Here is a 65,227-nt window from a genome sequence, read left to right on the forward strand (position 1 = left end):
GACATGTGGGAATGTGCATTTGGTCCTCTGAGATCTCCACTGACGTGTTTTATTTTGTCAAACTCAAACACAACTTGCTTGAGGGCCCCGCAGTGATAATCTAACGCTAAAGTCTCTGTATGTTCCACCTCTAAAGCATACACTCCCTTGCAAACGACTGTCTTGGCCTATAGTTTTCCATAAATGTGCTAGGTGCAGGTGCAGAGTGAGAAACAGAGCTTTTAATGGATGGAGAATGAAGGCTTCAACAGTTAATGCAACATCTGGTGATAACAGAACACCAGGTGGCAACCTCCGGGTCTGAAAAGTGAAGCCAATTCTAAAGTGCCTTGAATTTGCATTCTCTCTAATGGCTATCAGGGGGCGACTCCTCTGTTTGCAAAAAGAAGACTGATTGTATAAAGAGAAAATGACTCTACTTCTCTCTTGATTTATTACCTCAGTAAACATTGTAAACATGAGTTTATGGTCTCAATCTCTAGTTTCAAGTCTTCTTCAATACAGCATGATGTTCATTTAGTAAATTATCGTCCATATAGGGTCAAATAGACTATAAAGAGGAGTATGCTTTAGGGCGGGGCTACCATGTGATTTTCTCTGAAACGTTGCAGCTAATGTTGTATACCTTCAATAAACTGTAGTGGATGTAATCATCGTGACGTCACTCATTGGTTTGTGGACCGCCGTTATGGAGCCTCGAGTTCAGCGATTTTGTCGTCGCCATGTTGTTGTTTTTTGCAACTGAAAGTGACCATATTTGGAATACGTAGAAGTGACGTAGAGACTCCGTATAAGGCTCTGGTAGCTGCAGCGACCTGTCAATCACAATAAGCCCACCCTGAAGCGTACTCTGCTTTATGGTGTATTTGACTCCAAATAGACCATAATTTACTAAATGAACATCATGCTGTATTGAAGAAGACTTGAAACTAGAGATTGAGACCATGAACTCATGTTTACAATGTTTACTGAGGTAATAAATCAGGTGAGCAGTAGAGTCATTTTCTCAAAGACTTCTATACAATATGACGAATTTCTGCAACTGGAGGAGTTGCCCCCTGCTGGTCAGTAGAGAGAATGCAAGTTTTAAGACACTTCTACATTGGCTTCAATCGGCAGAAACAAAGGCTGCCGTCTGGTCTCAACAACTATTGGATGGAATGCCACAAGATTTGGCTCAGACATTTATGTATCAGGATGCATTCTAATAACCTTGGTAAACTTTTGTGTCTAACTTTGTCACCATGTAAAGATTTTGATTTGCCCACTAATTTGATGTATGACCAAATATCTGCAAAACTAATGACATTCCCATCAAGCTGTTATTTGTGTGTTAATGCTAATTCGCAAATATTAGATTTTCATTCATATTATTATATTGAAAACAATGACAAGGAAACACATTGCAACATTGATGTTTCTGGCAGAAGAGGATCCATGTTTATCTTGTGGAACGCCATAAATGTACACATAGCCATGTGATTTTCCGATATGCGATAAATGAAAAAAAAGTAATATTAATATACTATTGCAACTTTGAAACATTGCATTTACAAAAACTTCCTTCCTCTTCCTTTGTTGCTGATTTTGTCCTGCACCTATAGAAATAGAACAGGATATTGAACTGTTTTCTTCGGTCATTAAGAGTTGTACAAGAGAAAATGGAGATTGTTAGTTAGTCATGGTGACTTTAAACATCAGTGGGGGCCATTAGGTGTTGTCAGGAAAAGAGTAAACGCAGCTCCGGAGACAGACGGCTGGCGAGTTAGCTAGCTAGCTTGTCCTTCTCTGGATTGGTAGTGAGGCGGTATGACCTTAAAACCTTTTGGACCCTAGACCGAGACCTAGAGCTACCCCTGGCATTCAGCCCACTGTTCTTCTCATTTTCTGTAACCAGTGTAGCATTACAGTTACACTAAATGTTAGCATTAAAGTGTGAATTCCACCACTGGTTACTGAAGATGAGCCAACCTGGCTAGCCAGCTTACTAATTCTACAACACTTTAATGCTACACTGGTTACAGGGTGTGACAAGAGTGTGTCAGTGCAGCATTGTGTTGTTAAATTTTACTAATTCACTGCAAAACCTCACAACTTGCTGTATGTCGGGTTAGTTAATAAGGAAGTTAGCCCCGCTGCAAATGTCGCATTTGCAACGGTACACATAAAAATGGCCGCTGCTCTGATCATCTGACAACGTTGATTTGAATATATGACCTGTACCCAACTGGATGTGCACACCATTCACCTTTGTTGCATGCGTGATCATTTCCATGCTAAAGCCACTTATTTTTCATGTTTATTAAGAAAGACGTCATTGGTATAGAAACAAAAATCTATTTCACACGTAAAACACCAAATTCATATAAACTATAGGCAGATGTGGTCCACAGTATCTCACGTGTAATAGCATAACAGATGCAGTGGTGAAATTGAATGAAAACACTGCATTTACTCATGTACAATTTTACCTTCCTTGAGTGTTTCAGTTTTATTCTTCTACTTCACTACATTCAGAGACAATATTGTTATTTTTACTGCACTACAGGCATGGGTTACGTTCAGGTTTTACATACAAAACGATTAAATAAGTTACAGCAGTTTTAGCACCATATTGCATTCGCTAATCAGGAGCTAATATAATACGACCAGAAGTATTTTTGATTTCAGGATTTCAGGATTTCAGGATTGGCTTCATCTCGCACAGTGAACGCGCATCCTCTCACATTGGGGGAAACGTATATGATCTCACGCGTGTCTGTCACGAAAACGCCTCATCAGCGGAGACGCGCTTTGATCCCCGTTTTCTACAATTACTACTGCTACTGCTGTGCTCGCGCGTACGAGAACGCGCTCCGTCGCTGTCATCAGTACAATCAGCATCTTCCGGTGGGGGGGGCGCAGGGAAACGGGAGGAGGAGGACGGAGAGAGAGAGAGAGAGGTGGAGAGAGGGAGAGAGCGGAGACACACTGGATACGGCTACGACAAAAAAGAAAAAGAAACATGCTGATGATGGAGTCGAGGCGGTGGAGGATGTCGGATTTACGAGAAAGGACTGTTGAAATTTGACAGAGGGCTCCCGCTGAAAACCTGTTCTCGGTTTTTTTTTCTTTTTTTTTTCTTCTCCCACCCTCTTTCGTTTCCCCCCCCCCCACCCCCCACCCCACACACACACATGCTGCGCGGACGCTGAAGGCGAGCAGAGGGGAAAAAAAGGGGGGAAGCACCCCTGCGGATGCCTCGGTAACGGTAACAACGGGCTCCACGGCCGGCGCGTCCTCATCCCACGGATGGTAAATATAAAAGGACACCCTGGAGACGGACCTGGACTGATGGATGAGGAAGGACCGCAGCTTTAACCCCCCCTCAACCACCAACCCACCCGCCCACTGTGAAATAAAAGAAAAATCCTGTCTGGATGGATTTTTTAAATATATTTTTTTGTTCTCAATCATTCATGGTGTAGCCCCGAGGAGACGCGCCTCAGACGGCAATGTTGAATCACTGGTCTCGGTCAATTATTCATTAGTGGTATAGGTAGGCTATGTTTTTTTTTTGTTTTTTTTTATTGCTTCAATGTAGCATTTTCCCCTCACTTATTTTATTTTTTTTTACAATGTTTAACCTCGTGATATCACGCACATATTTGCAGGTTGCGTTTTAACCGTGTGGTTATGTAGGCCTGTTTCAAAAGCCTTTAACAGCCACATAGGAGGTAGCCAAAGTGTGTGTGTGGAGGAAATTTAGGGCGCTTTGATATCTGGAGAACTAAAAAAAATCGGGGTAGTGAGAGGGGGCATTTTTAAAAGATTTTTCCTGTAAGAGTCTAAAAAAAGGAGGAGGACTGGGGGGTGGAAAGAGAGATACGAGGAGAAAAAAGAAAGAAGAAAAAAAAAAAAACCAAATATGTTGCCTTCCCAAGAAGCCTCCAAGATCTACCATGACAACTACATGCGCAACTCCCGCGCCATCGGCGTGCTGTGGGCCATCTTCACCATCTGCTTCGCCATCGTCAACGTGGTGGTGTTCATCCAGCCCTACTGGATCGGTGACAGCGTCAGCACGCCGCAGACCGGCTACTTCGGTCTCTTTCACTACTGCGTGGGCGCCGGGCCGTCGCCCAGCCGGGAGCTCACCTGCGCGGGCAGCTTCGCCGACTTCGCCTCCATCCCGTCCGGCGCCTTCAAGGCGGCCGCGGTGTTCGTGCTGCTCTCCATGGTGCTGATCCTCGGCTGCATCGCCTGCATGGCGCTTTTCTTCTTCTGTAACACCTCCACCGTTTACAAGACCTGCGCCTGGATGCAGCTGCTGTGCGGTAGGGCAAACCTTGTCACTTAGCCTACATTTAAAAAAAAAAAATCAAGACCTTTGATGAGTGGGGAAACCCCATCCTAAACTCAGATGACCCTTCTGGTTTAATTGCACGAACCGCCAGCTTGCAGCACATACAGGGGTGTTGGTGTTGTATCACAATTTGACATCTTTTATGAATGCATTTTTTTATATGAGTGCATTCTACTTTCCGATAACCGGATTGATCAGACCATCTGTTTACCCACAGTTCACTGCTGCATTGACACCTTGTTCAGTCCCTGATCCACCAAAATCTGTAGGTCTCTAGAAGCTCAAATACATATAATATTCTTATTCCAGACTATACATAGAATTATTGCAAACCCCCCCCCCCCGTCCGCGTGAGAGACTAACTGGTGTGACATCATCAAAACATCATCACGGACTTCTGAGGTCAGTGTGCCAGAGTGGCACCGGCTCGCGCTCCTGTAGAAATGTCGTATCGCGTGAGAGTTCTCGCGGGTGGACGTGAGATTAAAAAAGGTGTTTGTGCGGCAGGTTTGCTATTGGCGTGAAAAACACGCTTCGGTTTAAACTGGCGCAGGCTACGTTCTGTTGCGGTTAATTAGGATGTTTTTTAATGGATGCAAATGTCATTCGTTCATCCATTCGCAGCTCGCCGTGCACGAGGCGGTGTGATGTGATGCCGTTTGAGGCTTACGTCGCTGTTTGATATGGAGTGAATCCAGGTCGATTGGATTACATATACATTTTTATTTTTTTAGGACGGTGATGTTTTTGTCTTCTGCTCTCGTGGGCAGATTACAGTGCTACCTTCACGGACAATACAACTTTAGCGATGGCGACAAGTGTAACTTTGACACGTTTAGGTTTGTGGAGGTGCCAGAGCTGTAGGACCCGTATGGAGGTGGTGTTGTGTGAGAAACATGAGATAACATGATAGGGAATGGTTAGTCACTAACAGTACCAATATTTAGTTGAGTTTATTTTGCACAATTCAAAAAAATACACAAACACAACAAAGAAAAATAATGTCACTGTGCAGGGAGATGCAGAAAAGCCACGGGGCTTACTTGAAGCCTCCACCATACAATATTATAATTTCACAATATTATCGAGAACACAAAATGAATATACATGAGATATGACTATGTAATATTGATGACAAAGTATTTAAACAAGATAGGATGTATAATAACAATAACAATACATTATCAACAACAACCAAAAATATTATATGGGTCAAATTCAGGTTTCATTTGATTACTAATAGTCCATCTACAAACGTTATTGTGTACTGTAAAGGGGGGAAACTAACACGTATTTTAAAAAATAAATCAATAAAATAAGTTGATTACTCGATAAATAATCAATTAAATCAACAAGCAAATATAAAATATGTATATCACAAGTACCCAGAGCCCATGGTGACATAATATCTTGTTTTCAAAGATGATCAGTTCACAGAGAACCAGCAAATATTGACATTTGGAATCAGATCCTATTTTTTTGTTGCCATTTTTGCTTGAAGAATTACTTGACGAATCAATTTAGAAATAATCATTGCAGATGATTGACGATCAACTAACTAATTGATTGTTCAACTAATTACTTCAGCTCTTCTTTCTTGACTTTTTTAAGTTTTATTCCACTTTCAGGATAAAGACTCTGATGCTCATATTGACTGATTATCCTAAATAACCCGCACAGGAACATTCTTGTCTGATTTATTGCTACTGTCTTTTTTGAAATGACACTGATCCCCAGTTATCTGTTCGAACATCTCGTGGCCGAGAGAGTAAACTGACCACGTCAGCAGGACTTAACCTCTGATCAGCCAGAGCAGCACCTACCACGATCTCTCTCATATGCACAGTTCTAGTGAGCCTCCTGTATGTATCCGACTCCTTCATAAGCCAATCAATTTGATAAATAGGCCAGGCAGAATAGCGTGGGAGTCAGTTTTCTGTATGGAAACAGTCAGCATACTAAATGAGAGGGAGGGAGAGAGGAAGGGAGAGACAGAGAGGGTAAGAGAGAGAGAGAGAGAGAGAGAGAGAGAGAGAGAGAGAGAGAGAGAGAGAGAGAGAGAGTGAGAGGGAGATCAGCACTTTTTTTCCTCCTGTATTGTTCCTTTCCTCATCCTCATCTGCCCACTCCGTGCTCTGTTCTGCCGAGTGTGTCGAAAGGGTTTTGGTGCTCTACAATCAGCATGAATTAGACAGAATAGCGGAGGTACAGTTTTTTTTTCTATAAATCTTCATGACTTCACAGGAATTGAACCCAGGTCTTTCCACAAACCATTAATCAAATGAGACACTGAGTAAAAAAAAGCAGCGGTGGATCCTTTACAGAGGTAGCAAAAGTAGCAAAGCTGCAGCATAAAATGCCCCCATTACAAATAAAACTCCCGCATGTAATGGGGTATTCCCACCAAGCGCAAAGCGAACATTTTTGCGTGGAACGATTACATACAAAGTCGCGGCAATCATGCGAATAGACACAACAAAACTACTTGATTATGTTTAGTAAAAACTTATGATTTGGCTGAAAATGTGTAGGTTTTGTTATGTAACTTCAGTTATGTAGGTAACGTTTAAAAGTAACATTGAAAGAAGTCAAAGCTGTTTTTTTAGTTTCATACAGGACACAAACAGCTGTCTACTGGGTGAAAGTCCTGTGTTTGTTTGACCCACCCACCCCGTCCTCTTCCCTACACAGACCTCCACAGATTATCATTCAAAAAGTATTTGTGATACATCAAAAACAAACGTAATGCGACAAGAAAATATGTTTCCCAGACAATACAGTTTTGTTGTATATGGTAACGTAACATTGGGCTGTTGTAGCTGTTCAAGGCGAAGCTACTTTTAACTGTTAAAATGTACAAAGACTATTCGAGTGACTCAAAACACCAAAAACAATGGCAGGAAACTTCCCAACTGGCTTGATATTTATTTGGATAAACTTACCACATACTGGGAATCTAAATGGTAATTTTCTTGCATGAGAAAATATTACAAATTATTTTAAAATGATATTATGATATATTAACACTTTTATTAATAGTACTCAAAACTTTCTCTGAGCTGAAGGAAAACTATTAACTATTAGTAGTGAAACTAGTAATACTGTATACACAGTAAAAGTTAGGGTTGGGGTTAGGTACTTCAAATTTGTACTTCTTAGTGAAGAGTGAAACGTGAAGCTTTTCACTATCTGCTGGATAGTTTTAAGAATATGAATTCATACAATTTTAATTTTGATATTTCATCAGTAAAATCTGAATCTGCTTTGTAACCAGTAACATCTCTCTGTCAGGTAAATGTAGTACTACCATGTTTTTCTCTGAAGTAGAAGTACACATTAAGTAATATACAGTTGAGTTGCATAATTTTGTAAGTTTTTTTATATACAGGGTAAGTCCCTGTACATCAAAAATTATGAACAGTAACTTAATTCAATATATTGTTGTCTATCCGTCTGTGTGTCCTTCGCGTATCTCAAGAACCGTTCATCCGATCTACTTCAAACTTGGTGCATGTGTTGCTGGGGGCCCAAAGACATGCTGTGTCAAATATGGTGCAATATGGACGCGCAAAACGTTCAATATTAATAAACTAACTAGCAATAAGTGACAGCGCTCTTCGCAGCAGAGGGGGCGGGGCTTCAGAGCGGCGGCTCATTGACTGCAGTTCCCTTTTGCTGCTGGATGCTGAACATGCTAACGTTACAACCGAACGCTTCTTCACTTACCCTGAGGTCACTACTGATGAGCGCTTTTCGGCAACGCTGCAAGGACACTTCCCGGGGCCAAAGAAATCGGCCCGCTTCAATTGGGGATGCACTTCGAACGGCCCAGCACTTGGATCAGGCGCGCCAAACAGTCGGCCCATTCCCAGCACGCCGTTGACCATGCCCATCAAAGAGTCTGCACTAGTAGATTAGAATAAGAGTGTATCTGTTGCTTCTGATGATGTAAATTTCACTCTTATTGTCAGGGTTCTCAACAAAAACATCTTGCATGGGAAACATCTCAACTAAATAACTTAATTTCAATCTCAGTATATATTAAACAAACTGTATTGCCTTCTACATGACTAGATCTTCACAATAGCATAAATTAAATCTTGGAAAAGTAACTGTATGTCTTCTAGATTTGGACATTTTTGACTTCCCACATATTCACAGTGCTGACTGAAATAAAATATACCTCCATTCTTTTTTTCTAAATCTAAATTGATATTTGCCTTCCTTTTAATCTGGGTGTACATGTCCGAGTTTGTGAAATTTAACTACTGTCTTTCCAGTGGATTCCAGTGTGGTGGAGGTAAAGTGTCTAATGGGCTTGGCAGACAGCCTAATGCTGCTCGCCACCTTGGAGATGATAGTTTAATCATCCACTCTGCCCTGCTGGGCGTCGCGGCAGGTCTCCTGGCATCGTGCAGCGCCAGAGTATACCACAGCAAATACAGCAAGGGCCAATTTGGACCGGCGGTGGCTGAGATACAGACCAAATGGACTGAGAGTGTCAATTAGGGAGCCCTTCAGGACCCCGATCGCGATGGTTAGCATGCTACTGCAACAGGAAGGTGAAACCAAAATGTTCACCCAATGAAAATGTCCTCATCCATTTACCCTCGTGTCAGCTTTACAGTAAAGTTTTAACGTCCACATAGGACAGCGGTTTTACTCTTGTAGCTACATGTCAGAATTCTAAGTGAATGGTTCTCTCAAATTAGGGAAACTCAGCAACAAGTACGCTAAAAAAATCAATATTGTGGTCAACTAATGGGACTTATTGGTTTATTCAAATGAAAGATTGAAACCGAGGCCAAAACACTGGGGCACAGACCTATTGGCAGAGCAAAGTGACACAGTGTGTCTTGGCTTCCATGAGCTGAAAATGGGCCAAAGTTGGCCCATAAGGTTAATGCACTTGAAAAAAGGACTATACGATGGCACTCATAACTCTTTGCAATAAAGAGTGTGCATATTTACTAAAAGGCCTAAAAGAAGCAATATTGTGCTTAGACATTGGACATTTAAGCAAAACCAAGCCAATGAAAGAGTCTGGAAAAAAAATGAATAAGCCACTAGCAGAAACTCGTGCACGCATGCTGCACTGCTCCTGCACTGCTCCTGCACTGCTCCTGCACTGCTGTTAGAAATACAAGAGGCATTGATTGCAAAATTGCTGCAGCAAAGGCCTGTATCACAAAGCTAGATTTGCAGGTTGTATGGCGTACTAACTGGACAGGGTTTGAACTTCTTTCTCATGCTCTCTTTTAACCATTTTATCAACATATCTTCACAAAACACTTCGTATGATATCCTATGAAAAGTTTTTCCTCATTTTTCATGCGTTTTTCCTACGAAAGCCGGCAAAACGTGTCAACTTTGTGCTCGTTACATGCATACGGTCTTTTCAATACAAACTTCCGTCTTCACAGGAAACTCAGTTAGGTTTAGGCAACAAAACCACTTGTTTAGGTTTTGGAATTGATCATAGTTTGGGTTAAAATGACCAGGAAGTGCCATTACTGAAGTAGGCAAGTTTTGTGACAAAAACATCAATGTTGACTTCCCGCTTCACACATGGACGAACTGAATGAAAGATCGCTGGTTGTTGGACCCATCTACCTTCCCTCATGCAGTGTGTGATTTAGCGGTCTTTATTACTTCCTCATTCAAGATTACAGTTTAATAGAAGGAGGATTAAAAGTGAAAAACAAAACAAATTGTAAACAATAATAAGAGTCAGCGGGGCAAGGAACAAACCAAATGTGGCTAAAAGCGGGAATGGTTCGGGTTATTGGCGAATCGACAGAAACCTACTAAGAGGTGACTTTCCTCATACCTTCCCCAAGTTATGTCACACCTCCATGGGAAATTGAATAATGGGCTCTTTTTACACTTCGAATCTTGACTAAGCAGAATTTTCCCTCCCAGGAAAAGAACAAGTGGAGGGCTAGATTTCCCAAAAGCACCCAAGGTCTGTGAAAAGCTTCGCCGCTCGCATCTTTGCTTGGATTTAGATTAATTCAGTGAAAAGAAAAAAATGCTCCTGGGAAAACTGCTAGAGCTTTACTTTTAATTCGCTCTTTTGAACAAAATTAATTTAGTGTAAGAAACCAGATTTTCACAGAGACAGAGAGATCTATTTTGTGTCTATATGTTGTTCACTTCGCCCATCTTCTCTATCTCCTGCCCCGTCTCTTCTCCCGTATCGTTTCCTTCCATCCCTCCAGCAGAACTGAGGTACCACAGGAAAGCTCAGTGAACCACAAGCCATTGCAGTTTGATGACTCTCTATTTATCCGCCATCAGCTCATGCCTCCATCTCTCCTTAACGTCTTTCCCTGTCTGTTGCAATATTAAACAGAACTAAGCAGGACATGGGCCGTGGCTCAGGGGAGGAGCTGTCCTGGGAGAAACGACCTGTCAGAGAATGGTTGGTTTGAGTGTGTGTGTGTGTGTGTGTGTGTGTGTGTGTGTGTGTGTGTGTGTGTGTGTGTGTGTGTGTGTGTGTGTGTGTGTGTGTATAAAAGCAATAGAGAAAAAAAGATGGAAATAGTAACTTGGAGGAATAGAGAGCGTGAATGAAAAACCATCCAATGCTAAAAGGATTGGACATCATGTTTGGCATTATATTATTAAAGCTATTAAATCATTCATTGTTTGGGCCACTTTTGGGGTAGCGGATCAATCTGAAAACACATGACCTTATGAAATGAACAAAACAGTCCCCTATAGACACCACTCGCACCACACAAATATGAACATTATCATTTGTGCGGAACAGTTTTTTGTGGCCACCTGACAAAGTTCACTCTCTTTTAGCTCTATTTTTGGTCTCCACCAACTCCTGAGGGGATACATCTGTATCTTCAGCTGCGAAATTGCTCCATTACATTCACTGACTAGTTGCAAAAAAAAGCGGCAGGTAGTGAGTGCACTGCTGCCTGCTGCGTCCAGAAATGGGGTTGATGAGAGCAGAGTTGGGGGGTCACAAAATCAAAAGAAGGAGCCAGAAGCTCTGTAGAGCTCAGGTGGACTGTGGGTAATAATTTTGACTGGAGCTGTCATTGCGAGCAAAACTTTTCACATTATACATAGCAATTTGATTAATTGTTTTGATAAGAATAGTAATTTAGTAGTAGCATAGTAATTAATCTGTGGCTAAGAGCTTGTCATGCAATTTGGTTAGCTGTTACCAATAGTGGGTTTAATGGGGGGAGGTCGGGGGAGTTGACCAGCCCTGGGTTTCACACTACTGTGACATGAAATATATTAAACAACAGTTTTAATTGTTTAGATTGATTCATTTGACAAAATTGAGTCACAAGTGGCAGAATTCTGTAAATGACACATATCCGTGTCCCATTTTAAATCTTTTCATGGATTCTATGCTACAGTCTATACAACTGCAAAAATATGTTTTAATAAAATCAGGTGGACAGACTCTCTAAGACACAAAGGTATTGGTAACACTTTATAATAACTACACACTATGAAGCATTAGTTAAGTATGAGTTACTTAATTCATCATTTGTAAAGCATTGTTCCTACATTAACACTCATTAGTATACAATTCACAACAACAGTTATACATGTTTTATTCTTGATTAATAAGCTTGTCTATTATGTGTTTCGTGATTATGTTTTCATACTTTATAAATGATAGATTCAGGTAGTTACTAGTCGTTAGTTAAGTATTTTGTGTGACCTCATCTAAAGTGAGGACTATCTGTGCCTTACAAAGCATTTATAAATGGCATTGCCGCTTGTTTCTCGGTGGTAAAGTAGCAGTAAAGGCCAGTAACACGGTGCGTGGTGATCCTGACGTGGATGCTTTATGAATAGTCTCTGAAAATGACTCCGCTACCAGCAACATTTGTAATTCTACCATGTTAGCTTTTCTTAAGATCTGTGCCTCCACAAATCTTAAGAAAAGCGTATTAATGAACAGACAATGATATATTCCTTAAGAACAGACTATAGTTAATTAGTGGCAACATATCTGTGAATCAGCATAGTGACACTTAATGTCGGCGATCAACTCTATATCATCTGTCGATGTAACTAATCATGCCTTATAATTCCCTATAATATGTATTTGTTAAATTTTTTTGATTCCTTTAAGTGGCCTACTCACTTGTCTGCACTCATCACATTCAGTGCACATTTACATTAATATTCATATCCATATGTCACATTATTAGCCAACGGCTCCACACTAGATGCTAGATGCCTCCAGAGCAGCTCCGTCTCCAACAAATGCAGAACGGAAAATTTGCTTAAATCTTACTTCTGACACTTCGTTGCACCCTGGACTCTCGTCAAAAGTCACTTCTTACTACATCTGCAGATACAGATGAATGGTTTAGTTTTGGCAACTAAAACATTTTGTTAAGATCAAGGGAAGATCGTAGTTACAGTTAACTAATTCTTTGTGTGACATTGATGTAAGTGACAGGGTGCAAGTGTCAGTGTTCTGCATGAAAGCAACACATCCATCCATCTCCCTGACCATCACACGTTTAGCTTTTCGCCTCGCTACATAAAGGGAAAACTACATCCTGCTTTGGTACAGAACGTCGGCATTGATCGAAGATCTTGTGTGTGTTGTGTTGAATGGTCCAATATGAAAACAATTCCTGTAGATGCAGGTCTATTATTACCAGAACAAAACTGAATTACATTTACTCACGCACTGTACTTATTGTACAGTACTTATGTAATATGAGGTACTTTATTTGAGTATTTCCATTTAATGCTATTTCATACCTTTACATTTCTAAGGGAAATATTGTGTTCTTTTACTCCACAACATTTACTTGGCAACATCAGTTACTAGTTACCTTGCAGAGTCAAAAACAAAATACAACTCAATCAATTAAAATATGATGCATTATTATGGATTAAGCTACCCAGCAGTGTATAATATAGTTCAAATGAGCCCAATATTTATCACATAAAAGTGAACACATAGATGCATCAATAATTCTTATGCATTGTCCTTTTATGTAGTATTCTGAAATGGGCTATTCTGCAGAAAGAGTACTTTTGCATTTGGTACCTAGTATATTTTGATGCTAAAACGTATGGACTTTTACTTGCAGCAGAGTATTTTTACAATGTGGTATTAGTGTTTTTACCCTGTACAACGATGCCATGTTGCTGGAGACCCAGGCCGTATCGCTGGGCCCGCTGGAGGGAAGGGAGGCACGGGAGAACCAGAACCAGGACTGAGCGGCACATCTCCAGTAAAACAAAAGGTTTTCTAAAGGAGTCTGGTGCTCAGAAACCGCTACTGCTTTTGTCCACAGGGAGCCGCCAAAATCAAGACAAAATGAAAGTTCCTTGTAGTAGCTTTAAGTCATAGACTGTATATAAAAAGTGGACATAGTCATCGCGACACCACCCATTAGATTATGAATTGCCGTTATAAAGAGTTGAGTTCAACGATTTTGTCGACGCCATCTTGGCTTTTTTACAACCATTGAACGAAAGTTACCATATTTGGAATGCGGAGAAGTGACGTAGAGACGTTGTATACGGCTCTGGTAGCATCAGCGACCTGTCAATCACAGTCGCCCCCTGTTGGTCAGTAGAGAGAATGCATGTTTTAAGACACTTACGCATTGGCTTCAGTTACTTCAGGTTGCCACCTGCTTTTAGTAAAGGATCTGAATACCTCCTCCCCCACTGATAAATACTTGATAACCCCAAACATAATGACTCCCTTTTTGCAGACAGTTTTGTTGTTTAGTTTGCAGACTAACAAATCCTTATGAACTTCTTCATTTTGAAAAGGAGAAACACAGTGTTTGATAAATAAGCAACGTTCTCTGTTCTTGCTCTTTGTCACTCTCTCACTCGTTCACACGTGTACACACGGACCACCCGCCTTGTCCATTGTTGTTCTTAAAAGCAGTGTGAAGTATACTGTATGTGTCTTACTTCAACGGGAAAGCGGCAGAGCAATCGAACAAGAGCGCGTGTGTGTGTGTGTGAGAAAGTGAAGGAAACACAGCGAGTGAATGGGTTTGTGTGTGCATAATGTATGAATGCTTCCGTGTGTGTGTGTGTGTGTGTGTGTGTGGCCACGCATGTGTGTGTTCACATGATCAAGCAAGACAGCGGGTAAATGTGTATGTGACAGTGTGAGATTTGAATTATTAATGAGAATGTTTGGAGCTAGTGGGGGTTTTTTTTTGGGGGGGGGGGGTTCCCGCACTACCAAATGTGGAAAGAGGGCATACATGTGTTTTGTCGTTCGTCCATGTGTACATGCTCCGAACGTGCGGTAGCGCCGTTGCACACATATGGACCAGGAGCTAAATAGACGCTGCAGTGGTCGAGTTAAATATAGAACTACGGAGAGAGAGAGAGAGAGAGAGAGAGAGAGAGAGAGAGAGAGAGCCAGAGAGAGAAGAGGTTCCCCGAGGGATATCCCTGCCTCTCTCTCCTCTCTCTCCCTCTCTGAGATTTCTGGCCGGCTTTTCCCAACCAAAACGTACATGTTTTAATTATCAGCCGCTTAATAAATAATTCCAAAGTCACCGGGGTGTTTCTAAAAATACCCTGACAGCTGAATAATGGATTCCTTTGACCCTTCTCTGCGTTGTCACTCACTGTGTGTGTGTGTGTGTGTGTGTGTGTGTGTGTGTGTAAGAAAAGAAGCAGAAGAAAGAACGAGAAAGCCCCTGAAGCATGTTGATGAGATGTAGAAGTATGAGTGGAGAATTTCTCCACTATACATCATCCATGCTCCTCATTAATATGTAAACGTTACAGAGTAACGTACTGTATGTGCCTCAATTTTAACAAAAAGATGGATTGTTCATTCTCTTTCAGGAGTTTTAGAATGTTAAACAAGCTATTTTCTTTTGAAGATGATGATGATGATTTGCAGCTTATACAGCTTCATCATAAACAGTGGATAAGCTTTATATTGGAGGTACTTTGCGGATTGTTTTCAAAGGCGATCGGCGGCAGCGTTTGTCGTCTTGCTTTAGGACACAAATGAACAGATAGCCCATCCCCACAGATTTCTTCCGTGGGGATCGAACCTGTCCGCATTCTCACATGCCAGCTGACCATTTGGCTCACCCAAATAACAAATCTAGTTATGAATTAGATGGATTGGCCAGAGGGTATACCGATCTTTGATCCCTCAGTATCTCACAGAACTGCTTTGCGTGGCTCAATAAAAAAACGATGCTTTGGACTTGATGAGATGAGATGACACATTATATGGTTATGTGCAAACCACTGCAGGCCTGCCAGTCCTCTCTCCATAGCCGGGAGTCGTGCCAGCGAGCTTCCTCCTCAGTCGGTGAAGAACGCTGGGATGAGTGAGGAGATGATCAAGGAAGAGAAAGGGGAGAACGGAAAGGCTGGGTTTTCAATACCAAGAAATTAGTTTGGCATTACGTTTAATAATTTTTAGGCAATGGCAACAATTTGGTATAAAATTGAAAGGGTTTATCAGAAGCTCAGCTTACATTCCTAAACTATAATTATATTCATATTCAAACAAAAAAAGCACACAGATAATTAACACTAGGTAGAAGGAGTGAAGGAGTGTAAAGATAGATTGAAAGAGGGGAAAAGAAGGGTGAAAGATCTGTGCCAAGTGGGCCGGTGAACCCTGGCGGGACCAAGATCCTTGTAAAGTGCCCCTTCAGCATTACACCATCACTCACACACACTCACACACACACACACACACACACACACACACACACACACACACACACACACACACACACACAACAGGCTTGATCCCAAATAAAAGCTCTGTACATCGGCGAGGAGGCCGTCCATTAGATAGATGGAGGACAGCAGGCCACGGTCTAGACAGCTTTATTACATTGTAGACTGGACATGGTGATCTCTTTTAATAGAGTCATGCTCACACCTTTCCATTCTGCTGCTCTGTGGTGGACTTCAAAACTGATTCCATGAAGAGGCCAATGGTGTGAACAGTATGGTTAAAAACAAAGCCTTGTTGTTAGTTTTCAGACTTTCACGATGACTTTGATCATTTTGAAACGGCTTTTCAAATGGGGGGGGGGGGCAATGTGATTCTCCATTGGAAGTTGCACCATAGCCTCACCAAAAATATAGAACAATTTAACCAATGTTCTAAATTACTGGATAAGATGTGTGAAAACCGCACGCAACAACACTTCGTCTTAATCATCGCCTCAACCGGGGACGCTAATCTGAATAAGGTTTTAAGCGTCACTATGTAACTTGTGAACTAACAGATAAAACATTCTTACTCTTACAAATTAAAAGTTGAATGTATACGCATATGTATTGAGTTCAATACACTCACTAGGATGACCAATAGCTTGTGGTTGCTAATGTTAGCAAGTCCTCCAAATTGAAAGGCGAAACACGTTGTTTGTAATTGACCTCAAGAGCGACACATACAACGATTTTCTGATCTGGCGGCATGACTTGGTTATGTTCAAGGAAAGGTCATGGTCTGGGTTGAAATACTTTGTTTGGGTGTCGTGTCGTGGTTAAAAGAAAACAACTTTGACTGTCCAGCCCAGTCGCCAGGAAAAAATGTTGGCTTTGTATGATTCTGCAAACCACTACGATACATTAAATGTCAACATTTTACAGTCTGTCCAAACATGGAATGTAGTATATCGAGCGATATACTAATTATTGATGAGTTACGTGGTATAATAACGCGTATGAAAAGCGTCTGCTGAGGGCAGGTGGCAGGGGTGGTGGATGGGTCAAACAAACACATCACCTTCAACAAGTCTGCTGGTCATGTCCCATGTGAAACCAAAAGTAAACGTTATCCTTTAAACTTGTTACATAACATTGTTATGTTTGTTATGTAACTTTGATTAAGAAGTGCACTTAGTGCGGTTGTAATTCATTCACGCTAGTTCCATTGTTACGTGATGTTGTCACACTTGTTACGTAGTCAACAAAGGGCAGTTGTAATTTATTTATGCGAGTTACATTGTTAAGGGATGTTATTATGATTGTTACATAACTTAACATAAGAGAGTCCACTCAGGGCTGTTGTAATGTATTTACGCTAGTTACATTGTTACTGGATGTTGTCAGGCTTGTTTCGTAATTTAACGTACGAAAGTTCGCGAAGGGTGGTTGTTATTGAATTACGCTAGTTACATTGTTATGGTTGGTATGTTAATATTTTAACCCGTATGATGATTATTTTTTCTAACCTTGACCAAGTAGTTTTGTTGCCTAATCCTAACCAATCATTTCACAAAGTTAACCACATGGCATTGTGCATTTCTGCAAAGCGTGATATGAGGCCGATATAAAACATATGTTTGCGTTGACAACATTGACATTCAACGTGTCCCTTGGTTTGCAGACACGTACAACATCATTTCTGGCGACTGCATTGGACTGTCGGTAGGAAACAGGAAACGGAGAGCAGTCTTGTGTGGCAAAGTTTGCCATTTTGTTAATCCATCTTTCCGTACCAGGACTCCCTCCCATTGCGAACTTTGTCGCTCTATAATATCAATATCTGATTTACTGTTTTGCTCCCACTGACCAAGAGTAATGATAACTATGGAGGGTTTGTCGCCTGAATGTAAAAATGTGCTCTGTTGGGGCATCTGCAGTAGTGCCGTAGAACAGATACCAGCCCCCATTTTGTTCAACCTATCCGTCTACACAGGCAACTGACGTGTTACGCTATGCCTCCTGAGTTAGCTGACATTGACTCTTCTCAAAGTCCAACATGATATGGCTGTGTCCAAAATCACTCACTCATCCACCTAATTAATACTCCCAACACAAATGATAAACAGTTAAATATCAGTTTTATTTATAGCGAGAGGTGTAGGTCTATTCATCATCCTTTGCTGAGATTTTGGTCAAAAGCAGTACCCATAACATTCATTTAAATTCCATGAAGAATGGCAGGAAGTACAGTCCACTTGGTAGCAAATATGGAGGGATTGTGGACTCAGCTTCTAAATGATGGAGTCACCACTTTATTCTAGCCTTGACACTAGTTATTCACGCTGGCATGAACAACAGCCGCATTGCGATAACAATATGGGTGCTTGTTTGTCTTGATTGGAGATCCACGGTCATTCAAATCCACGTGTGAATGCATCGGTCTGCTTTTGAGAGAAAGCGGTGTTGATGTGTCAGCGTGCGTTTATATATGTATTACTGTGTATGTGCACTACATTGCATTATACTACCATAATTAAGCAACTCAGTCAGGGCGCATGACACCGTGTTAGATGGCGTCAAGGCTGTATACACAGAGTCAAGCTGCTCTGGAATACTAAGGAGCCTGGATCTGCTCCCATCAAAAATACTTCACACTGAATCTCAGAATACCATCAGTGTGCTATATAAATATATATAGCACACTGATAGTATTTTAGGACCTCTTTTGTAATCATTTGTTTGTCTAGAATGAAGAAATAGATTTGTGTGGACATGTAGATAAGAAAGTCTTGACAAACTGATTATGTAATAAGTCCATAAATAACTTCAGGGCGCTATAAATAAATTGGTTCGCAGTCATTTTACCTAGTTGGATCACAAACGTGTCCTGGCAACACATTTCAGAATGTTTTCATCAGTGCGATCTGCTTTGAAGCCTTGTTCCTAACAGCTGACGGGCTGCGAATGCTTGCGATGACAAGAGATGACGAGAAGTGAAGAACTGAGATGAGAAAAAAAAATGTCATAATGGAGCGGAGCAGCAGTTAGCCATCTTGCTCTCTCTCCCCTTCTTCACAGGACTCATTTTTCCTTTTCATTCTTCAGCGCTCTCTCTCTCTCCGCGTCCCTCCGCTCCCTCTCTGTTCAATCCCTCCTCTTGCCGCCTTTGAAGTATTCCCTTCCAAGTTCAGCATGCAGTGTCTTGAGAGAGTAAAGGGGAGGGAGGAAGAGGGGGGGAAATCCCCCCCAACGACTTCAAAGGGCTGTTGGAAGGTGGGGGGTTATTTTTAGCCCGCTGGTGCCCACTTTAACATTTGAGTTGAAGATGGAGGGGACGGGCAGATAGAGGAGTTGGGCACAGAGTATGTCACAGCGGTCATTACTGTCACACTGCCCTGCAGTACACAAAGAAAGGACTTCTCTACATCTGATCCAGCTCTACTGAATCAGTAGCTTTCAGCACTGTTTCACTGGTGACTTACAGGCGACGCTGATACAGTGCGAACGTAACACATCTGAATTGATTAATAACGCCTGAATGTTGATACATTTGATTACCAGTGTGAGTACCGCAGTGCATTTTGAGTGGTGACGTGTCGACTTTGACTCCTAAGCACCACTGCACACCTTCACTCTGGAAATGTTTCAGATTTAAATTCAGAACATTTTAAAGCACAAATTTACATTAAATCCTTGTGTCTTTTCGGCTGGTGAACAAAATTTGGTGTTTGTTCCACCAAAGCAAGATTTAATATTTACCACAAAAGGAAATGATTGGTTGAGGAGGATGAAGTGTCAGGACATGGCTCTGCATCCACATTTTCAGAAAGCCTACACTTAAGAACGTCGGACAAGTTTCGTGCCAGATGAGGAAACATTCATCAAAAAGCCATAAAACATGTAACCCGACGCTCATTACTCAGTTAATGATTTTTATCAGCTCTCATCTATGCTAATATCTTGCGTAAAGGTCATAAAAGAAGCTAATACTGTGATGATTTCCCACGACGATTACTTCCATCGCTTTTCTATTCTCTCATTACTTACCGTGTTAACGTCATTATGCTCTCTCCCATTACATTCTCTCATTACGCCTGCAATCATTCGGTCGGAGGAGCGGTCGCATTTTCCAAGCGGCGTGTGTCTCGGCCTGAAATACGACTCCTCGTGTTTGCGTGGTGCTCTCCTGTGCACGGAGAGGTGGTGACTAATCTGATATCCTCCCTCATCTGTTGCCACGAGTTCACCACCCACCATTCGCTCATGATGGATGAGTGATGGGAGAAACACGGGGTCTTCAGAGGGAATCACTGATCTGCCAGGGTAATACACTCAGATCCATCACCTTCAGACCCTACAAGCATAACATTTTCCTGCCCTTGTTCAATTCTTGCCCCGGACCTTTGTCTCCCTGTATTTCCTACCGTAAGCTGTCCAATGAAGGCACAAAACCTCAGTAGCAATAACATGAAAAAGCTTGGAATACTCCTGTTTTTTTTCTCCAAAGAATTTTTTTGCACACAGCCAATCAAATCACTTGAACTTTTGAATAGTCACAGTTTTAGCATTAGTTGACAGCGAAACAAACACGTTTAGCTACACAACACAAAAAGATTCATATTGACTCTGTGGCTAATGTTGCCTCATGTACAAACAGATAGTGCTGACTCAAAGAACGAAACAAAAACAAAGATCTGCGGGGGTTTTACTACTTCCAGCCAGGTTGCCAGTGTTGCCAATGTTCACAAAGGAAAGTAGTTAAAGCCTGCCAGAGAAGTTGTGTTGCTGCACAGCCTTAAAGTCCAACACTCACAGAAGCTCTCCTTTCCTCCCACCTAATTGTTTTTTTTATGTCACCAAACTAACCAGCAGCAGTCGAAATTGAAGCACTGTAACCTTAAACAGTGTAGCTTACTGAACCTATCTTAAGCTTACTTGAATTAGTGCGCGTTGAGCCTCCAGTGTTGTAGTAGAGATCAGTCTTGGTCTCGAGACCGATCACTGACAAGTCTGCGGTTTTGACCAGTAGCCGATCAATCAATGCATCTCTACTTTAAAATGTAGTTTATTAAGGAGTCCAGACCCTGACTTGCTGAACAAGCTACCAGACAAACATCAACAGTCAAAAAAGCTTGAAGCTAACATCAGTTTGCAGACTTAGTTATTTATTTAGTTAAATAAACCACTTGCTTTTTGTCCTTAGCTTTTAAGCTCTGGTTACCTGCATGAGTTGGTTTATGTTGTGAAACAATCAAACACAAACACAGGCCCGCCCATAAAAAGAACAATTGTTATGTATCACTGAAGATCTTCTGTCAATTTAGTTGGACTTTAACACATGCATCAGCTAATGGAAATCTTTTTGTTTTCTTTCGTCTCCGTATCGACATCAGTAGTGAGTCTGAACTCGTTGTTTACTCCTCCGTTCTACATTTCGGCCCGTGATCTCTCAGTTACTATATGCCTCATCCCACACAGCAGCTACAGTGTTTGAACGCAGCTCCACATCCTTCAATAGGCACACATGGCATTCAAAATATTCACAATTGCACACTAATTGAGTTGCAGACGTTGCGTAATAATCTTCAACTCAACGCCAAATCCGTTTGAATTTCCATGTGTACCACAAGTGATGTTGCCCGCAGAAAAGACATGTCTGGTCTGGGATGAAGATGCGGCGTGACGTCTGCCATGTATGTTTCCCATCTCCCGGCGGAGCACTGCTTTACTTACAGCCCCTCAGGCACTGGCTGACTGCTATTTAAACAGTGCTGGTGTGCAGGGAGTATGGCACAATCAGCTCCCCCGGTGATGCTCACTTTGATGAATGAGCAGAGGTGTAAAGTATAGATTACCATTTTTGTTGTAGTGTCGAAATCCCCTGCATGAATTTCCCTAGAGGGCTTTGTACTGTGTGCGCGTTGTTTGTGGGTGTGAGTGCATGCAGGTTCGTTTGTGCAATGCACAGCTACTGGGTTAAATGCAGATGCTACATTTTACTATGTGCTGTGCTGTGTACAATCACAGACTGTATATAAGAAGTGGAAGTAGTCATTGTGTCCATTGGTTTGTGGACCATTTTGAAGCCTAAAGTTTGTAGTTTTGGCAGTCGGCATCTTGGATTAAGGTCATCCCCATCTTGGCTGTTTGCAACCAGTGAATGGAAGTGACCATATTTGGATTGCGGAGGAGTGATATAGAGACGCTGTATACGGCTCTGGTAGGGTAACGACCTGTCAATCACAAGGTAGCCCCGCCCTAAAGCACACCCCGCTTTATGCTCTGTTTTACTCTAAATGAACCATAACTTACTAAATGAACATCATGCTGTTTTAAAGAAGACTTGAAACTAGAGATTGAGACCATAAACTCATGTTTACAATGTTTACTGAGGTCATAAATCAAGTGAAAAGTAGAGTCATTTTCTCATAGACTTCCATACAATCTGACCTCATTTTGCAACCAGAGGAGTCGCCATTGGCCATTAGAAAGAAGGTTTAAGGCACTTCCACGTTGGCTACACTTTCCAACGTGGAGATTGCTACCTGCGTCACATGCTGCTCTGCATATCTATGATGTGATAATTATCTAATTTAATGATCTAAATGTGTTAAACTGACTCTAACTAGCTTCATTATCAGCTAGTCATATTTTTCATCTCATCAATATGAATCTAACTCTAGCAACTTTTTTCTCCCTCAACTTCTCCTCTTCCCCTTCTGTTGTTTAGAATCTCTCTTTCTTTGTCTCCAACCTTACTCCTAACACCACCCCTCCTCTCCATTACACTCTCTTTATCTTGCTCCTCTAATCTCCACTCTCTAACCCTGCTTCTCTCCTCCTCTGTGTCCTGCTGCAGGAGTGTGCCTGGTGCTGGGTTGCATGATCTTCCCAGACGGATGGGACGCCGAGGTGATCCGGGACATGTGCGGGGAGCGGACGGGGAAGTACTCCCTGGGCGACTGCTCTGTACGCTGGGCCTATATGCTGGCCATCATGGGCATCCTGGACGCCCTCATCCTCTCCTTCTTGGCCTTCGTCCTGGGCAACCGGCAGACAGACTTCTATCTTGATGATTTGCAGATGGACAACAAAGGTTAGTGAAGGCATTCTCCAGCATTCTCCACCAATCTATGATCCATGTAGGAGACATGAAAATAAGGAATGGCATTGGTTTTGCATGGCAGGGTAGAATAATAATTGCATTCTAACATAACTCTGCATGGATAGAAAAATATACTTGTATAAACAACTCGGAGGTTAGATTTATGCTTTATTGTTAGTATTTTCAACCAGTAGGCTTTACTTATATACAGGAGAAAAGACTCTGAGGATGAGGACTAATGATGAGGTTGGGAAATGTGTGGGAAGACTTTGGCTGCCTGGGGTTGTTGGAGAGTCGCTACCCTAACTCTGATATAACGCTGGTAGAAAACGATCTCCCACACATCTTTATTTGTAGGGCTGTCCTCTTCTTGGTCCTCCAGACAAGCGCTGTTTAACTGTCTAATTAGCCTGGATTTTGCTTTTTGTAGACATTTAAAAAATAGTATGACTATTTGATGAAATTTAAAGAATAGTACACATCAATCAAAAGACTTATTACGCAATATTATATAACTATTGGCTGTTTTTTTTCCACTTAAAATTAACATTTTAAGGAGAGAGCTAGGTTGGCCAACCAATTTTTTATTTTTAGGCCTAAAGGGACAGTGTGTAGGATTTGGTGGCATCGAACAGCGTGGTTGCAGATTGCAATTAACTGAATCTCGCTTTCCAAGACTGCGATAACATGAGCCGCTGCATCCACACCATAATAACACTAACTTAGGAGCAACCTAAGTCAGACGGTGGATGGTTTTGCCCTCTGCGGCTCACGTTACCTCAGTTTCACAATTGTGTCAGAGAACTACGGCGGACTTCAGGTTTGTTTGTTTGGTTTGTCCATTCTGGGCTACTGTAGACACATGGCGGTGAAACATGGCGTACTGCTTGAAGAGGGCTAGCTCCCTATGTAGAACGGCTCATTGTATGCAAAAACACATTTATTCTCAGTTTCAGGTGATTTGCATTGTTAAAAAAAAAAAAGACTTGAATATTATATTCCTCTTCTGTTGATAGATCCCCTAAATGCCACACACTGGCCCTTTAACTGTAAGGCAATTAACGCGAACAAGATTTGCCCCGATCGAAAGCAAGACTACACACCAACCTCACCTCAGCAACTCCAGCCACATTGCTATCAGTGTTGCGTTCAAGAGTTTCTCCAGCCTCCGGAGGGTTTCTGACAGTTTGCACGGTGTTGCGTCAGGACATTTGAATTGCATTGTTTCAGCAATGTGAAAAGGGAAAGACGAAGAGGAGGAAAAGAACGGCAGAAGAAGGCAGTGGAGGGGGGAGAGTAAAAGATACAATGCCAAACAATAAAAAGTCTCCTTACATGAGGATCGTGCGTTTGATTTGACACACTGTGCAACAACACAAACAGAACCAGAGCGAGGGTGAAAGACATGAAGATAGATCCATGACATGAGACAGAGAAGACTGAGGGATATTCAGACAGAGTAGAAGAGAGGAGTAAAGAGACTGAGAGGGAAAAGTGACATAAGACGTCTCGGTTCTCTCCGACGGCCAATCTCCGAGATGGTTTCTATGGTAACTGGAGATGTTCCAGAGCGTGGGCGTGTCTTTCTGTCTTTATCTGATTAACCTCATTGACAGTGTCACTGAATTTTTTTTTTTACACATTCGATGCTTCGCTAACATTTCTTTCACAGAAATAAATGTTTTCTTTAGCTTCTTTATATCAAATTCTAAAAGAAAACTGCATGACAACCTATGGACAATCCAGGAAAGCATTTGTATTGCCATGTGAGAGACAAAAGTTGAAAAAGCAAAGGTCAATAATATGAAGAAAATATGTAGATTTCTTTTAAAATATAAAAAAAAACTATGAGAAACAAATTAATTAAATGAATGAAAACTGTGGCTGCACATAGGGACGTTTTATTGATTTAGTTTATCATTAAGTGATGACCTAAATGCCTAACTCCTACTTACATAAGCAGATTCATGTTTTTACACAGGCATGCACTTTTTCTGCTTTTGCCTCACCGTGTCTGTGTTAACACTTTTGTTCTTTTTTTTTGTCCTTGCAGATTTTGCTGTGTCGAGGGTAAGTTGACTTTTGCCTTCTACATTTTCATTCTACATTAGCTTTTGAGCACGGTACAGTGCCCAGCCACATTATGTGGCTGACAGAGGTGGTGGAGGGGTCTTTCGTCCTGCTCATCAATCATCCCACAGATTGCGAACCCAAGCAGATTGTATGGTCATTTATTGCTGAGAGACAGTAATACCAGTGATTTATTGTTTAATGGCATCGCTCCGTATGCTGCCCCCATAGACACACCCACCGCCCATATGTCTCATATGACTACCGTGTATATGAACTAAATATAAAAAGCCTACCCAAAAAGACTTAAATATTTAATTGAAACTAAACATAGGCTCCATATTAAATGTTCTAATGGGTTGAATTAATTAATTTAATTCAGTAGACTGCATTCACACCAAATCAGGTGAAAACGCCTGTCCTCCCATTCATTTTAATGTGAGAACTGTGTTTAACCTGCGGTTTAAAAAAAACAATAAAAGACGCAGCAGCCTGTGGCGAAAAAATTGACAGATCATTTTTGGACATTCTCGAAAACCCATCAGCTATCGATCTGATCGATAAGCCTCTGGGGACAGAGGCTTATTTCTGGGGTTCCGGTGTAGCCAGCGGATAATCCGGGACAAGATTTTCTTTTTCCGTGCGCTGCCCATTGTTTACAGTCCGTTCCGTTGTTTACAGTCCGTTTACCAACTTGAAAATGCCAGACTCAAGTTGGAGTTGAGAGACGTAGCCAGTTTACAAGCTAATTCCAAACCAGTTTACAAGCTAATTCCAAACCAATAAAGAGCTAAATTGTGTGTTTACCTGCATTTAGCCAAAGTCTACTCTGACGTGATTGGTCAACACTACTCGGACTACAAACGGAAAACCAGAACACTTGCGATACCAAATGTATTGTCCTGTTCCATAGAAAGGTAGAACGTGTTTACAGAGATTCACTTTTGGAGTAACGCAACCCAACGTCACGCTGCGGCGGCCAATCGCATAAGAGCTGTACAACCCAGCCATGAGGGGAGATCGGCATGCAGTCGCTTGGGCCATTAAATGACACAAGTGCAAACATTTTTCCAAGACGCGCCAAAAACCCACCCGTTTATTCATGATGTTTCATTTCTCTGTAAATCGGTACAATGAGAATCCTCTGTGTTGTCCACAGATCGAGGTGCGGGACAGAAGAGAGCCGAGGTACGGAGTGCAGCGTCTTCACTGAGGGCAACAATGGCACTGGACACAACTCCTCTCTTCTTCTCCTCTGCTCTCCTCTCTTCCTCTTCTTCTCTTCTCTCCAATGATCAGGATATCACCCAATCTTAATGCAGACACCAAGTGTACAGGATTCTGTAAAAAAAAAAAAGAACAAACAAACATCTAAAACACAGTGGGATAAACTATATTTTGAACAAAAAACTAAAAGTAAATTGTACAGTGCATTTAAAACTCGACTTTCTCAACGAACACTTTTATGATGAAAAAAAAAGGAAAAGTTTACTGTATTTAAAGTCTTGATTTGTGTGAGAAATCCAATCCTTAAGATGAAGAACCATCATGTCCATGTATGATTTACACCATTTATTTCAAATATTGCTATTTAACGACTTTTGAGTTTGTGTCTATGTGTACATTCGTGGCTCTAAGAAAGAGGACTACTGACACTGACAGAGTCGAGGCTCGCGGTACAGCAGCAGGTCCATTATTAAACATTCGAAACACTTGAATGGCTCTTCATCTAAGGAGTTTCAGACGTGAGGAATTTTGAAAAAAAGGAGTGCCCCCATTGCAGCTTTACAGATACCTAACATCTCTGGGAGATTCTCTACTGTACATACTTAACAATGTAAATAACATTACTGCTGACAAGCGCAGCCGACGACAAAACCTCATCCGACTCTAATGCATTCGAGTGTTTCTACCCTTTGGTTGCAGTGTTCCCTGCGCCAGAAGAGCATCGGAGTACCCATTGTGTTCCCATGACTCCTCACTGCTGACTTGGTGGGATTAGACAAACGGGGAGTGAATCGGATATCCTGGCTGGATGTTCCGCAGAAAAGCAGGGAACTGTGAATCAAAGTGTTTTTTGGGACAGAGCGAAAAGAAATTTGCTTCCCCTGCATCACCACCACCTCAAAACAAGCCTCTTATTGTAGTATTTCACCCTAAAATAAGTTAAATTGTCAAAAAAAAAGTCAGACTTAGAAATCACATTGTTTAGTTTTTTTCTCGTCCGAGTTCACTCCTCCATGACCCCCTTTCACCAGTGTGCAGTTTACTCCAGTTTATGGCTCCAGCATACAATGATCAGTTTACTCTACAGATGTCTTAAAACTGGGTGAATATGGCTGTACGAGTCTCTCAGAGGGAAGCCCCAAGTGCTGCATTGTCTTAAGGTGATGTCACTTATTTGCCTCTTTGAATAAGCAACGCGACGAGTCATCAGGAATCTGCAGCGGGACAAAAATCACAGCAAATAACCCCCCAAGTATCAACGACTTGTTGTCGTACCATTGAATCCTTGGATGTTAAATATACATTTTTATCGTAAAAATGGTGAGATCAAGAGTCTACAGGAAATCCTCCCCCCTTATAAAGTAGCGTAAAAGTAGCCAAACTAGAATCTATTGGGTCTCATGCAAGAAAATGTCAGAATTTTCCCTTTTTTCTGGGAGGTTATGTCGGATGTGTGTTCCACGTTGGATTCAGCAAATTTTTTAGAAGTTTAATCCGGATCAGTGAGCGCATAGTCACCGACCCCAAAGTGAGTTTTATTCACAAAAATGTTACCAAAGAGTAAAAAAAAGAAACTTCAAGTCCTGCTGTCGTAAACCAGCAGACAAAAAGCAGCAGTTTAAGTAGTTTTACTAAAAAAGGACCCAAAACGGAGCCGAACCGCGCCAAAAAAAGAGAATGGTTCGACATTGTGTTAACATCGAGCTAAAGCAAAGCAGACCATGACTTAGATAGGAGGAGCTCAAGGCAATGCAAGAGGAGAAAGATGAGAGAATATTATACAGTAGAAGATGTTCCAATACTGTGAGACCCCTGTAAAACGGCCTGCAGAACAATAACTTAAAAAATGATGTTCTCATACAACCACTGACTTTTTTGGTTTGGAATTGGGCATGAACAGCGGTGTCCCGGGTGAAAGTCCTGTTTGTTTGGTCCATCCATCCGCGCCGACCTCCTCCATTCGCAAAGGTTTTCGTGAAACAACTAACGTAAATCAGCAGAAATTAAGTTTTAGTATGGGATTGAATTTTTAGGAGAACGAGATATGAGAACGAGGTGCATAAAGACCTTGCAGCAGCAGGGTGAGCAACTACTAAGTTGCTGTCAAGAAATAGGTGAACTTTTTTATTGATTTTGGCAACATATTTAAACTTCAAATCCATTGAAACACAGGCATTACAATTCTCTCCCTGTGGAGAAATGCAGAGTTTCTGTTCTCGACTGGTACAATTTTGTCCATATGAATTTAAAAATGTATCTGTTCCTACTGTACAAAAGATTCTTGCATGAGGCCCATTGAATCTAATATTTCTGGAATCAGCCAATAAAATAGCCGCCATATGTTACAGCAACGAAATAATAATGTCAAAAAAAGAATATTACTTATGTAGCATTGTGACATGCCACCGATACCACCCAGATTATTGTCGCCACGACAACAATGAACCTCGATGTAGCGCTCAAGACGAAGCCAGTGTTGGCAGTTGTGATCAGAATCGAGTTTGAATTTCTATAGGACAACCCAGAAGGGATTGGCTGACACACTCAAGATGTCTGATTTTTAAATCATAATAACGGGTGCTGCTTCGAACTAAAAATTGGCACCTGCTCCATAAATAGGAAAATACCTGCAAGTGCATTCTTTGCTTGGTCCGATGGCGCTGCCAGGATGAGGTCTGTGACTTGACATTGTACCCATGAGCACAGCTATGGCCTCTGTAGTCAACGACTCCGATTGTCATGATATCAGTGACAAATGTGATGCTAACATGTGACAAGCTGCGGTTGCATGGTACAATAAAGCTGGCTGCTGTAATCCAGAGCGTCCAGGGGGCTCTTAGCCCTCTCAGAGCAGCACTTCAGGCTGATTTACTATAACTGAACCTCCTGAGGCACCAAAGCTGGGTCCCAGTCATCACGGAAATTAAGTTAGTTGTGTAATAAAAGCACAAATTGAATTGTTTCATATAAGAAATTGGAATGCTTTGGCCGTTTGGTGGGTTGATGGTCAACCCTGAGAAGTAATTGAATCCATTCAACTGAATAGTTCAACCACACAAGGTAATCTGCGTCCTCCAACAGTGAACCTAATGGACTTTTACTGCGTCACATTTGACTGTCACATTTGAAGTCTATGTTACCCTTTGTTAGGGATGCACTGTTGACAATAGTATTCATCTTAAAATATCCAGGCTGCTCTTATCCAGCGTCCAGCTATACCTAACGCTTGGTATTTTCGTAATTGTCCCACGAAATCAAATCCTATGTGATCCACGTAATCCAGGCCACAAAAGCCCACAGTGAGCGGGAGGGATGGTCAAACAAAAAGCCAGGAGGCTGCTGTTCGTTCTCCATGTGAAACTAGAACTTCAACGATGATTTATTTGTCACGTAACTTGCATATTTCAGAAACGGCACATCTGTACTTATTTTATTTACCCAAACTGTGATATTTTCCTAAACCTAAATAAGTAGTTGTGTTGCCTAAATCCAACCAAGATTCTTGTAAAGACCTTTGAAAGGCCTGTATGCATGTAACGAGTTAAATTGATTGCAAAGTGTTGCTTGACTTTTGTTGAATGAGGATACATTGAAATATCAGAGGACGCCGTTTGCTTTTACAAAACAATCCAGCAGATACAAGTTGGAACAATTCGACCTTGACATTTCATACACATAATATAATGGGTTATTAAACAGTAAGCCAGCCAGTCTCCTATAAAATCACGTTCCAATACAACTGAACTGCATTCTATATTACGTTTTGAGGGGAACATATTTTCACCTCAAAACTGTCTCAGTTTTAAAACATTTTAAACCATACTTGGTTATGTTTAGTAAAATATCATGAATTTGGCTTTAAGAAATTACATTTGTTACGTTATTTGAGTTTGTAAAAGAAGTCAACGTTGATTTTGGTTTCACATGGGACACAAACAGTGGTCTCCTGGGTGAAAGTCCTATGTTGATCCAAACCTCCCCATTACATGGAGTTCTATGGACAATGATTAGAAACTTATCTGGGGGTGAAATTACATTTCCGTGAACAAGAACGCAATTTTCAGTAGAGCTAATTTCAGCCAGATATTGGCCTAATAGGTTGGTTATGGGTGCATCCCTACACTATATACGTATAATGAGCAGATAGCTAGATGTCTATTGGTTTTTTTTCAGAACGGTAGCTAGCTAACTCTCAGGAAGCTGTGAACACAGTACTGTATTTAAGGCTCATGACGGAAACGATTAACAAATACAAGTCGGGCCTTTTCATCGTTGTGATGTGGTCATCTGGGCCGAATGACACATCACACGTCTCTTGTTAGTACAGTTTTAGTTGTAACACATTTTGGTACAGTAGTACTACTACTCTGTTTTTCCAAGCTGGGCCTTTAAGACAATATGAAAACAGCCCTTATGCTGAATCTAACAATGCTGTCCTGCACAGACCTTAGCCTACGTCTATCAACCATGTTGGGGTTGAAGTGGTGGGCCCCTCATTCAAGAAAAGCTTCTTTCACTTTAACCTTGAAGTGACCGTGAGAGAGTTTGAAAAAAAAAAGATACCGTAGAAACAATTGAAGTGGTATCTACGAACCTCATCCATTTGGTATTGCAAGACATTTGCTTTGATATGTACTCGCTGAGACGTCAGCATGGTGATTTTTTTTTTTTTTATATCTGATGGTATCAAAGGCGGTAATGTATTGTGATTAAGAAATATACTATAGCGTGCATCTCTCATTTGGGAATTCTTTCACGGGCCTAGGACATACTTTACAAGAAAAAAATCTATACGAAAAAGGAGATAAAGAAGAAAAAAAAAACCCTGAGACCTAATGGTCACGTCAGGCTTCCTGTGTGACCACTGGTCGGGTTTCCTCGACGATGAACTGAAACATAACTTAACGAGGAACTGACAGTACCTTAAACCCCGATGAGCACATATTTGTACCACTCCAGGTGCCTCTAGAACTCTTGATTTCAGACGTGCTGCAGAACCAGCAAAACAAGTAGTGACACTGTAGTTGTTTTTCCTACTGAAGACACACTGACCGAGATGGGTTTTACTGCAGATTTGAGGTCAATTCAGCTTCAAGTCGAACAATTCAAACAATTAAAAAAATAAAATAATAATTACATAATTAAGTATTTTAATTACCCCCCCCCCCCACACACACACACACACACACACACACACACACACACACACAGTTATTTAGCTTGATTCTGGGAAACTGGGATTTTGATATTGAACATTTAGAAAAACTCACTTGACTTTGTGTTATTTTCAGTTTGATTGGACTGAAAAGCTGAATTTACCTCAATCTTGAATTAAAAAAGAGTGAAAAACGTGAAAAAAAAGAAAAAAAAAAGGACACAGAGTTGATGGGAAGTAATTTCCAAACTCTAGCGGCAAACAAAATGTTTGCAGACTGTGTAAATGTCAATGATTTCATCATGGTTTTTATCATGCAATATCATGTATAAAGACATAATGTTGGGGGTGGGACGGGTCGGGGGCAAAGTCCAGTGATTTACGTTATGATGATAGTTGATTTTATGTTAACTCCTGAAATTCAGATGTTGCCAAAATACCAACATCATGTGTTAACATGAAAAAAAAAATCTTTTTTTGTTTTGTATAACTAAAGAATGAAATACTGATATTTGTCAAGTACTTCTGATGAGATCTTTGTTTTTATGTGTTAACTGCAGAATCTTTCCTTTCTTTTACAGTTTACTTTCTGCGTATTTTGGTATGATGTGTGATGATTGTTGTTTCTGTCACATCGGACTTAACATCTTCAGATTCAATTTCAACTCACTAACGGATGACTGCTTGTCGGGACGTCAACACCCCCACCCCAAAAAAAAATTCATAAAAGTCTATTTATTAAGGTTGCTTGATCGTGGACAGAGTCTGAAAGAGGCTTATTGCTTTTCATTAATAATAATGATTTTGATTTGGGAAATTTTAATGTCTAATGAATTCCTATTTGTGAATAGTATTGCGACTCACCATGATGACAATTTCTGTTATAAAAAAAACACATTTTGAGAAAGGTCGAATAAAAGATATTTTACATGCAATAACGTTATCCTGGCTGAATCAATGAATCCTGTGGATTTTTAAAGGGCCGGCGTGTAAAGTTTAGCGGTATCTAGTGGTGAGGCTGCACATTACAACCAACTGAATCTTTTCCTGTGGGCCAAACATTTGGACAGGGGTATTCAATTAAAATTCACGAGGTCCATTTAGAGAGAATTTGCTTATGCAAAGGTCCAGAATATCACAATAATGTCTAACTTGCACTATGATTTAGTCCCATTTATATTGAAGTAGTCAACAGTTGTACTACATCTGTATGCAGTCAACAACTGACTCATTTCAAATACAGAAAGTTCAATTGAATAATATCTCAACAATATTAATTGTCAGTTTTCAAATTGAACTTGATGAATTATAATACATACATACACATAGATATACATACTCGGATAATATATAAACCATCTCTCATTTCAAGTAAAATAAGGGCTGAATTAAAGAATAAATTACATAACAGAAAGCTTTTTAAAACCCTGTAGCGCCATTTGTATCATATTTGCTACATGAGATTCAGAGACCTCTACGTAATTAACATGAGCAATACTTTCCTGAAAACCCTGTTGTATACAATCCTATACATGTCTGCTACCATCTGGTGGATTGTCCATGCACTGCAGGCAGTAGCAAGCATTTAAATTCCATTTCCAAAATGGCAGCCGTCACAAAGTGACTCTTTCGTTTTCGGCAGGGAAATCATTGATAATTTTGAAACAGTTATGGTAAGAATAACATTTATAGTGTTACTAATATTTCATTATGAATATTTACTGTATTGAAGTAAACTATAATTAATTGATCTTTCGTTCCGTATTTTATAGTAAAATCGTGTTGAAAACATAGGTACCAAATATGATACAGCAGGTTTATAAAATAATAATTCACCTGTGAATCCTTGTATTGTGTTTCATTATGCACTCTGGATTATGCCATATCACAATGCCAAATACACTGTTTTGGTCATTTAATTAAACTAATTAAAGGTATAAATGTCATAGTAAGATATATTGAGTGAAAATGTATGTTTAGGCTATCATAATCTTTTGTTATATTGCTATTTAATTAATTAATTACTTAAAAAAAAATTCAGAGTAAACAATCAGATGCAAGCACTGCACAGGCAATCACTTCTCCCATGTCTACTGTGGGAAATGTAAAGTCCATCTTTGCCTGAACAAGGACAGAAACTGTGTTTTGCCACGAGGCGAAACAAACAGAACCAAACCAACTGAAATGTTCCAAATGTTCCAAAAGCAATGAACATCATTAGTTATTGTTTCTAAAATAAACATTGTTGTGATCAATAAATTGATAAATATCCCTGATGTATCAAATGTGATAAAAAAAAAAATATCATATATGTAAATAAAAAAAATATGTATTATTTTATTTGTTTTGACTAAAGGTCCAATAAACACTTCAATATCCAAAATCTGAATTTTCTGAATATTATATGATGTGTCAGGCTTCACAGAATGTGCATCTTAAGATAAATTACTTAATTTTTGAAAAATAAACTGAACTGAATTGACTTGCAGCTTTACATTAAGTTCACTCAGGTGTGAAGTGATGTCACCCAAAAAAAGCCACGATATTACAGTCTTATCTTTTAAAAAGAGAAATTTGTGTGTAGAAACATGGTGGATTCTGTGAAGAGGATCTGCTTCATATGTAGATATAAACAGCATATTATAAAGTTCTTATTTTCAGGGGATAATACATTGAAGAAAACATACTTATTAATATGATAACACATTCCTAACAATATTTCCCCTCCTAAATGCTACAAGCTGTTCCTTTAAAGCAAAGCAATAAAAAACATTCTGGTATACAGTGCTTTATTCACACATTATTTTCTACCATAAAAAAGGCCCTGATGCCTGTATCCTTCATCGTGCACAAGGTTGTGTTCAAAATAGGATTACTTACGTAATTAACAGCCGAGCAAGATCATCCAGTTCTGCTGTGGTGTCAAGGGTGAGTCACACAACCAAAAATATCACACAGGGGCCACTGCGCACCGATGCGCACCAAGAGGGTGGCGTGGCCCCGAGACCGCCTGCAACTTGAGAATCCGCAGCTCTGTCAGAGTGATATACCTGCAATTCATCAGCGGATCTCTCCTCTGTGTGGTCTGCTTTTAGGAGCCACCACAACGGTCACCCAGCAGTGTTATTTATTGAATTATGTGTTTTATCCACTTGGACGCTTTATACTTTATACACCGCAAGACTGGCTCCACTAAAAAGAACAAAGTTCTACTTTTAGAAACCTCAAACGTTTCACTGACATTTGGGTTTTGGAACTGACATTTAAGTTAATTCTTCACCTGCAGGAACCCAAACAAGTACACTACCTACCCTGGGTGCCTAGTTATAGTTAAAAGTGGTGGTGCCAGATAGTGACAAGGAGATATGGCAGGACATTTTTCATCCTATAAAATACCTGAAAGTGCAATTTCCTGCTCTATAGAGCCTAGCTTGGCAAAAGTCTGGAAACAGTGGGGATTATAAAATAGTATAATTCATCGTGAAGAGGACATGAATGCATGCACAATTTCAGAGCAAACAATAGATGTTGAGGTATTTCGCTCAAACGTCAACCTCATGGTGTCGTTTAAAGAAACGGTTAGGGGATCACTGAAGTCAGTTGGATTCATCCTCTGGGGAACATGAATGTCTGTAAAAGACTTCATGGCAATGCATCACCTGTTGAGAAACTTCAGTCTGAACCAAAACAATGGACTGTCGGACAGTCACAAACCAGGGACCACGGAATCATACATTCAGTTAAAACTGCACATGGGCATGGTATCGCCTTTTCTTGGATTTGTGTTGCTAAAAACAATGTTATTGCCGTTTTTTTGTTTTTTTTCATTGTTTAGCCCTATCTAATTTTGTACAATGGATTCCTGATTAATGTATCTCTGATGAACTGGTGCATAGACAATTTAACAGCTGAGAGAATCACAGCAGCAGGTTGCTGTAGATTACAGAAGGTGTGAAATTAGGCTAGTGGAAAAGCTTTTTAACTGATGGATCCACACCGTTTCATAACATTGTGATCATTAGTGGTTTTGGGAGTCTGTGTGGTCCTTCTCTCATGCCCTCAGTCCCACTTTGACCTACCACACTGTTAGCACTCCAGAGGCAAAACCTCTCATTTACGTCCAACCTACCACAGTCAGCATTGCTCACGTAGAATCTGTTGACTTTGACCCATCAATTGCTGGGGTGTCATGCAAATATTATTTAGGGGTGAAATGTTGCACAATATGTCACTAAACATTCAAACCCTAATGTGTCCAATACGGCGGATTGGTCACTGCTTCTACGCTTCAAACTGACACTCTACATACGCCTCTAGGGTCAGTTTTGGACGTGTCAGTTGTAGGTCAAATGCAGTTTGCCAAAAAATACCAGGATGCTCTGCATTCGGTTGCATTGTGTAATATGCATGCTTTTCTGGCTGTTCTGACCCACAATCCTCTGCACAACAGATATATGAGCAAGCAGTTCAAAGTTCAAGGATACAAAAGTAGTATGTCTCAATTGAATGCATACTGCATGCAACAGTATGTACTTTGTAAGAGATGCTGCAGTTTGTATTCAAAGGAAAAATTCAAAGTGTTATTTGAAAAGCAGACAGGGTATTTCCCCTCATCATTTTATTCTTTTTTTAGCTATTCAGAGTGTCATGAGGAGTGGAGCACCTTATTTGAGGTTCACGCAGGCAAGACAAAACTGACCACTACAGAGCAAACCCAAGACCAAACTGAAAACCAGGACTTAAAGCCAACTAATCTGACAAGGGGATGAAATACCAGGTGGAGAGATTGGGGCGGAGAAGCTCAGGTGAGGCCGATAAGGTGATTAGGGTGGAGAACGCGCAGAGAGCCGACGAACTCTGGGGAGTGGGGAAGGCCGAACAAGGCTGATACCGAGTAGCTGTGTTGATGGGCAAAGGAGGGAAAGGCATCACAGGGAAGGACCGACACACACATGCAAACAAAGAGCCCAACAGGGGACACGGAAGGGGAGAGAAGCCCAAAAGAAACCCAAGGGAATAATACTGAGGTACGGCCGTGGACGTGACACAGAGATACAAGTAAGTAGGGCCAATACTTTGCAAATGATGACTTTCTGCCGGCATTCCAAATGAGACAAGGTTCCAAGGTAGTGATTTACTGGCATGACAATCTATTGTTGCTTTTTTGAAAGGATCAAAATGTTCCATCTATTTTCTATCTCCATTCATCCTATGCAGGGACAGAGAGGTCTGGATCCTATCCCAGCACCCAATCCCCCAGACGACAACACCATTGATATTGGACCATTACCAACATGTTTTTAAATCCTCCCTTGCTACAATGTCTGTGCATGGCAACTACAGAAGGATTATGGTTAGAGAAAGACTGTGGTTCTGTCAAATAAAGGTGGTTAAGGAACTAAAACACCTGGTTGGAGTCTGGGGAGAGATTATGGTTCAAATGAATGAAAAGGACTCAAACTCCAGCCTCCTGCATGAAAGTCAACCTCCACATCCTCCAACACAGTGTAGTGCCAAACGTTGGCTTTGGACATAAATCATGTCAAGCGGATTGTCTTCCAATATAGCAGTTATTCTCAGGATACTGGTTACACCTACAGGCAAGTTTTAGCATCCCAGTGGTAGAAAACCGGACCACCTGGAAAAGCGATACAGACACAGGAAGAACGAGCAAAGTGTCCAACCAGTGCTGGTTAAGTAAAAAGAAGAAAAAACCCAGGAGCTTCTTGCCGTGTGAGCCCTCGAACACCGTGAAAGTGTTTCCTGTGTGACTAAAGAGGGGCGATGAGGAGGCAGTGGTGGTTTTCTAGCTGGAGCCCCTCGACCACCGCAAGTTCCTTCCAGTCCCTTGATGTCCTGTTTGTTTTGTCTTTAGTCGGAGCACGGTGTGTCGGCTGGTTACCGGCCAGAGGCTGTCAGGAAGGAAGAGACTGACCACGAACCATCCTGTGGTTGGTTCCACATGCAGTAAAATAGGCCCGTGTGTGACAGAGGCTCAGAGAGCAGCTGTTATTGCTCTTTGGGTCTATATTTTTGACATAACATCTATACATGGGGACTTACAGACTTTGCCAATTTTTTTTCTGGATGTCAGACGATATTTACAAGTAGAAGTTCAGCAACAAAAAATATATATTTGACATACTTTCTTGGCAATAATATGGTCTTTACTTCATGCTATATGTACTGCAGCATATGAAAACAGTTAAAAGCAGAACAATGTCCTCTGCAAACCATGACACTGTCTTCATTTCTATACTCAGACACCATGCATTATATAAAATATCAGCTTTCCAATTTGCAAAGGAATCCGAAGCTGTGGTAGCATAAAACGCTTGTGTCTTGAGACAGAATGAGAGGAAAATAGATTTTGAAGTTTTTAATGTTTTTTCATGCATTTTTGATGTTTCGGAATGCAGTTTTCGAATCATTTGGCTTGAACCAATTCCCTTTTGAGCAAGGGACAATGTCAGCACAAAGAGTAGCTGTTTTCGACAGCGTCAGCATTCACACAAAATAGGTTTGGCTTTAAAAGTTAGCATCTGGGTGTATTGGGAGGTGGCGAGGGAAGGGAATGATAGAAAGAGGGGTAAGAAGAAATGTGCAGTTGAAAGATAAAATGAGGGTAAGATGGTGAAGAGGCTGACATAAGATTTCCAGAAAAGTCCAGCTGGGTACAGAGGCCTCCACTGGACCCAGGGAGCGTCCAGTTGGAGCACCGGCCATCCTTCCACCCACGCAGTTTTTACGCAGGGCTAAAGGAAATATTTAGGGACGCATGAGTACATCTCCAAACACACCTCGCTGTGAGACAAAAGTTGGAAGCTGGGAGGAAACCAGGGAACTAAACATGTGGAGATGCTTTTCTCTCTCTCTCTCTCTCTCTCTCTCTCTCTCTCTCTCTCTCTCTCTCTCTCTCTCTCTCTCTCTCTCTATCTCTCTCTGTCTCTGTCTCTGTGTGATGTGAGACTATAAATATTAGCCAGTGTCTACTGAGCCATCACAAGGACTTTTACTGGACAGTCAGAATTTGTTTTTAAGAGATAAGAAAACAGGTCGGAAGACTTAAGACATAATATACATGTTTGGACAATGTTACTTTCATTCAGTAACATTTATGGATGCTCTCTACCGCTGGTGTTTGCGTTCGGCTTGCCTCTCATCCTTCTGTTGAACGACGGATACTCAGAAGCCTCCGTGTACCACATAAAAGGTGAGGACTACTTCTTCTCCCTGTAGAGTGATTTGATTATCCTGTAGCAGCCTGGCCCTGTCCAGGGGTTACTGCTTTTCCGCCCTGGGAGCATAAATCAACTCTTGTTGTGACTTACCTCTAGCCATTAAACCAAATGTCCTCTATACAGTGACCTGGCATTCAACCCTTCGGGGCTCCTCACAGCAGTGTGTTCCTATTAATCCCCCTCTCAAGGTCAATGACAAACCCCACGAGAATAACTCCAGCAGCCTGCTTGAATCTGCAAATCTTTGAAGCAACCTCCTGTAAAAGACTTTCACCTAACCGAATTAGTAATATACCTCGAATTAGAAAAGGGAAAATACAAATATATACACAAGAGATTGATGTGTCATACTGGTGCTCATTTCTTCCTACAGGCGTCTGTTCTTATAAAGACAAGCACTACAAAGCAGGAGAGTCTTTCCGGAGAGGCTGCGATAAGTGCTTCTGTCATGACTTTGGGTCCTACTGTCTCACGTGAGTAGATCCCTCACTTCAGGTCGTATTAATGGATTTCAATGCAATAAAGCCTTGCTCGTGGTAGTTCTGTCATGGTGAATAGTTGACACAGTGCCTTCTCTGTCCCTCCAGGCCAATGAAGCCCACCTCCTGGCCCAGGAAGTGTCGTCGGATCAGGACAGAGTGCGGTTACACTGTGGTGTATAAAGAGGACCCACTGGCTGAGTGCCGAGCCTACAGCTGGATAGGTTGACATGCAGGACTTTATGATGAAACTGTAGACAATGCATGTTCTACAAAGTACATGTTGTGTATGTATATATATATAATGTTGGTTCTGGACAGCATTACCATGATGATATTTTTGTAATAGGTTTTATTGAGGACAAGTCAAATCATACTTTGATGCTTAGGGTCCTACTGGAACCCAAGAGAATGAAAGAAGGGGTATCATCCCCAACTGAAGGTCAGGTCACCAATGTTTGACTTCAATCTTGTTTGTTGCGTTTAACAATGTTATATGCAGTTATGTCTTCACAATGGTGTCTTTGGTAGTAACTCACATTGGTATAGCACAGCATAGCATAACAAACCCAGTGGTCACAGTGTATACATATCAAGTTAACCATGACTAGTCAGATGATGATTTATTTCATCTTTATCAAACAAACACAGGACTTTCACCCCGGAGACCAGTGTTCGTGTCCCGCATGAAACCAAAAGTGAATGTTTACTCATGCTTGTTACGTTGATAAGTAACATTACGTAAGAAAGTCCACTAAAAGAGGTTGGTATATACTGTTGTTACTGCTGTTACGTTACGTTGTTACGTTATAATTTTAACACAAACCATGTTTTTTCTAACCCTAGCTTCACAACGTTAACCATGTGGTATTGTGCTTTCCTACAACCGTGATACGAGGCTGATATGAAATTTGTTTATGGTTCAGAAATGACATTCAACATGTCCCGCTGCATTTATCTGACAACTAGGTTGTGCATGAAAGTGGAATGAGAAGAACTGTTATAGTATTAAAGGAGCTAATGTTACCCATAGTATGATGTATGAATACCTGTTATAATAGGAAAATAGGACAGCATTACGTTACTAAGAAAGCTACTGAGTAGGCAATCTTCTTTAAAAAAAAAATTATTTGTTGACATTCCCTTGACATCCCGACAGCCATCAATAAATCAAATACTAATGAAAAAAAAAAGAAAGAAAAAAAAGAAATCTGGTTTCTGTGGCTATGGCATATTGGACGGGCTACCTGCCTGTCCATCCATGCTAGTTTGACAGCTGTGAGTACTAACAATAATCACGTTTGTTGTTTACTTTCATTTTTTGGGGGAGTGGCCTTTGAGGCAGGCCTGAAGGGACGGGTTGCCGACTTTCCTTGGAAAAGAGTTGGCAACACTGGGTTGGGTTTTTCGGTTGGATTCTTTTTAAATCCAGTATACTGCTAATTTATTGAGATTAACAACCCTACTTCTAAAGTACATACAATATGAATGATCACGAAATGTATGCTTAACTATCATTCACAATTAATCGCACTGAATAATAGCTGCACTCATAGTTTGTATCAAATTGACAACTTCTCACTGGCTAATAGTGTCAGGCCTGTCAGTTTAGCACTAGACGATGGAGAATCACTCTCTGGAGCTACTTGTAGGACTCAAAAGTCTGATAGTCAGACTTATAGTAGCTACACTAGAGAAAATCTATGTAAAAAAACTAACAAAAAGCAGCATTAAGTGCATAATGGGGCTTCAATGGGGAAGAGTATGCTACTCTTTATCTGGTGCTGAATTGGGAAAACAACACATTCTACAGGAATTCACAAATTAAAGTGAGTAGGTCTTTGGATTCCTATAGTAGCCCAATAAAAACATTTTTTTAACGTCTCACAGATTGAGTTTGTGGCTGGTATACATTCACAAGTCAGCCAAGCCGAGCTACTGACAGCGTCTGGCCAGCGAGGACGGCAGATGGGAGACAACGCCTGTGGTGTCCGTTGGGAGGCTATCAGGAGGTCAGCCAAGGGTGGCGGAGGGACTGTTCAGCGGTAGCCCTCCTCTTCGGATGGTAGTCCAACATGCGAAGAATGAAGTCTGAGAATCCAGTGGCCTCCTCCAACAGGAAGTGGTATTTCTCCACCAGAACGTCGAAGAGGCTCCAGAGCCTCAGCGGGCCAAAGCGACGCAGGTCACCTGGGTGACACGCAACCAATATTACAGGAGGATGCTCACCAGTAGCAATTTTGAAATGATTTACTGGAATGATATTAATTAAAACTATAATTACAATACCACACAACATACAGTACATCAAAAATAAGTTGTGGACTTACCTCTGTGGTTGAAGTACTCTGCAGAGTATTTACCCGATAAGGCAACAGCTTGTGGGATTTTACCAAGCAGCTCCATGATCTGGGCTATATGGTCTGAGGTGGAACGGACACACACGTACGGTACAAGTCAGCATGCAGTGCATCAATATTTACCAAGTAGCCACGGTGTAGTCTCATTTATTCCTGTGTCAGTGTTTGTCACGCTTATGTCAGCGTCAGCACACTGAACTAAACGTACCTTCCTCCAGGGATATGGACTTGCTGGCTTTGGGTTCAAATAGGGAGTCTCCAGTAACCAACTCGAAGGCCTGAGAGAATGCAAGAGACAATTAAAAGGGTGAGATGTGTGGCCAAGTGAGCGTCTCAATCCCCATTGTTACGACCGCCCATTAATCAGGAACCTTGACAAAATATCACATTGACCGAAAGCCCATTTGTCCAACAGCCCGTTATCCTGAAAAAAAGGACCATTGTGCCAAAGGCCAATTGCTCCCAAAATACACAGTCTCCCTGCAACAAACAGAAGCACATGGCTAATTATTCTGCAGAATGACTTTATTGGAATTTCCAGATTTTTTTTTCTCCCGGCGAAGGCATTACCCACCACTCTGCCTCTTAGTACTCGTTGCCTTCGTTAGTTGGGTTAGGGTTAGCTTTAGGCATGAGGAGTGAGATTAGTTAGGTTTAGGATTAACAATACCAGGGTGAACCAATCAAAGACAGAATACGGTGGATCATGACTTTGCCATGAGTGTGTATTTTCGGAGCAATGGCCTTTCAGAATAATGGAAGTTAGATGTCGGGATAACTGGATGGGCTTTCACTCTAAAGGGACCTTTTTCAGGACTATTGGTGTTTTCGTTGGAACAATGGCATGGCTACCATGACTGAAATATCTCAACAACAGTTTGATGGATTGCCATGAAATTTGATTATCCACTTATTTACATGTGCACCCACTAGCAGGTCAAAGTTGTGAAACATCTCTGCACCCACAAGATGGATTGGCACATACCTTAGTACAGACCTTTATGATTCCCAAAGGATGAATCTGAATGCACATTACACATCTTGTGTGGCTCAATAAATGCAGAATCTGTTTATAGATTACCACCCCAGTGACCTACTGGTGGGTCAGTCACTATAAGCTTTTACTAAGCAGACAAACTTTGTTGAAACTTCTAGTGGAAATCCCAAAGATACAGTCGGGACGAATTTTTAGAAAAATGAGTGCGAAATTCCCCACAAAACTAACATTGTGGGTTTGAATGTTTCACACAGTCAAACCTTAATATCATATGTTTTTTCCCTCACCATGCAGGCGACGCTCCAGATGTCAGCAGAAGGGCCGTACTGAGATCCCAGCAAAACCTCCAGTGAGCGATACTGACGGGTCTGAATCTCCTCACAGAAATGTTTGTACTGATCCAAGAAAGAGAGACAGACATAGCAGACAATAAAGTCTAAAGTGTCTTTTTCCACAAGGTGTTATGTGTTATGTTTTTGACTGTTAAACCTGTAATAACTTTTGTTTTTGGCCACTTGGGGTCAGCGGAAGCAAGTTGTGAACACAACACTGACATATTACCTTTTAAATATATAGCAAACTTGTTAGCAAACTTCTTTACACAACCAGCAGTTAAGGAGCAAACATTAGCATTCCAACATGATCTCCCCTTGTCGTAGCTTTAGGCAACAAAAATACTTGGCTAAAAAAGAACATGGTTTGGGTTGAAATAAGTATGTCTGTTACGTAACTTAATACAGACGTAACGTCATGTGACTCAGTGACGCGGCGTCATGTGGCATAATGTCGTCATTAAAAATAACTCAATATTTGGTTTCACACATGAAACAAACGACGACTGAAGTAAAATTCCTGTGTTTCTTTGACCCCTTTACCCCCTTCCCGCCCTTAAAAGGACTTTCTCGCCCTTAATAGTATGTCCTTTGCTCTGAGTTTAAAAAAGATAGGTTATATATATATTATTTCTACAAAGAAAAGACATGAAGGACTCCGCCCAGGGAATGACGCCAGTATTTCTCTCTTTTAACTCTGTTTTTGGTCTCCACCAACTCCTAAGAGAGATCCTTAACTTCTACTGTAAATACCCAACGTTCACAAGCTAATCTCTTACTTTTTTTGTTGGCTGTGGAGCGGAGTGTTTTTGAAAAAAAAAATTTAGCTTAAAACATCTGCCTGTTGCGGCTTGAGATGATGATAGTGACACAAATAATAATGAAATAGAAATAATTAATTGTATGTTCAACACTATGAGTAACCCCTTTCCCATTACAATTTTTTTTTACATTGCTATAATTTTGTTTCCGAACTACGTACTTTGTACTTTCATGAGGTCAAATGTCTTGTACAGATGGACCCTTCTTGTAGGTCTAGAAATTGAAAACAAATTCAGCACTTCGCTAATGTATTACATTACATTTTATAATGATTGTGTGTGAAAGAGCAACTACTGACCACCCAGCAGGAGCTGCCCAGGTCAGCAATCTTCACTCTAATTTCCTTTAAATTGTACGGCTTCACCTGCTCCTTCTCTGGAAGAAACAACAATAATTCATGTTTTTAAAATCTGATTCTTTCCAAGATGATATTTTGGATTGGATACATCAAAGCATTTTTTTTGTTATTTCTTAGTTTAGATATCAGTACAACCTGTTTGTTAACCCCTAACATTTACAAAATGTGTCTACAGAGCAGATACTGCACATTAAAAGCATGCCATTGCTTGACTTGCTTGCTCTGTTTTTTTGACTTGAGACTTCACAATCTCTAGCAAAAAAAGTAAAAAAATGTGCCTGTGGACTTGGCCTCTTTCCCAGTCAGTACATAGGAGGAGTTGCTGTCCCCAGCTGGTACTTTGTGGGACTGCTCCTCCAGACACAGCAGGATGTTCTCGGGCTTGACGTCCGTGTGGATGATTTTACACTGAGTGTGGAGGTAGTCCAGGCCTTGAAGAACCTAGACACAACCCAAACATGATGTTCCCCTTACATACAACCAGTACTGAACTTATTTTCAGAGCTCTGACTCAATCAGGGGGAACTAGTGGTTTAAAGAGATGAGGATTACCTGAGTGAGTATTTGTTTGACTGAAGGCTGTATCAGTCCAGGACTCCCAAAACACAGCTGCCAGCTTCTCAGGTCGGGCCCCAGCAACTCCATCACCAGACACATGTCTGACCAGCAAGCATTTGAGAACGTTTACATGTAAGCTATTGGCTAGCAGCATTTACTTTATGATGCAATCAGGCGTCAACCTCCGGTTCTGCCGAGTGAAGTCCATGAGGAAGTGTCTTAAAACTTGCATTTGCTCTACTGACCAGCGGGGCCGACTCCTCTGGTTGCAAAAAGAAGTCAGATTATATAGAAGGCTATGAGAAAATGACTCTACTTCTAACTTGATTTATTACCTCAGTAAACATTGTAAACATGATTCTATGGTCTCAATCTCTAGTTTCAAGTCTTCTTCAATACAGCATGATGTTTATTTAGTAAATTATTGTCCCATTTAGAGTCAAATAACCATAAAACCATAAAGCGGAGTATGCTTTAGGGCGGGCTTAGTGTGATTGACGGGTCACTGCCTCTATCAGAGCCGTATACGGCATCACTACTTCACTCCTCCGCATTTCCGTTTATCGGTTGAATACAACAACAACATGGGGATGGTCGTAATCCAAGATGGCGACGGCGAAATCGCCAAACTCAAGGCTTTCAAAACGGCAGTCATGTCCACTTCTTACATACTGTGTATGGATGCAATGCAAGACTGTTTTCAGTGAGGCGACATAATGCCATCTGTTGTTAACATCTCTGAAAGATTCAGTCTGTTTGAGTTTGCAGAAATAAATCAAATACATATTATTGTATAGTTGATATTGACACTCCAACCATTTGACAGAGGCTTTTTAGTGGCTCTTTTAGAGACAAAAGCTCTTCAGCCCTTGGTGTTGGGTTGAGAGTGGACGCCCAAGAAATGGTTGTCTATAAAAAGGATACGAACCCCATTGACCCCGGCCAGCTTGAACTCATCCAGCAGCTGAACAATCCTTCGACTGGAAGGATGCCTGCTCGTAGGACCGCTAGCCTGATTAAACGGAGAGGAGGAGGGGGAGAGGTGAGAGGAAGAAGGGGGATGAAAGCAAACAATAAAGAGGACAGGGATGGATAGAGAGGGATAGCATTATTGTGAATACGTGTTGGGATAAAAGTGGAAAAGGGAGAATGCTGACAAGGGAAGATAATTCTATACTAAAAATAAAAAATCAAGAGAAATAGCATTTGACAGAAATATCAGGACATGTTAGAGAGGCAAAACACAAAGAACGTGTCACTGACGCATCGTAGGAGAGCGAGTTCGTCCTGTCCGGCCTGGGTGAAGCCAGCTCCGCTCTTCAGCACCTTCACAGCAACGCGCCGACCGAGCCTGCTGACACAGACGGTGGATCAGATCGGTTTTCGAATACAGGACAGAATCCTGCTCTCTGCTGAATCCATGTAAGCTGCGCTTTAGTGTCATACAAACATGTCTTTTGTTATCTTACGTATGATAATCACATAAAAAAGAGAAGTTCAACATTTCAAATTGCGTTAAAAAAAAGAAAAAAATCTTACTTACTTATTTCAATTACTAGGTTGAAATAAGGGTGTGGTTATGTATATTTACTGTGGTAAACCAGGGGGAAAAGCCGAGCAGACACTGCACAGGGGGCGGATCCCCAAGCTCAGGTTGGGGGAGGTGATAGAGGGAGTCTACTATCCAGTGCAGGTGCTGCAGCCACTAGACACGTGGCATTGGTCACATGCAGCCCATCAGGTAATTAGAGTGAGCATATGTTCACAGGGCTGGGAAGCAGACAGACTGGGCAGAAGACTACGAGGATCTCCTGAACCACTTGAGAGGAGCTGCATCAGACGGGAGATAATTCAGCGGACTCACCTCTCTCCTGTGCTCTGCCCTAACAGGACGGAGGAATTGTCTCACACTGGGTGTAGACCGAAGGCCAAAGACCCCGACCGGGAGGAATCTTTTGTTAAGTTTGACCCCCATCCCCCTTTACCCTAACGTGTTTATTAAAGGACACTTTTTGTTACATGGTTACTGTCTCTGAGTCTCCTGTTTTATACCTGAATCTTGCCGCCACGTCCCCTGGGTTGCCACATTACACATATGTTTATTTACATGTAGCCATGGTGACTGGTCAAAATGTGTCGGTATTTGCGTTTTAATATGCGTATATGACAATATGATATCAAAACAGAAGTTGTCTGAATGTGGCCGTTCAAAGGGTGTCAATTCAATATGTCTTCATCCAAAATGGAGTCAAAGCTGAGACTCATTTGGTCACAATATCACACACAGTCCAGTTGTTCTCTGACATAGGCTTGTTGTGCGTCAAGGTTATTAGTCCAAATTGTATAAACAATAAATAATGTGTTACATATTACGCAGTTGGGTGAAAAGTTGTATCTCAATTTATGTTTATGTATCAGTTGGCAGACCCACAAAGAACAAGTTTTCCGACATTGAAAGATCTAGCTAACGTATCGCTGCAACACACAATAAGCTAGCTGAGCTAATTATGAGCTAGTTAACTTTGTAGCTAACATTCGATATATGCAGTGGACGCAGTGGTGTCAACCTCCTCATGAATGTGTACATTAGTTCCCAGGTTTGAGAAATATACAGTACGTTGTGTGAGCCAATGAGAACCATGACTTTTCACTTCAGTTTGCTATAGCTAGCAATAGCGACCGGAATGGAAATGGAGCAAATGTAACGGCCATTATTGCTGAAATGGCTGAGCATAAATTTCTTATTCAAAAACAGAAAATGGCTGAAATAGTCGTAATTTTTATGTTTACAATAAATGGTTGATTTCAATTCTAATGTACTCATTGATAATTGTTAAAATACATTTTCTATGTCAAGAGGTGGGTCCAAATAAAGTACTAATACTGCCAAGAAGGGTCTTGCTTTTTAAAAGTGATATACATTTTATAGTCCTTAACTAAACCTACCTGAGATCCAGACACAGCCACACAGTGGAGTAATAGCCCCAGCCCAGCTTAGAAAGCACCTGGTATCTTCTGTTGAAGGTGTCACCTATCTGGACAGGGTGGTACCCACCTGAGGAGACGAAAACAAGAGAAATCTTAGAAAGGATCTGTTCGCATCTATTATCTAACTGTTTGTATTATTCCGTGATTGAAATGTGAAACCTTTTTATCATACAGCATACAGTATTAATCTGTCGTTTAGAAAGCTTAGAGAGCGCGGACTAAACTGTGGCACTTCAGCTATTTCTGGCATTACAACTTCCTCTCTAAGCTATAGCATGTCTGCAGTGAGTATTACAGTCAAATCTCCCAGCGGGACATTGAAACATTAGGATGCATAAGCTTCTATCAGTTTTCTTTCAGCCGGCATGACACAAATAATATATATATATATATATATATATATATATATATATATAAGGTGGTGTCAGGGATTTGTGGTATCACACACTCAGCAGTTTATCTGCTTTTAAGAGGAACAGGCAGAGACCTGCACAGCTGGCAAGAGGTCAAAATGGCAGGTTCAAAAGGATGCGGCAGGTTCTAGTGATATCTAATAAGAGAGGAACGAGTGTGGCCACGAGGGTCATGGGAAGCACTTACAGGTCACAAAACAGAAACATTTTTAGCCTGTGCGTTCACGCTGTGAAATCTCCAACTCAATACATCTTGGTCGCCACTCTATAATCACCAATGGTAACAACTGCCCAGTCGCCAGGAAAACATTTTGGCTCGTATGTTTCTGCACATTACGGATACTTTGAATGTAGACATTTTTGCATTCGGTCAGAGCAAGTGATGAAGTATATTGAGCGACCGTTGTTGAGCTTAACTTGGCATAATTACGAGTATAAGACTCAAGACAGTTCACAAAGGGCGGGTTGGCGAGTGGGTTTGGTTGTAAACACAGGACTTTCACTAAGGTAACCACTGTTTGTGTCCCATGTGAAACTAAAGGAAACAGTGATTTAAATTTTTTTTTACATATTGTAGTTTAATGTAGCGGTTGTTGTTTATTTACGGTCGTTACGTAACGTTATTGTTTCAACACAAACTCTGATGTTATTTCCAACTGCAAGTAGTTTTGTCGCCTAACCCTAACCAATCGTTTCACAGCTTTAGCCATTTGGCATTGTGTTTTACGAGGCTGATATGAAACGTATTTATGAAACATCTTTGGTTCAGAAACTTTGTTGTTTGAAACGTTGTTTGCAGAAACAAACCATAACAGCATTTTTTTTACTGGTGACCGGGTTGAGTAAAACAGCCCAGTCACTGCTATAGGATTTTTCAGGAGTCAGTGCACCACTGGTGCAGACTGAAATATCTCAACACATTTTCAATGAAATTTTGTGCTAATATTGATGTTCTCCAATGACAAGCCAATCAGAATTAAAAAATATTTCTTTTATATATTTTTTTTGATACAGTATATTGCTTTAAATAAGATAATTTGAAGCACTATACTGGATAAAACATGTGGGCTGCTCTGATGGAATGGAGGAGCTTAGGATAAAAGTGTGGTGACATTGGCAGCGGTGAATGGGTACATCGGCAGATGATGGAGTGAGTTCAGAGGCTCTGACGAACCATAACAGTATTCTCCTGGGTCCTCAGAGTCTTGACTGTCCTTTGGATCCAGCTGCTCATGGCGTCCTAGGGCCTCAAAGTTATTCGATGACCTACAAACAAACACACACACACGTCACATGAAAACTTGATTCCATAGTCTCCTGCATTACTGCCTGTGCATCCTCTGCTTACAGTGTGTGTGTGTGTGTGTGTGTATGTGTGTGTGTGTGTGTGTGTCAGTGTCGAGTTGCTGGGGGCAGCCGGGAGAGTTAAACTACTTTTAGAGTTTCCACATGGACTCGTCTTGTCATGGAAACTTCTCCCACCGCCTGGCTGAGAGTGGACACTCGGCATCGGAAGTTGCACTATTTATGACTCAACTGTAAATAATTTTGAAGTGTGTGTTCACGCAACCTGATAACTCTCCCTCCCAGCTGCTTTGGGTATCTTCTGTGGCAACGGCTGGGGTCACGTCATGGCTGAGAATACTGAACACAGATCAGGTTTCTGTGTGGCTGGAGGGACATGTAGTGGAGGTTGGTGTGCGGTGTGGCACCCTTGTTTTTAGGTTTAGCGCGCAATGTGGAATTTTGCTCACTTCAACAATTGATGGCTTTCTTTTTTTTTTCTACAAGACGTGTAAGACTCGTGACACTTTGATATCCTGTCTGAAACTCTAAACTAACATTCAAAGCTACAGTAGATAACTTCAATAAAAAATAACTTTTCTTCATATTTGTTCAAGTATGGTAAAAATCCTCCATTCAAATATAGGTCATTGAATATCTCGATTTATATCACAATATAGCATGTTTTCTAGTAACTCAATACATTTATAGTCTATATGAAATAACTACATGGTAAAGCCTATTTTTGTTTACTCCTGTGCATTGACTATTTTCTTAATTAATTAAGAACTTTTGTGCAAAATTAACCTAACTGATTGTAAATCGCATTTCATTGAGTGGTAATGTAAAGTGTGACAAAAAAACAAAACCACAATCTTCTAATAATGGTTTCACATCAGATTTTCTGAGAAATTTAAGTTGGTATGTGCATTTTATGAATTTAAAGAAACGTGTGTATCACGATATCTTGATGTAGGAATCAATCACGACACACGATAAATTATCGTATTGAATTAACGCCCGGTCAAACTGTCACTAAATCCTGACACGAGCACATGAACACCAAGTTCCTCCGCCTCTTTTAGTGCTCCTTTTTAGTGCATTTGCAAAATTCCACCTTACCTGGAGAAAAACAACCAATCAGAACAGAGGAGCTTGATTCAATTCACAGATTTTCTGTCTCATGTGTTACTGTTAGGATATAGTGACAGTCTGAGCAAATAAGACAAAAAAAGTTATTTTCATCAAAGTTACCAACTGCAGCTTTAAGTCATTTCTGTGATGTCTAAAATAATGTCGGCATGCTTTATTTGTGCGTTGCTAAACTTAACTGCTCCACTGCATTGCTGTTGCCATGGGAAAAAAATAAGTTCACCAGCCAAGTTGCATATTGTTGAGTTGTGTGTTTCAGGTTTAAAACACATGCTGTCTATTATCCAGTTGCTTCCAGTGTTTCAAGTACAATCAGAAAATGTTTCCTACAGTATCCCATTTTTTTTATTTTAAAAGTCCCATACTTACGCGTGAGTCTGCTGAGCAGCGTTGTGCGTGGAGTGGAGACTCCTCTGCATGGTGCGGTCCAGCAGATGCAGCGTGCGGAGCGATCCAAAGAGCTGGTACCTTGAATTAAGAAAGTGGTGGATGAAATCTAGCAAGTGAAACTGCAGCACCTTCAGTGTTGCACCCCTTGGAAACAGTTGAGCAGCTGAGAGGTATGGGGGGGGTGGGGGGGGGGGGGGCTAGGAACGCCAGTCAGCAGGGTCTAAACATGGCCGTCCCCCCTGCAGACTCCTAATCCAACTGCCTGCCAGGCCTTTACCTGCTTCACTGTGTCATTGATGTCCTCCAGTCACTCCTGGTCTGGTTTGTCTCTCTCTCTCTCTGTATCGCTAAGTCTCCATTTCTCTCTGTCTGCTACTGTGGGAAAGCCACAACAGAGATCAGAGGGGCTAAAAGATGAGGAAGGCGAGGGAGTGACAGCTGCTGAATCCCCCCGTCTCCCGTCCCTGTCTCAAGGGGAGTTTGACCTTTTGGGCCACGGGGATCACACATTCCTAAAGCCCGGGTTTGAGAATGGGATCCCCGTCCTCCAACAAGATATCAAGTATCACAATAAAGTCATTAGAACAAAGGTCAGCTGAGGAGCTTTTTTTTTTTTTTTAAATTGGGCATCCATCTTTTTCTTCTCTGTGACGTTACGCATTAGACATTGGCACTCGAAGGGGTCGATCCCATGTGTTAATCTGCATGTTGACGTCTTCTACTCCACCCCTCTTTCCCAGTGTCCAGGACTGACATTTGGCAGTGAAAATGGAGGCTATAAGGGGTCAGAAGTGTCAAGTTTAGACCATTTCTTTCTTTGAAAACGTGAGACAAAGTATTTCTTACTCCCTCCCACCATGTTTCACCCCATTTCTCACACACACACACACACACACACACACACACACACACACACACACACACACACTCTTTCTCACTACCCCACCTGTGTGAGAAATACAGATACTATTTTGACAGGAACCTTTTATAAACTCCACCCACACTTAGCAGGGGAGGGTTGCTTGGGAGTCCTACCAACATTACACTCCGCAGGACAACATGAGCAACAGAAACAAAGGATGAGGCCCTGGAGGCTCTGGAGCACATCCTTGATCACGACAGTGAAATAGAGGAGGATGTGTCTGAAGATGAAGACCATCTTGAGGTCAATTCAGATTATAATGGTGCTGATTATGAACCATCAGATGAGGAAACGAGGAAAAGAGGAAACACAATCACACACACACAGATAAATTGACCTTTTTTTTATGTAGTCTGGTGTAAACCTCGCTGTGTAAAATGTATCTAGATGTACTCTGTGTAGACTGTAATAAAGCTTCTAGACTGATAGTAATTATTTACACACTTGTACATGCGCGAGACAGCTTATGTGCGCGCACATATTACTGTTTACAGTAAACAGCTGGCAAAAATCAGTACATTATACAGCCTAATCCTTCATGTGCTCATGAATTATGAAAACAAAATGGTACTGTGAACATCATTTTAATCATGTGACAGTAAACTGTGTTGTGTACAGTGAAACTGCATCAGTGGTGACTGTGTGTTGTTGTGTGTGGGGTTTGATAGCAGCTGCATGTAAACATATGGAAGTCCTCCTGCAGTAACAACACTGTGAAACAAATGCAAACATTTTGTACTGTATTTATTTCTGCATATACTTTTGCTAGCGTATAATTTATTGTATGACGTTTCCTTTGTATCTAGTCATACTGCTTTGTGCTACTGATCCTTTTGATGTGATATGTGATGTGAGGAAGTACCATGATGTGCATCAGTGGTCTGAGGGTTGTGTGTGTTTTTACCCTCAGATGGCCCAGCGGTGGGCAGCCACCAGCGTCCAGATCCCGGACCCTAACCGGCCCGGAGTCTCACGGACCATCCTCAGGATCAGAGTACCCGCCTCCCTGATCGGCACCTCACCTGGACCCCCACCTGACTACGACCCGAGTCGTAGTTACATTTACAAATAGCAGAAAATAACTAAGAGACACAAAACAGAACCAAACAAAAAAAAAAAAAAAGACAGAAGGGGGAGGTTTGGGGGAGTGGGGTGAGGGAGGAGTACCTGTTTAAGTCTTAGACTAGATTGATGTTATTTTACAGTCTGTCTTTGGGGTGAATCTTATTCCATGTTTGAAGTGATCTCTGACTATAAAACTTAATGTTTCCATGTTAAACATTTGTTCTATTGTTTAAAGAGATGCACGTCGGCCCATTGATCTTTTACTGTAAAGTAATACCCAAACTATTTCCTGCTTTCAGAGGTTCTGTTAGTCAAAAAGATACTGTAGGGTTTTTTCAACGTCTTCACAAAACATAATCTTAGTGTAGATGAACTGTGTGTCAACTGTAATAAAGCTTCCAGACTAATCTATAACTGATATTAACTATAACTGGATGTGTACACGTGAACGATATGACGGCAGGATAAACAACATGATCCACATGATGGAGGAGATTTTAACCTGTAACACATTTAGAGAGAATTTCTGATCGTATTGAGCTCTTATATCGTTTATTATCTGTCACTTTATTTTGGATGTGAGTGGCTACGTTTGCAAACGTCGGGAAGCTTATCAGAATACACGTATTTGATTGGCTGAGTAGCATCACGTGATATGATTTACAAAGCATGTAATTGGTCGGTGTATTTCCTGCATCGCTAAACGAGTGCCGTAAAGGCTAGAAAAGCTGCGCCGGTTAAAATAAGTTAGACTTTACTGTACTGTTTCTATTATGAGGAGAGGAGAGAGGAGAGGAGAGAGGAGAGGAGAGAGGAGAGGAAAAGAAGAGAGGAGGAGAGAGTAGAGTAGAGGAGGATAGGAAAGAAGAGAGGAGAAACAGTAGAGTAAAGGAGGAGAGGAAAGAAGAGAGGAGGAGACAGTAGAGGAAAGGAGGAGAGGAAAGAAGAGAGGAGGAGGCAGTAGAGGAAAGGAGGAGAGGGATGAAGAGAGGAGAGAGTAGAGTAAAGGAGGAGAGGAAGAGGAGAGGAGGAGAGAGTAGAGTAGAGGAGGAGAGGAAAGAAGAGAAGAGGAGAGGAAAGAAGAGAGGAAGCGACAGTAGAGGAAAAGAGGAGAGGAAAGAAGAGAGGAGGAGACAGTAGAGGAAAGGAGGAGAGGAGGATTTGGTTTTCAAAGTCCCTTTATTGATCCATTGCAGGGAGACACCAGATCACTGTTACATCATCAGTTCAGCCTAGAAAAAAACAATAAAACAATTAATACAGCACAGAAAAATATCACTTTATCATAAATGAACAATTAGCTCTCCCTCCTCCCTCACAGAGCATGAACCTCCCCCAACAGCCCAAATGCGACTGAAGGAATGGCCAGAATTACCTCAACAGAAAGCTCTTCCCATCCATACAATTGCAGGCAGTCTGTGATGAAGGGCCTCTTCATGAACACCTTTGTGGGGATTCCTGTTGAACAGCAGGATCTACAAAGAGGCTCAGTATCCTCCCTCAGGTAAGTCTAATAAGTCTAAGTAAGTTTGTAATACATCAGTAACCATCAATTACTGAAAGAAATGGTAATTACTTTCACACTCTCTACAGGATACTTTATTTTGGGTGATGGTGGCTACCCCTGCATGGCAAGACCTGTGTGCGCTGTTCCTCAGGGCTCTGGAGGTCAACCACACCTTTGTCCCCTAAGTCATCAGCGCCTGAGGAATCGGGGACATTGGTGTGGTTCCACCACGTCCAGTGGGGGGGGGGCAGGGCAGCTCTCCGCTCCACTTGTGCATCCTGTGGAGTTGCAGGAGCAGGATTATTCGTAGACCTTGGGGACATGAAGGCCTGGGACACCACACTTTATGATGAGCCGTGTGCCTTTGAAGCGCCTCTTTTAATTAGTTATATTAGATAGAATATAAATAGAATATTTAAAAGTTGCCTTTAAGTCTGTGTGCTGCGATACTCTTCTAAAGTATATTAAAGTCATTTGTTTACTGTTTAACAGATTTCATTATTCCTGTTTGTTCCCAACAGCTCCTTACCTGTTTAGGAAAGTCTGCATTTTTATTAGAACGATTTAGCTCAGCACATCTCTACCGTTTGTGCTGATAAATGTACTTATAAAGGTGTATACATATATATATGAAATGCTGCGATTAAAAACCTGGACAAAGAAGTCCATCAGGTCCCCTAGTGGCCCATCGCTTTTCTGGGTGGGGAACAGGCAGAGGTGGATGGCTCATCGTTCCTGCTCTGTGGTGGTGCAGCTACTTGTGCCTGGCTGTGCAGAATCCTCTTCCTCACATGCTTGGCCACAAGTAGCTGCCCCAGCTCCAGAGGATGATGAGCCACTACCACTGGGGGCCACGTCAGCCACAGGCTCATGGTTTCCCCCAACACATGAGTCCATCAGGACTGGGGGCTCAATAGAGGGCTGCCTCCCAATGGCCTCATGCATCAGTGAAAACCATGGCCAAGTAGCTGCCGTGGCCTCCCCTCCATCTGTCCCCGTCCCTGTTGGTGGATTTTTGAGATTAAGTTTGCCAGGTGCTCTTTTGACTGAATATACTCTCTAAATAAACTGTAAAACCTATCAAAGTGCAAGAAAACATTTTACCATATCAGGAGCAGAACTCATACATTTAGGAGACTGCTTGAATAAAAACATGTTTTTTCAGCATGTAGCTGTTGTATTTTAAATTGTGTGTCAGCGGGTTCTAAAAAGAACAGAACAGCAAGTTGTCATACTGGGTAAAGTTCTAGAAGTAGGTCCATGTTGGAGTTGGTCATTTCTCCATTAGCACTGAGAGAGAGAGACACACATTTGAGACGAGCATCATTTGTAAAAAGACAGTCACACGTTCTGAATCTGAAAAGATTCAAGCTTGAAGGTTCATTCTCAACCTTGGAAACACTAAACTGAGAAGATTTGACTTTTCAAAAATGTCATTGTGGAGCTCAGATGCCTTTGGTGTGTCAGGTAAGACCGACTCACCACACTCAACATACATTTGACATGATGCTGAATGTATCTGCTTTGAAATCACACTATGGACACTAATTTGTTCCCAACCAACAAGTCCAAAAGGACTCTTTCAATATAATACAAGACAGAGCCGCTCTGGTTTACATTCTGTGCAAGCTGTCTGTTCAAGGGGGGATCATTCTTACTCTTAAGAATAAACCATACCAGTGTTTGTTACTTGAGGCCAATGTTGGTTTTTACAATTACTCTAGTTTTACACAATTGTTAATTTGCATATTGTGTAAAACTAGAGACAAAGCACATGAGGAATTGTGTGTAAACATTTGATCCGTCTATTCCATTTATTCTATTATCTATTAAAACTGCAACTGCTGAAATTGGGTGCCTTTGACTGTGGTCCCCCTGGACCCCAATACATTAGCATTTAAAAGTATTATTTAAAAAGCACTTATTAAAACAGAAATCAAGAAGTCCTTAGGAACAAAGTGACTTACAAAGTCATGAGCTGTAAGCTCAGAATGACAAGCAAACACTGAAATACAAGGACATAACTCATGGTTAAGATGTGTATTTGATCATGTTGTGTTGACTGAATACACTGACTCCATGTTCCCTCCCGCAGCACTGACACCTGAGGTTCAGGCAGGTCAAACTCTGTTCGGCAGCTCCTCCGGTTACTCTGTTCTGGAGTTTATTGGTGAAGGCTGCTATGGTAAAGTGGCCAAGTGCCGAAATCTGGCAACAAAAGAGTCAGTGGCTGTTAAGATCCTCAAGCAGGACATGGATTTCATCCAGGACACTGAGAAAGAGGTAGATTTTTGAACTTCTTCTCATGACATACAGTATCCCCTTGCTTACATTTTCTCTGCTCTATCAGAGTATCTACAAGGAACCTCTTTGTTCCCCAGGTGTCCATTTTAGAGGTCATCAGTGTCCTGAATCCAGATCACACTAACGTGGTCAAGTTCTTTGAGCGGTTTGAACATATGGGACAGACCTGTCTGGCATTCGAGATGCTGGACAGGAGTCTCTATGACCTGCTCCACGAACGAAACTGGGAACCACTCGCTCTGAACGAGATCCGCATAATCGCAAAGCAGGTATGTATTATTGTTGTGTGGAACCAATTGTGTATTCTTCTATATATTTATTACTCATCAATGAAAAAACCTAATTCAGAAGCAAATGGAAAAGTCAATCCTAAACTAGTTTTTTCTCGTTTTGTCCCTGCAGCTATTGGTGGCCTTGCATGCCCTGAAGGGTCTCGGTATCCTGCATACCGATATCAAACCCGACAACGTTATGTTTGTTAATATGCAGAACCAGCCCTTTAAGATTAAATTAATAAACTTTGGAGAAGCCATCCCCGCCTCTAAAGTCCAGCTTGGGATGGAGCTTCAGTCGACTGGGTTCAGGTGTGTTCATCCTTCATCCTTCTCAGCATCAATGTTGTGCTCTTGGTCCTCACCTCAAGAGTGCTCATCATTGGAACTTGTCTTGCTTCCTCAGAGCTCCAGAAGTTTCCCTCGGCCTCCCCTTCACTGAGGCTATAGATGTGTGGGGAGTCGGCTGCATCCTGGCCTTCCTCTATCTGGCTGACAATCTTTTCCCTGTCGAATGTGATTATCAGATGGTAGGTCAGCCTCAGACAAACGTCCAGAACCAAGTGGATACTTTGCAGAATGTTAGCTGATGTGATTCTGTATATTTTGGCTGCAGATGAAGTGCATGGTTGAGGTTCTGGGTCAGCCAGAGGACCACCTGCTCCGTCCTGGGATATATACGCAGTATTTTTTCATTGAGGAAGAGGCTGCTGATCGTCCAACATGGAGGTTGATGGTAGAGTAACCGTGTTCTATTTTTAATTGACTTGGTGACATCATTTTATTTTAACTCTTAAAATGATTGTCATATAAATATATCTATAAATATATATTGTTCCTTTAGATGCCTGAAGAATATAAAGCTGCCAACAATGTGAAAGCAGAAGAGCGGCACAGCTTCATCGACCTTCCCAGCTCTCTGGATGATCTTGTTAATGTAGGTACCCTCAGCTTTGTTGAATGAGTAAAGACTGAATCAGTAGCAGTTATGAACCAGTGTCTGAGAGGTAAAGGCTGGATCAACTGACCTGAACCTATTTCCAAATCCAGATCTATCCAAAAGGGGAGGCTGCTGAATTTGAGGACAGGAAGGCTTTTGTCGACCTCATCAAACAGCTTCTGCATCTTGAAGGGGATCAGAGAATCTCTCCTCATCGAGCTCTGCAGAACTCGTTCATTACAAAGTCCCACCTGACTGAGCACACTGACAGCTGTTTCACTGATTGTTCATCCAGTCTGAACACCTCAGGAACTAAATGATATACATTTTGGGGGTTAAAGGTGAGGTGGTGTCATGTTTTTTGGGAGTTTGGTTTAAACGGCGACAGTGGTGTGCAGCCAAGAAGAGATGTTTGCTGTCCTTGTTTATCCCGGCACTGCTACCCTATGACAATTTTGTGACATTTTTTGACCAACTACACTAAGACTTTTTTGTTTATTTTTTCAACTTACTATATTATTACTTTTTGGGGATTGTTTTGACATACTATATTACTTTTTTTCAAAACAATACTATGACTTTTTTTTAACATATTATACCATACTCTACTAGAAACAATTTTTGACACTTTTCTATGACTTTTCTTTTGAACTTTTTTTGACATACTGTACTATGAAATTTGTTATGGCATTTTTATGACATACTGTACTATTACTGTACCAAACTATTACAGGGCGGGCTTACTGTGATTGACAGGTCGCTGCCGCTATCAGAGATGTCTACGGTATCTCTACGTCACTCCTCCGCATTCCAAATATGGTGACTTCTGGTCATTGCTTGCAATAAACAACATGACAACGGCAGTAATCCAAGATGGCGATGGTGAAATCACCAAACTCGGCAGTCCACAAACCAATGGGTGACGTCACCATGACTACGTCCACTTCTTATATACAGTCTATGGTCCACCTCAATGACACAAAGTCCCAAAAAGAACTAAAGGCTATGAGCTCCTATTAGGATTGTCAGTTGGGGTCCATTTTGCTTTACCCACCAATTTACCGGTAACCTTTTCATTTTTTAAGAAGAGCTCAGCAGATCACCAATCGATTCTGAATTGTTACGTTTTCATGTACTCATTGATTGGTTGATTTCTCGCCTGCTTTTTTAGTTCCCCCTGAACAGCTCAATTGAAATCTAACCTGTAGATCGACACTCGTATCTGGTCAAACATGTTCTTGTGGTTAAGTGTCGACTTCCCTCAGCGTCAACAAAGTAGTATTTGCTGGTAGTATTGCAATGCATTAGAGAGTGCAGGTACTTTTGGTCAATCCTCCTGTGACCTGCTATTACTGTCTAAAGTAGGTCCAGTCTTAAGCTCAAAAGCCTGAGCTGGCTGGTACTGTTTGCCATTTTTAGAGAGCTTTAATAAGACACTTCCCAAAGGAGCAGGAAGCGTGTGTGTGTGTGTGTGTGTGTGTGTGTGTGCGTGTGTGTGTGCGTGCACGTTGAGAGACATCCAAACAGCACCTGCATGGATCTAGATCACTGGGTTAGTAGGGTATAAATATCAGGTGATGAAAGAGGTTTGCCTCACATGCTTTTGTTCCAGTTTTACTCTGAAACGTCACACTAAATTCATATTTCGTTGTATAATCAGACATTCATAAAACACTGGAAAGGAAATAAATGCGTGAAGGCAGCTGGCTGATCAGGTCATCTTCTTGTTTCTTTATCATAAGCTATATAACGTGTACACATATCCATGGACTATACATGGTTACACACACACACACACACACACACACACACACACACACACACACACACACACACACACACATACCCTCACCTTCAGTTTGGCCTGTCTGATGCTGCTGCTAATTTAAGATGCACACACTGACCCTGCCAACACACAAACACACACACACACACACACACACACACACACACACACACACTTCATTTTCAAGGGTGGCCAGATTTGAGATTACATCACCCTCCAGCCACAAGAAAAAGAAAAAAAACACAGGTCGTCGACCCTCACACGATCGACAGCAGATGGACGTTTAGTAGGAGTGTGTAATTTCCACTGTAATACCATTCACTACGTATCTCCATAACGGTCTGTGATGCAGAAACAATAACGACTGAATTCATAGTGTTCTCTTTAACTGTACCAATAGGGCTCACTGCAGCTCATTGGCTGCATGGACACCTTTTAATTCCACTGCTGTGTGGCCTTTTATCTGTTATATGATGATGTGAAGGAATACTGTGAACTAGTGACAGCAAGTAAAACTAGACAACATTGACACCAAAGACATGGTTAACATGACATGTACCCAGCTAGCTGCTATATTAGCCTAGTAGCGGGACACTAGGGTTACATCCCAAGTCTCTTAATTGCATCCCCGTTTCCCTCACTTGCGTCCTTTCCTTGCGTCTTAGTCCCTCCCACCAGGGATGCGTGGAGGAAACCATGTGAGGAGAGAGGAAACGAGGAAATGACAATTAAGAGACTTGGGATGTACCCTAGGAGGTCTAAGCTAGCAATGCTAATTCATTAGCTCTTTTTGGCAGACTCACTTGTGGTAACCCGTAACTGGAACACACCCCAGTTTGACGCTTCTAGATACCCGGGCGTGCATATTGACAACTGACATGGAGTGTTCCGGTAGAAAATGTCTGCACTAGGTGTCCAACAGCAGCTACACTAGTCTCCGTCCGTGGGCTTAGGCTCTTTGGCACCCATAGCGCACTTCCCTGAAAGTCCAGACTCCCCTGCTAACACGAAGAGCCATGAAAATGGCATCCCACATGACCAAACTATCATCAGACAAGGCCAGAAGATCGTTTCAAACCCCATCCGTGTCCTCCCCCACCTGAGTACCAGCACCTGTGCGGGATTATCCGCTTCCTTTGTCCCCATGTCCATCAAAACTCAAAACATGGCAAGCTAGCTAGAGCCTAGCCGCTGTAACTGCACATATGTCTATGATGATGATGACTACTGGTGTGTCGTACAACAGGCAGTGTGCAATTTGTTGGTTGATGACAGTCTATGCATGTACTGTTTTGGCAGTGTGTGTGTGTGTGTGTGTGTGTGTGTGTGAACTAGCGTATGCACCATGTTATTTAGCATTTTGTAATACAGATACAGTGATATATGTGTCCTAGACATTTCTTTCGGGACAATAAAGTCTATTTTATCGTATTGTAGAGCGCTGCAGGGATGAGGTAGTTTTGTTGGCCAACAGGAAGTCAGCATCAAACTGGTTCCCTCGACAAAAAGCCAATGGGTCAACTGACTTATTTTAACTTTTTTTTTTATTTTAACGTCTTTTGTTACGTAACTTGCGTACTTACAAGCTAACTTTCATCCACGCGAGTTACGTAACAAACATTTATTTTAACCCTCACCACAATCTTTTTCTGAAACCTAACTAAGTAGTTCTGCACTGCAGACGCACTGATCACTGACAGTCGTAGAAGGTCGAGCTAAAAGACAACTCTTCGTAAGCCATCATACGAGCCGTTGTATGAGAACAAGTTGGCCTGCGTCATTTAAAAAAAATACTTAAAATGCAGTAATTTGTTTCGCTTTTTTTGATTCAAAGGATGTCATTTTTTTTTTCTTAGCTGGACGAGGGACCATCAACCCTTTCCACTGCATTAAGTAAGAACAGGATAACTTGAGACATTCATTAACATCGGGACCACTTTATTGCGTCACATTAAGTCGTGTTAGGTTCATCCTATCAATTAGTCAGAGAACACTTAAGTAAAGAGTAGTTAAGAGCAGAATGTATCTACAGGAAAATGGTACAAACATCGGAGCTTTGCATACACAAGTAAGACACAAGCAACACTAATGTGCAAAGAATGGCGTTCGAATGCAAAGTTAAAAATCCTATTTCTCCTTTGCTTCTAAAATGGATGCAAAATATAAAAGGAGAGATTGAAACTTTCAGAACAGCTGATGTGAATTTGATTTTGACTTGAGAGTAGGACAACACCATAAGGTAAAAAAAAATAAAACCTTGCTTTCTCTTTAAAAAAATACACATGATGTTTTCTCAGATTCAGAGGGGCATAACCAGTATTATTTCATGTATCGGAAAATAATAACCAACAACATATGCAATAGATAATAAATACAAAATAAATTAAATTTGAAAAAACTAGTAAAAGACTTTCACATCAACAAGGACCTTTGTTTATTAAAGATATTGTCTGATTTAAGTCTTGAGAGAAATGTGACTTCTGTTTATTTAAGTGGGGGAAGAGATAACAAAGCTTTTGGGTGCTGGCTGTGTGGAAATCCAAAAGCAGAACATAAAGTATAGGCAATAGCGACACATCTTAGTAATATGGAAGATCAAATCGGACTTAAATAAAAAAAAAAAAAAAGAATTAAAAATGAATTGGACAAAGCTATTTAAACACATCTGTGAAATGAACCTATATGCAAGGTAACTGTATAAATATGTAGCAATGTAATTCCACAACATATTTTACAGTCACCTCAAATACTGTCAATCACATAAAAAAAAAACATCATGTTGAAGTGAAATAAATTACACAAATGGAAAATGAGGAAGGGAAATAAATACTGAAGTGGCAGTAAAACCTACTCATTCCTCAATTCCTTTGGGCATTATTATTATTATTTGTGCATTTCTTATCCAAAAAGTCAGACTTGGTCTTTCATACATTATAAGATCAGTTTTCATTGGATTAGTACAGATTACGGTACAGCTGTGAAGGGTTTTGTCTGCATGTAATTCATTTTACTTTGTGGTTTTCTTAAGGACGGATCAGTTTAACGGGTTAGCCATAAGTTCCTCTGCCAAATTGTCCGGGGTAATACATCGATTACAAACTGGATAAACATCTGCGCCTAAGAAAAGGAACATTCACAATAGCAGTAGGTCATCATGGTAGTATTTGTGCACCACATCCTCAACGAAATAGAATCAACGCTTTCACAAAACGCCGGTGTTCAGTTCAAACTACAGGCAGCATGTAGAAATTGCGGTAAAAGCACAAGTGGCGATGTGAAGCTTTAAAAAAAAATCCTGGGAAACGGTTTACACAGGACAACAAGCTGCCCAACAACAGCTAATAAAAGGTCAAAGAGTAAGACTCGGTAGAATGATTTAAGGAAGACAAAAGCAGAATGAAAACATGGTTCCAATACGATAAGCGGTTGCTCAGGCCTCCACGCGCTCTGCCATTATCGCTTCGTCCTTCATGTAAGACTTTGACACATCGTGGAGGAAAACTCCACAGCTGTCGACATTTAAGTCCTAATTTTTCCCTTTTCCCTCCTCGTCCACGGTTTCTTCATCTAGCACGCCTACAGCAGAGGACTAACACGTGTAGCTGGAAACTCGCAGGACTGTTCAGTGCAGTTTGTCAGGAAATCCTTCAAGTCCACCGAGTACAGAGTCGGAGGAAAAAACAGAAGGATCGCTTCTCATATTGTGTCTCCCTTTAGTCTGAAAGAAATGTCATGAAATTCATTCATTTCACATGTCGTCCCCCCCCCCCCAGTTGTGTCACTTTCCTCCCAGTGTTAGGACCTGTGGAAATTCCATGGGGGTCTTACTGTACCTCCTGGAAACATGGCCCAGTATCAGGGATCCTGTTGAGATCATTTCTCCCTTCGCTAAAAATCAGTCTGTCAAAATGACAGCATGTGCCACAATGATCCGTTGTCCTCCTTCATCTTGAAAAAAACGAGGGAGGACTTTTCTCCGGGAGACAGAACCTTCGTCCCCATCATTGTCCATCACTTCAAGTTTAAAGGATGAATCCTACCCCGTCCTTTGGGTCATAGGTCTGTGACTTTGTTTTCTACGGCGGCAGCGATCTGTTGGAGCCTGTAACCGAGCTGCATCTTCTGGGCAGTGGCGTCCTCCTCCAGGGCTGTGATGATCTGACAGAGGATGGAAGCCATTAGGTTCACAGATGTAGACATTTGTGAAATATTGTGTAATTACCTCAATAGGCTTATCCTTTTAGGAGTGGAAGCGACAGGCTGAAGGGATTTGAGCGACGTATACATGTAAATAATTGGCCCTAGCTAAACCCCTCCCCCGAAAAGCAATTGTCCAAATATAGCTTAGCAACTGTAACTATCTACGGCAGATATGTCAAGCCGAGATACGTCAAGCTGTCGCTACACTTTGAAACAGTGTGCATGAGTAAGAGAGACACTTTGCATTGAAAGAGTTTGGAGGGCGGTGTCGTATTGGTCTGCCCTGATATAGGCTGCATTCCTGGCTAGTTTTCTGACGACAACATCAAGGCCAAGAAACACAAAGTTCAAGGGTTGAAACCACAGACTGTATATAAGAAGAGGACGTAGTCATGGTGATGTCACCCATTGCTTTGTGGACTGCTGTTTTGAAGCCTTGAGTTCAGCGAGTTTGCCGTCGCCATCTTGGATTACGGCCATCGCCATGTTGTTGTTTTTGCAACCAATGAACTGAAGTTATCATATTTGGAATGCGGAGGAGTGACGTAGAGACGCCTTGGTAGCGTCAGCTACCTGTCAATCACAGTAGCCCCGCCCTGAAGCATACTCTGCTTTATGGTCTATTTGACTCTGAATGGATCATAATTTACTAAATGAACATCATGCTGTATTGAAGAAGACTTGAAACTAGAGATTGAGACCATAAACTCATGTTTACGATGTTTACTGAAGGAATAAATCAAGAGAGAAGTAGAGTCATTTTCTCATAGACTTCTATACAATCTGACTTCTTTTTGTGATCCGAGGCGTCGCCCCCTGCTGGTCAGTAGAAAGAATGCAAGTTTTAAGTTTCTGTCTCGGCTTCACTCCGGAGGTTGCCGCCTGGTTACAACGTCTCACTGTACGTCCTCGGGTCCCCAGTAACACACTTGGACTGGAAACTGGAAAAACCTGACGTTTCAATATTTTTTTATGCGATATTGTAATATGAAAAAACCTATGGACGCTGTTCACTGCAGCTGAAAAGAATCGACAGTCGGCAACTAGAACGGAGAAGTCTGAAATCAAGGAATCGTCTTTAAAAAGATTTGATGTAAGCGTGTCATCGAATCTTGGTAACTATAGGGGGCGGGGCTTATGTTATGTATATTATTATTTACCTAATATGGTGCTGTATTTTCACGATTTCAGAGATTCAATCACTTTGACATGCAGTCGAGATGCATCCAAACCACAGCGCGACATTCTTTTGATTTTTGTACTTGCGTTATACTCACTT

The 65,227-nt window shown here is 41.3% G+C and overlaps 3 protein-coding genes across 3 annotated transcripts in view; 1 reads left to right on the plus strand and 2 right to left on the minus strand.

The window, feature by feature from the left end:
* The first annotated feature begins 2,930 nt into the window (after window positions 1-2,930).
* Window positions 2,931-33,260, plus strand: LOC137889487 (LHFPL tetraspan subfamily member 4 protein-like). The gene is made up of 4 exons (XM_068733368.1): window positions 2,931-4,316; window positions 22,881-23,117; window positions 25,180-25,196; window positions 26,356-33,260. The coding sequence occupies exons 1-4, from the start codon at window positions 3,908-3,910 to the stop codon at window positions 26,407-26,409; spliced, it is 717 nt and encodes a 238-aa protein (XP_068589469.1). The 5' UTR covers window positions 2,931-3,907; the 3' UTR covers window positions 26,410-33,260.
* An 8,043-nt stretch (window positions 33,261-41,303) lies between these two features.
* Window positions 41,304-51,010, minus strand: si:ch211-220i18.4 (SRSF protein kinase 3). Its single transcript, XM_068733315.1, has 12 exons — window positions 50,932-51,010; window positions 49,301-49,392; window positions 47,672-47,780; window positions 45,989-46,076; window positions 45,650-45,737; window positions 44,720-44,826; window positions 44,446-44,608; window positions 44,108-44,184; window positions 42,943-43,050; window positions 41,867-41,936; window positions 41,629-41,721; window positions 41,304-41,488 (listed from the first exon to the last, which is right to left on the minus strand). Exons 1-12 carry the CDS (start codon window positions 50,979-50,981, stop codon window positions 41,304-41,306), a joined length of 1,230 nt encoding a protein of 409 aa, XP_068589416.1. The 5' UTR covers window positions 50,982-51,010.
* Window positions 51,011-63,513: 12,503 nt separating this feature from the next.
* Window positions 63,514-65,227, minus strand: part of plxnb1a (plexin b1a) — a 67,295-nt gene continuing 65,581 nt past the window's right edge. The window contains exons 39-40 of the mRNA XM_068733756.1: window positions 65,226-65,227; window positions 63,514-63,906 (exon numbers count right to left, since the gene is read on the minus strand). The exon at window positions 65,226-65,227 is cut by the window's right edge and continues 73 nt beyond it. Of these exons, the coding sequence (XP_068589857.1) occupies window positions 63,802-63,906; window positions 65,226-65,227 (107 nt within the window). The 3' untranslated portion in view covers window positions 63,514-63,801. The remainder of the gene's footprint in view (window positions 63,907-65,225) is intronic.

This window comes from Cebidichthys violaceus, unplaced genomic scaffold, assembly GCF_023349555.1.
Source record: "Cebidichthys violaceus isolate CVI_PGR_0920_01 unplaced genomic scaffold, fCebVio1.0.p SCAF_6, whole genome shotgun sequence".
NCBI classification, from domain to species: Eukaryota; Metazoa; Chordata; class Actinopteri; order Perciformes; family Stichaeidae; genus Cebidichthys; species Cebidichthys violaceus.

Coding starts and splice junctions, on each gene's coding strand:
- LOC137889487 (XM_068733368.1), top strand. CDS start 3,908: ATGTTGCCTTCCCAAGAAGCCTCCAAGATCTACCATGACAACTACATG. Junction 4,317..22,880: donor CTGGATGCAGCTGCTGTGCG/GTAGGGCAAACC, acceptor GTCCTGCTGCAG/GAGTGTGCCTGGTGCTGGGT.
- si:ch211-220i18.4 (XM_068733315.1), bottom strand. CDS start 50,981: ATGCAGAGGAGTCTCCACTCCACGCACAACGCTGCTCAGCAGACTCAC. Junction 44,827..45,649: donor GGCCGGGGTCAATGGGGTTC/GTATCCTTTTTA, acceptor CTTGCTGGTCAG/ACATGTGTCTGGTGATGGAG. Junction 41,722..41,866: donor GTCCATATCCCTGGAGGAAG/GTACGTTTAGTT, acceptor GTTCCACCTCAG/ACCATATAGCCCAGATCATG.